This window comes from Rhipicephalus microplus, unplaced genomic scaffold (assembly GCF_043290135.1).
Source record: "Rhipicephalus microplus isolate Deutch F79 unplaced genomic scaffold, USDA_Rmic scaffold_16, whole genome shotgun sequence".
In the NCBI taxonomy this organism is placed as follows: Eukaryota; Metazoa; Arthropoda; class Arachnida; order Ixodida; family Ixodidae; genus Rhipicephalus; species Rhipicephalus microplus.
In genome coordinates, this window is record NW_027464589.1 from 17,544,545 (window position 1) to 17,616,633 (window position 72,089).

Genomic DNA, 72,089 nt, shown 5'->3' on the forward strand with positions numbered 1-72,089 from the left:
CGCGCTAGCCCATTGCGCCACGGATACAGTCGTGCTCCACTCTCACCACCATCAGAACATATCTTCAAAGCTATCAGCGCAAAGAAAAAAGCAACACACCACTCCCGGGAGGGCTCGAAACTCCAACCTTTCGGTCAACAGCCGATCGCGCTTGCCCATTGCGCCACGGAGACAGTCTTGCTCATCTCTCACCACCATCAGAACATATCTTCAAAGCTATCAGCCAAAAGAAAAAAAGCACCGCACCACCACCGGGTGGGCTCGAACCTCCGACTTTTCGGTTAACAGCCGATCGCGCTGGCCAATTGCGCCACGGAGACAGTCCTGCTCCACTCTCACCACAATTAGAACATATCTTCAAAGCTAAATGGTTCATGTTAATGGCCATCTTTCAACGCCCAAGTTAATTAACGTCGGTGTTCCACAGGGATCGATTTTAGGCCCACTTTTATTTTTGATGTTTATTAATGATCTACCTACAATTCTTACAAGGACCAAGTGCATACTTTACGCTGACGACACAACCATCTTTCAGTCATCTAAATCAGTTTCTTCACTCCAGTCTGACCTCAACACAGATTTACATAACATAACTTTATGGTGCCAGGCCAATTATCTTCAGATCAATACTACTAAAACCGTGTTTATGTTGTTCCATTCCCCGCGCATTTCACTTGACATACAACCTTCCCTTCACATTGGTAATACCGTCATAAACATTTCCAGTGAAGCGCGGTTTCTTGGCGTCATCTTAGATAGCGAACTAAAATTTCATAAACATGCAGCATCACTCGCTAAAAAGATTGCATTTGGTATTCACGTTATCATCAAGACACGAACTTATTTTCCGCCTCACATCATACGTACTTTGTATTTTGCTATATTCATAGCCATATTTCGTATTGCGTATCATCTTGGGCCAACACATATTTCACGCACATCGAACGTTTGCAGCGACTTCAGAATCAAGCAGTTAGATTAATGACTTTCAGCCCATTTTACTTCTCTTGCAGCTCGTTGTTTTCTCAGCTTAACATACTCCCATTGAGACAATTATTTTGTCATAGAATGTCCATTGTCGCCTTTAGACTCATCACGCATGACATTTTTATTGCATGCATTGATCATCGTCACTTAACTAATGGTAACATCACCAGGTTTTCTCAGTGCTATAATCTTCTTTTGCCGGCCGTAAGGACAAACTACGGCAAGTTCTCAACCTTATTTACTAGCATAGCCATTTGGAATTCATTGCCTTTTGAATTGAAATCATCACATAACATCCATATTTTCACTTCGCGTAGTAAGAAATATTACGTTCAGGAATTAATCAACTCATCCGATTTGTGAAATTAACTGTTAATAGCTCTCCACAGTTCTGTGCTTTTTTAGCACTTCAATTTGCCATTGTATAATTGATAACACTGATAATGAAACGTGTTACATTTGTCACGTAGAGTTCATTAATATTGTTTTTTGTCTTAACTTGCTTTTGATTGTTTCCTTGTTATTTTTCAATAGTGAGTATTACCATTATGTTGTGTATTGATCGTGTTTTTATTGTTAATCAAGATTATTCATTATTACTCACAAGACCGTATACTATTGCTGTATTTTTTGTAATTACCCCATCCATGTAGCCACAGGAGGTCCCCCTGTCAGTTTCTCAGAAACTTTGGGACCTCCTGCTGTAATAACGCTAACCATGTAACTCAACTGAACTATTTAATAAACTTGACTTGACTTGACTTGACTTGACTATCAGCCTAAAGAAAAAAAAAGCGCCGCACCACCGCCGGGTGGGCTCGGACCTCCAACCTTTCGGTTAACAGCAGATCGCGCTAGCCAATTGCGCCACGGAGACAATCGTGCTCCACTATCACCACCATCAGAACATATCTTCAAAGCTATCAGCGCAAAGAAAAAAACGCGCCGCACCACCACCGGGTGGGCTCGAACCTTCAACCTTTCGGTTAACAGCCGATCGCGCAAGCCAATTGCGCCACGGAGACAGTCCTGCTCCACTCTCACCACCATCAGAACATATCTTCAAAGGTATCAGCCCAAAGAAAAAAGCAACACACCACTCCCGGGAGGGATCGAAACTCCCACCTTTCGGTTAACAGCCGATCGCGCTAGCCAATTGCGCCACGGAGACAGTCCTGCTCTACTCTCACCACCATCAGAACATACCTTCAAAGCTATCAGCCCAAAGAAAAAAAAGCGCCGCACCACCGCCGGGTGGGCTCGAAACTCCAACCTTTCGGTTAACAGCCGATCGCGCAAGCCAATTGCGCCACGGAGACAGTCCTGCTCCACTCTCACCACCATCAGAACATATCTTCAAAGCTGTCAGCCCAAAGAAAAAAAGCGCCATACCACCACCGGGTGGGCTCGAACCTCCGACCTTTTGGTTAACAGTCGATCGCGCTAGCCAATTGCGCCATGGAGACAGTCCTGCTCCACTCTCACCACCATCAGAACATATCTTCAAAGCTATCAGCCCAAAGAAAAAAAAGCGCCGCACCACCACCGGGTGGGCTCGAACCTCCAACTTTTCGGTTAACAGCCGATCACGCTATCCAATTGCGCCACGGAGACAGTCCTGCTCCACTCTCACCACCATCAGAACATATCTACAAAGCTATCAGCCCACAGGAAAAAAAGCGCCGCACAACCACCGGGTAGGCTCGAACCTCCAACTTTTCGGTTAACAGCCGATCGCGCTAGCCAATTGCGCCACGGAGACAGTCCTGCTCCACTCTCACCACCATAAGAACATATCTTCAAAGCTATCAGCCCAAATAAAAAAAAGCTCCGCACCATGACTGGGTGGGCTCGAACCTCCGACCTTTTGGTTAACAGCCGATCGCGCTAGCCAATTGCGCCACGGAGACGGTCCTGCTCCACTCTCACCACCATCAGAACATATCTTCAAAGCTAACAGCCCAAAGAAAAAAAAAGCGCAGCACCACCACCGGGTGGGCTCGAACCTCCAACTTTTCGGTTAACAGCCGATCACGCTAGCCAATTGCGCCACGGAGACAGTCCTGCTCCGCTCTCACCACCATAAGAACATATCTTGAAAGCTATCACCCACAGAAACAAAAGCGCCGCACAACCACCGGGTAGGCTCGAACCTCCAACTTTTCGGTTAACAGCCGATCGCGCTAGCCAATTGCGCCACGGAGACAGTCCTGCTCCACTCTCACCACCATAAGAACATATCTTCGAAGCTATCAGCCCAAAGAAAAAAAGCGCTGCACCACCACTGGGTTGGCTCGAACCTCCAACCTTTCGGTTAACAGCCGATCGCGCTAGCCAATTGCGCCGCGGAGACAGTCGTGCTTCACTCTCACCACCGTCAGAACATTTCTTCAGAGCTATCACCCCAAAGAAAAAAAAGCACCGCACCACCACCGGTTGGGCTCGAACCTCCAACCTTTCGATTAACAGCCGATCGCGCTAGCCAACTGCGCCACGGAGACAGTCCTGCTCCACTCTCACCACCATCAGAACATATCTTCAAAGCTATCAGCCCAAAGAAAAAAAAGCGCCATACCACCACCGGGTGGGCTCGAACCTCCGACCTTTTGGTTAACAGCCAATCGCGCTATCCAATCGCGCCACGGAGACAGTCCTGCTCCACTTTCACCACCATCAGAACATATCTTCAAAGCTATCAGCCCACAGAAAAAAAAGCGCCGCACAACCACCGGGTAGGCTCGAACCTCCAACTTTTCGGTTAACAGCCGATCGCGCTAGCCAATTGCGCCACGGAGACAGTCCTGCTCCACTCTCACCACCATAAGAACATATCTTCAAAGCTATCAGCCCAAAGAAAAAAAAGCGCCGCACCACCACCGGGTGGGCTCGAACCTCCGACCTTTTGGATAACAGCCGATCGCTCTTGCTAATTGCGCCACGGAGACAGTCCTGCTCCACTCTCACCACCATCAGAACATATCTTCAAAGCTATCAGCCCAAATAAAAAAAGCGCCGCACCACCACCGGGTGGGCTCGAACCTCCAACTTTTCGGTTAACAGCCGATCACGCTAGCCAACTGCGCCACGGAGACAGTCCTGCTCCACTCTCACTACCGCCATAACATATCTTCAAAGCTATCAGCCCAAAGAAAAAAAAGCGCCGCACCACCACCGGGTGGGCTCGAACCTCACACTTTTCGGTTAACAGCCGATCACGCTAGCCAATTGCGCCACGGAGACAGTTCTGCTCCACTCTCACCACCATCAGAACATATCTTCAAAGCTATCAGCCCACAGAAAAAAAAGCGCCGCACAACCACCGGGTAGGCTCGAACCTCCAACGTTTCGGTTAAAAGCCGATCGCGCTAGCCAATTGCGCCACGAAGACAGTCCTGCTCCACTCTCACCACCATAAGAACATATCTTCAAAGCTATCAGCCCAAAGAAAAAAAGCGCCGCACCACCACCGGGTGGGCTCGAACCTCCAACCTTTCGGTTACCAGCCAATCGCGCTAGCCAATTGCCCCACGGAGACAGTCGTGCTCCACTCTCACCACCGTCAGAACATTTCTTCAGAGCTATCACCCCAAAGAAAAAAAAAGCACCGCACCACCACCGGTAGGGCTCGAACCTCCAACCTTTCGGTTAACAGCCGATCGCGCTAGCCCATTGCGCCACGGAGACACTCCTGCTCCACTCTCACCACCATCAGAACATATCTTCAAAGCTATCAGCCCAAAGAAAAAAAGCGCCATACCACCACCGGGCGGTCTCGAACCTCCGACCTTTTGGTTAACAGCCGATCGCGCTAGCCAATCGCGCCATGGAGGCAGTCCTGCTCCACTCTCACCACCATCACACATATCTTCAAAGCTATCAGCTCAAAGAAAAAAAAGCGCCGCACCACCTCCGGGTGGGCTCGAACCTCCAACTTTTCGGTTAACAGCCGATCACGCTAGCCAATTGCGCCACGGAGACAGTCCTGCTCCGCTCTCACCACCATCAGAACATATCTTCAAAGCTATCAGCTCACAGAAAAAAAAGTGCCGCACAACCACAGGGTAGGCTCGAACCTCCAACTTTTTGGTTAACAGCCGATCGCGCTAGCCAATTGCGCCATGGAGACAGTCCTGCTCCACTCTCACCACCATAAGAACATATCTTCAAAGCTATCAGCCCAAAGAAAACAAAAGCGCCGCACCACCACCGGGTCGGCTCGAACCTCCGACCTTTTGGATAACAGCCGATCGCTCTAGCTAATTGCGCCACGGAGACAGTCCTGCTCCACTCTCACCACCATCAGAACATATCTTCAAAGCTATCAGCCCAAAGAAAAAAAAGCGCCGCACCACCACCGGGTGGGCTCGAACCTCCAACTTTTCGGTTAACAGCCGATCACGCTAGCCAATTGCGCCACGGAGACAGTCCTGCTCCACTTTCATCACCGCCATAACATATCTTCAAAGCTATCAGCCCAAAGAAAAAAAAGCGCCGCACCACCACCGGGTGGGCTCGAACCTCCAACTTCTCGGTTAACAGCCGATCACGCTAGCCAATTGCGCCAGGGAGACAGTTCTGCTCCACTCTCACCACCATCAGAACATATTGCCGCAGAGACTGCCTTCTACCAGGAGAACCAGCGCGACGCTATGCAAGCGTCTACAACTACCAGGAGAACCAGCGAGACGCTATGCAAGCGTCTACAACGTAGCGCACCTGCGCGCGCTGTAGCAACGCGAGTCATTGCTCCTCGTGCTTGGGCTCGCGACGGTGGCCTGATCGACGGGTTGTGAAAAAAGGTGTTCGAGAGAGACGCTAGTGTGGAACGCTTTAGCGGACTCAGTTATTTACCTATTTTTCTGGGCACAAGTTCGCCCTTTAATAAAGCTATTGTTTGTGTCACCCTCTTGCAATACGTGACATTCTGGTGGAGGTGCGGGGGTATGATTGGAAGTCCCTCAGGCGCAAGAGAGCGGAGCCCCGACCCTCAACGACTGGAACCTGGCGAATTGACTCCTGTACACCAGCGTTCGAGCCGTCGTCTTCGAGGAGACCCGCCTGAATTCGGACCGCTCACCACTGCTCCAGCAACGCAAGCAGCTTTTACAAACGACCCCACAACGATGGCCACCGCAGGTTCTACATCCGAGCTCATCGTGTCACCACCGTGCCTGCCTGAGCCCTTCCACGGTGACTCGCACGAAGATGTAGAAGACTGGCTGGAACATTTCGAGCGAGTCGCAAGGACCAATGCCTGGGATGAGACAAGGAAACTTGGACGCGTGTACTTTGCGTTGCAGGATTCAGCGAAGGTGTGGTTCGAAAATCACGAAGCGGTGATAACAACATGGGAAGATTTTCGACAACACTTGCTCGCTGCGTATGCCAGCACCGACCGCCGAGAGAAGGCAGAGAACGCTCTCCAGTCCAGGAGTCAACGCACGAATGAGAGTGTCAGCATGTATGTCGAAGACATGTGCCGGCTCTTCAAACGCGCTGATCCGAACATGACGGAAGAGAAGAAACTGCGCCACCTAATGCGTGGAGTCAAGCAGGACTTGTTTGCTGGGTTAGTTCGCAATCCACCACGCACGGTTGCCGAGTTCCGCACCGAAGCAACAACCATAGAGAAGGCGCTACAGCAGCGTGCCCGTCATTACAACCGAGACGCCAGTAGCGCACCAGTGGACGTCCTATCGGCAGGCCAAAGTAACAACAGTGAAACGCTAAGAGAACTGGTGCGATCCATTGTAAGGGAAGAGATTCAGAAGTTGATGCAGCCACAAGTGATGCCAACAGTCTCGACCCTCGCCGCCGTCATTCGTGACGAAGTCCGGCACGCCATCCTTCAGCCGGAACCTGAGCCGCAACCTGTTCGACTGGAACAACCACTGCAGACACGTCGCATGCCAACGTACGCGGACGCTCTACGCCAGCCTGCCGTGCACAATGCTTCTTTCGTAGCCCCCAGTACACGCCCGTCGGCTTCGCATGGCTCGCCCTTTCTCGGAGAGCTGAGACCACGAAAAAGCGACGTGTGGCGCACACCCGACTGGACGCCGCTTTGCTTTCATTGCGGAGAGGCTGGACATCTTTACAGAACGTGCCCATACCGGAGGGCCGGCCTGCGGGGGTTTTCTGTGAACGCACCATGCCCGCGTAATGGTGAAAGACCCATGGAGATAGAAGATTACCTGTCAAGGCAGCAACTCCCATCTGCTAGTTTTCAGCACCAGCCAAGGTCACCGGCGCCGAAACGTTACCGATCACCGAGCCCCCGGCGTCCAAGTTCCCCATTCTCAGGTCCACCAAGACGTTCAACGAGCCCGCGGCAGGAAAACTAAGTCCAGCGACCTGTGGAGGCAAGGCCGCTGTTGTTCGACAAGGCGAAGATCCTCCGTCAAGACCCGAGGGTAGCAGCGACAGGCAGAAAAGAACGGCTAAGATAAGTAAGGAATCAATTTCTTCGGACTTGCGCGTTACGGTGGACGAGCGGGAATTGAGCGTTTTAGTCGATACCGGTGCGGATTATTCAGTCGTCAGCTACGCGTTCGCGAGGGATCTCAAGAAAGTTTTGACGCCGTGGAGTGGTCCACAAATAAGAACGGCTGGGGACCACAGGATAACACCAGTGGGAAGATGTACCGCGAGAATAGGAATTCAGGGTGCTACTTACGTGGCTGAGTTTATTGTGCTTCCGGAATGCTCAAGGGACGTAATTCTCGGGATGGATTTCTTGCTAGCGAACGGTGCCATAATCAACCTACAAAATTCTAGCGTTTCCTTCTCGACGAAGCTGGCCATAGACGAGAAGGAGGTAGAGAGCACTGCATTGCGGGTTATCGACGAAGACATAACCGTGCCACCACGATGCAGCGTGCTGGTTGGCGTCAGAAATGACACATTTGCCGATTCCGAAGGCATAGCGGATAGCAACGTCGAGCTGCTACTAAAGAAAGGTATTTGTGTAGCCCGGGGCATCATTCAATTACGTGATGGGTGCGCCAGTGTGTTGCTCACAAACTTCGGAAATGCAATACAGCATGTTGCAAAAGACACTGCCATTGCCTTTCTGCACAGCTTTACTGCAGCGACAGATTTGTGTGGCCTCACGTCAGCACCACCTGCTTCGGGAAGTACGGATGATGTCGGAGCTGCGGTTTCAATAAATAGAAGTCTATCATCAGGCGAAAGGCAAATCATACAGGACCTCATAAGAGACTTCTCAGAGTGTTTCTCCACCTCGTCAAAAGTACGTCGCACGCAGATCGTTAAACACCGAATAATAACTGACGAGCAAACAAGACCTGTTCATCAAAACCCGTACAGAGTTTCACCCAAAGAACGAGAGGTCATAAAGGGTCAAGTGCAAGAGATGCTGGAGGATGATGTCATCCAACCATCCAACAGTCCGTGGGCATCGCCAGTAGTGCTTGTGAGGAAAAAGGACAACACGTTGAGATTCTGCGTTGACTACCGGAAACTGAACAGCGTGACCAAGCGCGACGTATACCCCTTGCCACGTATCGATGATACATTAGATCGCCTACGGCATGCCAGATATTTCTCGTCATTAGATTTAAAAAGCGGGTATTGGCAAATTGAAGTGGATGAAAGAGACCGCGAAAAGACGGCTTTCGTAACTCCGGACGGCTTGTACGAATTTAAAGCACTCCCATTCGGCCTTTGTTGTGCGCCGGCGACATTCCAGCGCATGATGGACAGTGTTCTATCGGGTCTCAAATGGCAGTCATGTTTAGTATACTTGGACGATGTTGTGGTATTTTCTGCAACCTTTGAACAGCATATAGAACGACTACGTTCAGTGCTTCACGCCATCCAGTCGGCCGGCTTGACTATTAAACCGGAAAAGTGTCAGTTTGGATATGAAAAGCTTCGTTTTCTCGGTCATGTGATCAGCGCTGAAGGTGTTGGCCCGGATCCGGACAAAACTGCGGCCGTTGCGCGATTCCCCAAGCCGAGAGACAAGAAGGAGGTGCGTCGATTTCTGGGCTTGTGCGCTTACTACAGACGATTTATAGAAAATTTCTCGAAAATTGCTGAACCTCTGACCAGACTCACAAAAGAGGAAGAATCATTCGTTTGGCATAAGGAACAAGAGAGAGCTTTCGAGGAACTAAAGAACCGTTTACAAGCCCCACCGATCCTCGCACATTTTGATGAAACTGCGGACACGGAAGTCCATACAGACGCAAGTAATCTTGGTCTCGGCGCGGTATTAGCTCAATGGCAAAATGGAGAAGAGAAAGTCATAGCCTATGCCAGTCGCACCCTGTCAAAAGCTGAAAAGAACTATTCTGCAACGGAAAAAGAGTGCTTGGCAGTTATATGGGCGATTAGCAAGTTCAGGCCATATCTCTACGGCAGGCCGTTCCGCGCCGTCAGCGACCACCATTCACTTTGCTGGCTGGCGAGCTTAAAAGACCCGTCGGGACGACTTGCGAGATGGAGCCTCAGGCTCCAAGAATACGATATTACAGTTGTATATAGGTCGGGAAGAAAACACAGCGATGCTGATTGCTTATCACGCTCGCCACTGGACTCTACCTCTTCGGAAGAGGACGACTTTCCGTTCCTTTGTGTTGTGAAGGCTTCAGATATCGCCGAGCAGCAACGATCCGACACAGAACTGCTCCCATTGATAAAATTCCTCGAAGGGCACGACTCCCAAGTTCCACGTGTATTTAGGAGAACATTATCGTCGTTCTGCCTCCGTGATAATGTACTCTACAAAAGGAACTTCAGAAGCAACAAAGAAAAGTTCTTACTCGTTGTGCCGCAAGTCATGAGACGTGAAATATTACAAGCTTGCCATGATGAACCGTGCTCGGGTCACTTAGGTGTCAGCCGGACATTCGCCAGAATTCATCTGAAATATTACTGGCCCAAGCTGTTAGCATCGGTACAGCATTATGTGAAGACATGCCGCGAATGTCAAAGGCGCAAAACACCACCTCTGAAAACTGCCGGCCTGCTCCAGCCCATAGACCCACCTGAGACTCCTTTTCAGCAAATTGGAATGGATCTTCTCGGGCCGTTTCCAATGTCATCCTCAGGAAAGAGGTGGATTATTGTCGCAACCGACTATTTAACGCGGTACGCAGAAACTGGCTGCCTGGAACGAGGAACGGCTGCGGAAGTTGCCAAGTTCTTCGTTCACAACATAGTTCTGCGACATGGCGCCCCGATGGTAGTTATCACCGATCGCGGAACAGCATTCACATCGGAGTTGATGCAGTGCCTGATGAATATGACTAATACCACTCATAGAAAAAGTACTGCGTATCATCCCCAAACGAACGGGTTGACGGAACGCCTAAACCGCACCATAGCGGATATGTTGTCGATGTACGTGGACATAGAGCATAAGACGTGGGACGAAATCCTACCTTATGCAACGTTCGCCTACAATACGGCAGTACAGGAGACCACCCGCATTCCTCCATTTGAGCTGGTCTATGGCCGTATGGTGACTACAACACTCGACGCTATGCTCCCTGTCGATAACGACAATTATGAGCCATCTGACGTTGAAGAATTCCTACAAAGAGCTGAAGAAGCGCGCCAACTAGCGCGACATCGAATACGTCAACAACAATGTAGGGACGCGAGCTACTACAACCTGCGCCGCAGAGAAGTCAAATATCAGCCAGGCGATCAAGTGTGGGTGTGGACACCAATACGCCACCGTGGGCTGTCAGAGAAACTTCTTCGACGCTACTTTGGTCCATATAAGGTCATCCGCCAACTCAGTGACATAACTTATGAAGTTATTCCTGAAGGACAAGAGCGCTCAAGACGTCAAAACCATGCAGAGGTCGTACATGTAGCCCGCATGAAGCCCTACTTCGAGAGATGCTGAAGCATTCCCCCTTGCGTACTTCCCCCAACCGCGCATCGGGACGATGCGTATTTCGGAGGGGGAGTAATGCCGCAGAGACTGCCTTCTACCAGGAGAACCAGCGCGACGCTATGCAAGCGTCTACAACTACCAGGAGAACCAGCGAGACGCTATGCAAGCGTCTACAACGTAGCGCACCTGCGCGCGCTGTAGCAACGCGAGTCATTGCTCCTCGTGCTTGGGCTCGCGACGGTGGCCTGATCGACGGGTTGTGAAAAAAGGTGTTCGAGAGAGACGCTAGTGTGGAACGCTTTAGCGGACTCAGTTATTTACCTATTTTTCTGGGCACAAGTTCGCCCTTTAATAAAGCTATTGTTTGTGTCACCCTCTTGCAATACGTGACAATATCTTCAAAGCTATCAGCCCACAGAAAAAAAAGCGCCGCACAACCACCGGGTAGGCTCGAACCTCCAACTTTTCGGTTAACAGCCGATCGCGCTAGCCAATTGCGCCACGGAGACAGTCCTGCTCCAATCTCACCACCATAAGAACATATCTTCAAAGCTATCAGCCCAAAGAAAAAAAAGCGCCGCACCACCACCGGGTGGGCTCGAACCTCCAACCTTTCGGTTAACAGCCAATCGCGCTAGCCAATTGCCCCACGGAGACAGTCGTGCTCCTCTCTCACCACCATCAGAACATTTCTTCAGAGCTATCACCCCCCAAAAAAAAAGCACCGCACCACCACCGGTTGGGCTCGAACCTCCAAACTTTCGGTTAACAGCCGATCACACTAGCAAATTGCGCCACGGAAACAGTCCTGCTCCACTCTCACCACCATCAGAACATATCTTCAAAGCTATCAGCCCAAAGAAAAAAAAGCGCCATACCACCACCGGGTGGGCTCGAACCTCCGACCTTTTGGTTAACAGCCGATCGCGCTAGCCAATCGCGCCATGGAGACAGTCCTGCTCCACTCTCACCACCATCACACATATCTTCAAAGCTATCAGCCCACAGAAAAAAAAGCGCCGCACAACCACCGGGTAGGCTCGAACCTCCGACCTTTTGGTTAACAGCCGATCGCTCTAGCCAATTGCGCCACGGAGACAGTCCTGCTCCACTCTCACCACCATCAGAACATATCTTCAAAGCTATCAGCCCAAAGAAAAAAAAGCGCCGCACCACCACCGGGTGGGCTCGAACCTCCAACTTTTCGGTTAAGAGCCGATCACGCTAGCCAATTGCGCCACGGAGACAGTGCTGCTCCACTCTCACCACCATCATAACATATCTTTAAAGCTATCAGCCCAAAGAAAAAAAAGCGCCGCACCACCACCGGGTGGGCTCGAACCTCCAACTTTTCGGTTAACAGCCGATCACGCTAGCCAATTGCGCCACGGAGACAGTCCCGCTCCACTCTCACCACCATCAGAACATATCTTCAAAGCTATCAGCCCACAGAAAAAAAAGCGCCGCACAACCACCGGGTAGGCTCGAACCTCCGACCTTTTGGTTAACAGCCGATCGCTCTAGCCAATTGCGCCACGGAGACAGTCCTGCTCCACTCTCACCACCATCAGAACATATCTTCAAAGCTATCAGCCCAAAGAAAAAAAAAGCGCCGCACCACCACCGGGTGGGCTCGAACCTCCAACTTTTCGGTTAAGAGCCGATCACGCTAGCCAATTGCGCCACGGAGACAGTGCTGCTCCACTCTCACCACCGTCAGAACATTTCTTCAGAGCTATCACCCCAAAGAAAAAAAAGCGCCGCACCACCACTGGTTGGGCTCGAACCTCCAACCTTTCGGTTAACAGCCGATCGCGCTAGCCAATTGCGCCACGGAGACAGTCCTGCTCCACTCTCACCACCATGAGAACATATCTTCAAAGCTATTACCGCAAAGAAAAAAAGCAACACACCACTCCCGGGATGGCTCAAAACTCCAACCTTTCGGTTAACAGCCGATCGCGCTAGCCCATTGCGCCACGGATACAGTCGTGCTCCACTCTCACCACCATCAGAACATATCTTCAAAGCTATCAGCGCAAAGAAAAAAGCAACACACCACTCCCGGGAGGGCTCGAAACTCCAACCTTTCGGTCAACAGCCGATCGCGCTTGCCCATTGCGCCACGGAGACAGTCTTGCTCATCTCTCACCACCATCAGAACATATCTTCAAAGCTATCAGCCAAAAGAAAAAAAGCACCGCACCACCACCGGGTGGGCTCGAACCTCCGACTTTTCGGTTAACAGCCGATCGCGCTGGCCAATTGCGCCACGGAGACAGTCCTGCTCCACTCTCACCACAATTAGAACATATCTTCAAAGCTAAATGGTTCATGTTAATGGCCATCTTTCAACGCCCAAGTTAATTAACGTCGGTGTTCCACAGGGATCGATTTTAGGCCCACTTTTATTTTTGATGTTTATTAATGATCTACCTACAATTCTTACAAGGACCAAGTGCATACTTTACGCTGACGACACAACCATCTTTCAGTCATCTAAATCAGTTTCTTCACTCCAGTCTGACCTCAACACAGATTTACATAACATAACTTTATGGTGCCAGGCCAATTATCTTCAGATCAATACTACTAAAACCGTGTTTATGTTGTTCCATTCCCCGCGCATTTCACTTGACATACAACCTTCCCTTCACATTGGTAATACCGTCATAAACATTTCCAGTGAAGCGCGGTTTCTTGGCGTCATCTTAGATAGCGAACTAAAATTTCATAAACATGCAGCATCACTCGCTAAAAAGATTGCATTTGGTATTCACGTTATCATCAAGACACGAACTTATTTTCCGCCTCACATCATACGTACTTTGTATTTTGCTATATTCATAGCCATATTTCGTATTGCGTATCATCTTGGGCCAACACATATTTCACGCACATCGAACGTTTGCAGCGACTTCAGAATCAAGCAGTTAGATTAATGACTTTCAGCCCATTTTACTTCTCTTGCAGCTCGTTGTTTTCTCAGCTTAACATACTCCCATTGAGACAATTATTTTGTCATAGAATGTCCATTGTCGCCTTTAGACTCATCACGCATGACATTTTTATTGCATGCATTGATCATCGTCACTTAACTAATGGTAACATCACCAGGTTTTCTCAGTGCTATAATCTTCTTTTGCCGGCCGTAAGGACAAACTACGGCAAGTTCTCAACCTTATTTACTAGCATAGCCATTTGGAATTCATTGCCTTTTGAATTGAAATCATCACATAACATCCATATTTTCACTTCGCGTAGTAAGAAATATTACGTTCAGGAATTAATCAACTCATCCGATTTGTGAAATTAACTGTTAATAGCTCTCCACAGTTCTGTGCTTTTTTAGCACTTCAATTTGCCATTGTATAATTGATAACACTGATAATGAAACGTGTTACATTTGTCACGTAGAGTTCATTAATATTGTTTTTTGTCTTAACTTGCTTTTGATTGTTTCCTTGTTATTTTTCAATAGTGAGTATTACCATTATGTTGTGTATTGATCGTGTTTTTATTGTTAATCAAGATTATTCATTATTACTCACAAGACCGTATACTATTGCTGTATTTTTTGTAATTACCCCATCCATGTAGCCACAGGAGGTCCCCCTGTCAGTTTCTCAGAAACTTTGGGACCTCCTGCTGTAATAACGCTAACCATGTAACTCAACTGAACTATTTAATAAACTTGACTTGACTTGACTTGACTTGACTATCAGCCTAAAGAAAAAAAAAGCGCCGCACCACCGCCGGGTGGGCTCGGACCTCCAACCTTTCGGTTAACAGCAGATCGCGCTAGCCAATTGCGCCACGGAGACAATCGTGCTCCACTATCACCACCATCAGAACATATCTTCAAAGCTATCAGCGCAAAGAAAAAAACGCGCCGCACCACCACCGGGTGGGCTCGAACCTTCAACCTTTCGGTTAACAGCCGATCGCGCAAGCCAATTGCGCCACGGAGACAGTCCTGCTCCACTCTCACCACCATCAGAACATATCTTCAAAGGTATCAGCCCAAAGAAAAAAAAGCGCCGCACAACCACCGGGTGAGCTCGAACCTCCGACTTTTCGATTAACAGCCGATTGCGCTAGCCAATTGCGCCACGGAGACAGTCCTGCTCCACTCTCACCACCATCAGAACATATCTTCAAAGCTATCAGCGCAAAGATAAAAGCAACACACCACTCCCGGGAGGGATCGAAACTCCCACCTTTCGGTTAACAGCCGATCGCGCTAGCCAATTGCGCCACGGAGACAGTCCTGCTCTACTCTCACCACCATCAGAACATACCTTCAAAGCTATCAGCCCAAAGAAAAAAAAGCGCCGCACCACCGCCGGGTGGGCTCGAAACTCCAACCTTTCGGTTAACAGCCGATCGCGCAAGCCAATTGCGCCACGGAGACAGTCCTGCTCCACTCTCACCACCATCAGAACATATCTTCAAAGCTGTCAGCCCAAAGAAAAAAAGCGCCATACCACCACCGGGTGGGCTCGAACCTCCGACCTTTTGGTTAACAGTCGATCGCGCTAGCCAATTGCGCCATGGAGACAGTCCTGCTCCACTCTCACCACCATCAGAACATATCTTCAAAGCTATCAGCCCAAAGAAAAAAAAGCGCCGCACCACCACCGGGTGGGCTCGAACCTCCAACTTTTCGGTTAACAGCCGATCACGCTATCCAATTGCGCCACGGAGACAGTCCTGCTCCACTCTCACCACCATCAGAACATATCTACAAAGCTATCAGCCCACAGGAAAAAAAGCGCCGCACAACCACCGGGTAGGCTCGAACCTCCAACTTTTCGGTTAACAGCCGATCGCGCTAGCCAATTGCGCCACGGAGACAGTCCTGCTCCACTCTCACCACCATAAGAACATATCTTCAAAGCTATCAGCCCAAATAAAAAAAAGCTCCGCACCATGACTGGGTGGGCTCGAACCTCCGACCTTTTGGTTAACAGCCGATCGCGCTAGCCAATTGCGCCACGGAGACGGTCCTGCTCCACTCTCACCACCATCAGAACATATCTTCAAAGCTAACAGCCCAAAGAAAAAAAAGCGCAGCACCACCACCGGGTGGGCTCGAACCTCCAACTTTTCGGTTAACAGCCGATCACGCTAGCCAATTGCGCCACGGAGACAGTCCTGCTCCGCTCTCACCACCATAAGAACATATCTTGAAAGCTATCACCCACAGAAACAAAAGCGCCGCACAACCACCGGGTAGGCTCGAACCTCCAACTTTTCGGTTAACAGCCGATCGCGCTAGCCAATTGCGCCACGGAGACAGTCCTGCTCCACTCTCACCACCATAAGAACATATCTTCGAAGCTATCAGCCCAAAGAAAAAAAGCGCTGCACCACCACTGGGTTGGCTCGAACCTCCAACCTTTCGGTTAACAGCCGATCGCGCTAGCCAATTGCGCCGCGGAGACAGTCGTGCTTCACTCTCACCACCGTCAGAACATTTCTTCAGAGCTATCACCCCAAAGAAAAAAAAAGCACCGCACCACCACCGGTTGGGCTCGAACCTCCAACCTTTCGATTAACAGCCGATCGCGCTAGCCAACTGCGCCACGGAGACAGTCCTGCTCCACTCTCACCACCATCAGAACATATCTTCAAAGCTATCAGCCCAAAGAAAAAAAAGCGCCATACCACCACCGGGTGGGCTCGAACCTCCGACCTTTTGGTTAACAGCCAATCGCGCTATCCAATCGCGCCACGGAGACAGTCCTGCTCCACTTTCACCACCATCAGAACATATCTTCAAAGCTATCAGCCCACAGAAAAAAAAGCGCCGCACAACCACCGGGTAGGCTCGAACCTCCAACTTTTCGGTTAACAGCCGATCGCGCTAGCCAATTGCGCCACGGAGACAGTCCTGCTCCACTCTCACCACCATAAGAACATATCTTCAAAGCTATCAGCCCAAAGAAAAAAAAGCGCCGCACCACCACCGGGTGGGCTCGAACCTCCGACCTTTTGGATAACAGCCGATCGCTCTAGCTAATTGCGCCACGGAGACAGTCCTGCTCCACTCTCACCACCATCAGAACATATCTTCAAAGCTATCAGCCCAAATAAAAAAAGCGCCGCACCACCACCGGGTGGGCTCGAACCTCCAACTTTTCGGTTAACAGCCGATCACGCTAGCCAACTGCGCCACGGAGACAGTCCTGCTCCACTCTCACTACCGCCATAACATATCTTCAAAGCTATCAGCCCAAAGAAAAAAAAGCGCCGCACCACCACCGGGTGGGCTCGAACCTCAAACTTTTCGGTTAACAGCCGATCACGCTAGCCAATTGCGCCACGGAGACAGTTCTGCTCCACTCTCACCACCATCAGAACATATCTTCAAAGCTATCAGCCCACAGAAAAAAAAGCGCCGCACAACCACCGGGTAGGCTCGAACCTCCAACGTTTCGGTTAAAAGCCGATCGCGCTAGCCAATTGCGCCACGAAGACAGTCCTGCTCCACTCTCACCACCATAAGAACATATCTTCAAAGCTATCAGCCCAAAGAAAAAAAGCGCCGCACCACCACCGGGTGGGCTCGAACCTCCAACCTTTCGGTTACCAGCCAATCGCGCTAGCCAATTGCCCCACGGAGACAGTCGTGCTCCACTCTCACCACCGTCAGAACATTTCTTCAGAGCTATCACCCCAAAGAAAAAAAAAGCACCGCACCACCACCGGTAGGGCTCGAACCTCCAACCTTTCGGTTAACAGCCGATCGCGCTAGCCCATTGCGCCACGGAGACACTCCTGCTCCACTCTCACCACCATCAGAACATATCTTCAAAGCTATCAGCCCAAAGAAAAAAAGCGCCATACCACCACCGGGCGGTCTCGAACCTCCGACCTTTTGGTTAACAGCCGATCGCGCTAGCCAATCGCGCCATGGAGGCAGTCCTGCTCCACTCTCACCACCATCACACATATCTTCAAAGCTATCAGCTCAAAGAAAAAAAAGCGCCGCACCACCTCCGGGTGGGCTCGAACCTCCAACTTTTCGGTTAACAGCCGATCACGCTAGCCAATTGCGCCACGGAGACAGTCCTGCTCCGCTCTCACCACCATCAGAACATATCTTCAAAGCTATCAGCTCACAGAAAAAAAAGTGCCGCACAACCACAGGGTAGGCTCGAACCTCCAACTTTTTGGTTAACAGCCGATCGCGCTAGCCAATTGCGCCATGGAGACAGTCCTGCTCCACTCTCACCACCATAAGAACATATCTTCAAAGCTATCAGCCCAAAGAAAACAAAAGCGCCGCACCACCACCGGGTCGGCTCGAACCTCCGACCTTTTGGATAACAGCCGATCGCTCTAGCTAATTGCGCCACGGAGACAGTCCTGCTCCACTCTCACCACCATCAGAACATATCTTCAAAGCTATCAGCCCAAAGAAAAAAAAGCGCCGCACCACCACCGGGTGGGCTCGAACCTCCAACTTTTCGGTTAACAGCCGATCACGCTAGCCAATTGCGCCACGGAGACAGTCCTGCTCCACTTTCATCACCGCCATAACATATCTTCAAAGCTATCAGCCCAAAGAAAAAAAAGCGCCGCACCACCACCGGGTGGGCTCGAACCTCCAACTTCTCGGTTAACAGCCGATCACGCTAGCCAATTGCGCCAGGGAGACAGTTCTGCTCCACTCTCACCACCATCAGAACATATCTTCAAAGCTATCAGCCCACAGAAAAAAAAGCGCCGCACAACCACCGGGTAGGCTCGAACCTCCAACTTTTCGGTTAACAGCCGATCGCGCTAGCCAATTGCGCCACGGAGACAGTCCTGCTCCAATCTCACCACCATAAGAACATATCTTCAAAGCTATCAGCCCAAAGAAAAAAAAGCGCCGCACCACCACCGGGTGGGCTCGAACCTCCAACATTTCGGTTAACAGCCAATCGCGCTAGCCAATTGCCCCACGGAGACAGTCGTGCTCCTCTCTCACCACCATCAGAACATTTCTTCAGAGCTATCACCCCCCAAAAAAAAAGCACCGCACCACCACCGGTTGGGCTCGAACCTCCAAACTTTCGGTTAACAGCCGATCACACTAGCAAATTGCGCCACGGAAACAGTCCTGCTCCACTCTCACCACCATCAGAACATATCTTCAAAGCTATCAGCCCAAAGAAAAAAAAGCGCCATACCACCACCGGGTGGGCTCGAACCTCCGACCTTTTGGTTAACAGCCGATCGCGCTAGCCAATCGCGCCATGGAGACAGTCCTGCTCCACTCTCACCACCATCACACATATCTTCAAAGCTATCAGCCCACAGAAAAAAAAGCGCCGCACAACCACCGGGTAGGCTCGAACCTCCGACCTTTTGGTTAACAGCCGATCGCTCTAGCCAATTGCGCCACGGAGACAGTCCTGCTCCACTCTCACCACCATCAGAACATATCTTCAAAGCTATCAGCCCAAAGAAAAAAAAGCGCCGCACCACCACCGGGTGGGCTCGAACCTCCAACTTTTCGGTTAAGAGCCGATCACGCTAGCCAATTGCGCCACGGAGACAGTGCTGCTCCACTCTCACCACCATCATAACATATCTTTAAAGCTATCAGCCCAAAGAAAAAAAAGCGCCGCACCACCACCGGGTGGGCTCGAACCTCCAACTTTTCGGTTAACAGCCGATCACGCTAGCCAATTGCGCCACGGAGACAGTCCCGCTCCACTCTCACCACCATCAGAACATATCTTCAAAGCTATCAGCCCACAGAAAAAAAAGCGCCGCACAACCACCGGGTAGGCTCGAACCTCCGACCTTTTGGTTAACAGCCGATCGCTCTAGCCAATTGCGCCACGGAGACAGTCCTGCTCCACTCTCACCACCATCAGAACATATCTTCAAAGCTATCAGCCCAAAGAAAAAAAAAGCGCCGCACCACCACCGGGTGGGCTCGAACCTCCAACTTTTCGGTTAAGAGCCGATCACGCTAGCCAATTGCGCCACGGAGACAGTGCTGCTCCACTCTCACCACCATCATAACATATCTTTAAAGCTATCAGCCCAAAGAAAAAAAAGCGCCGCACCACGACCGGGTGGGCTCGAACCTCCAACTTTTCGGTTAACAGCCGATCACGCTAGCCAATTGCGCCACGGAGACAGTCCCGCTCCACTCTCACCACCATCAGAACATATCTTCAAAGCTATGAGCCCACAGAAAAAATAGCGCCGCACAACCACCGGGTAGGCTCGAACCTCCAACTTTTCGGTTAACAGCCGATCGCGCTAGCCAATTGCGCCACGGAGACAGTCCTGCTCCACTCTCACCACCATAAGAACATATCTTCAAAGCTATCAGCCCAAAGAAAAAAAAGCGCCGCACCACCACCGGGTGGGCTCGAACCTCCAACCTTTCGATTAACAGCCAATCGCGCTAGCCAATTGCCCCACGGAGACAGTCGTGCTCCACTCTCACCACCGTCAGAACATTTCTTCAGAGCTATCACCCCAAAGAAAAAAAAAGCACCGCACCACCACCGGTTGGGCTCGAACCTCCTACCTTTCGGTTAACAGCCGATCGCGCTAGCCAATTGCGCCACGGAGACAGTCCTGCTCCACTCTCACCACCATCAGAACATATCTTCAAAGCTATCAGCCTAAAGAAAAAAAAGCGCCATACCACCACCGGGTGGGCTCGAACCTCCGACCTTTCGGTTAACAGCCGATCGCGCTAGCCAATCGCGCCACGGAGACAGTCCTGCTCCACTCTCACCACCATCACACATAACTTCAAAGCTATCAGCCCAAAGAAAAAAAAGCGCCGCACCACCACCGGGTGGGCTCGAACCTCCGACCTTTTGGTTAACAGCCGATCGCTCTACCCAATATCGCCACGGAGACTGTCCTGCTCCACTCTCACCACCATCAGAACATATCTTCAAAGCTATCAGCCCAAAGAAAAAAAGCGCCGCACCAACACCGGGTGGGCTCGAACCTCCAACTTTTCGGTTAACAGCCTATCGCGCTAGCCAATTGCCCCACGGAGACAGTCGCGCTCCACTCTCACCACCGTCAGAACATTTCTTCAGAGCGATCACCCCAAAGAAAAAAATAGCGCCGCACCACCACCGGTTGGGCTCGAACCTCCAACTTTTCGGTTAACAGCCGATCGCGCTAGCCAATTGCACCACGAAGACAGTCCTGCTCCACTCTCACCACCATCAGAACATATCTTCAAAGCCATTACCGCAAAGAAAAAAGCAACACACCACTCCCGGGAGGGCTCGAAACTCCAACCTTTCGGTTAACAGCCGATCGCGCTAGCCCATTGCGCCACGGAGGCAGTCTTGCTCCACTCTCACCATCATCAGAACATATCTTCAAAGCTATCAGCGCAAAGAAAAAAAAGCGCCGCACCCCCACCGGTTGGGCTCGAACCTCCAACCTTTCGGTTAACAGCCGATCGCGCTAGCGAATTGCGCCACAAAGACAGTCCTGCTCCACTCTCACCACCATCAGAACATATCTTCAAAGCTATTACCGCAAAGAAAAAAGCAACACACCACTCCCGGGGGGGCTCAAAACTCCAACCTTTCGATCAACAGCTGATCGCGCTAGCCCATTGCGCCACGGAGACAGTCTTGCTCCACTCTCACCACCATGAGAACATATCTTCAAAGCTATCAGCGCAAAGAAAAAAGCAACACACCACTCCCGAGAGGGCTCGAAACTCCAACCTTTCGATCAACAGCCGATCGCGCTAGCCAATCGCGCCATGGAGACAGTCCTGCTCCACTCTCACCACCATCACACATATCTTCAAAGCTATCAGCCCAAAGAAAAAAAAAGCGCCGCACCACCACCGGGTGGGCTCGATCCTCCAACTTTTCATTTAACAGCCGATCACGCTAGCCAATTGCGCCACGGAGGCAGTCCTGCTCCACTCTCACCACCATCAGAACATATCTTCAAAGCTATCAGCCCACAGAAAAAAATGCGCCGCACAACCACCGGGTAGGCTCGAACCTCCGACCTTTTGGTTAACAGTCGATCGCTCTAGCCAATCGCGCCACGGAGACAGTCCTGCTCCACTCTCACCACCATCAGAACATATCTTCAAAGCTATCAGCCCAAAGAAAAAAAAGCGCCGCACCACCACCGGGTGGGCTCGAACCTCCAACTTTTCGGTTAAGAGCCGATTGCGCTAGCCCATTACGCCACGGAGACAGTCTTGCTCCACTCTCACCACCATCAGAACATATCTTCAAAGCTATCAGCGCAAAGAAAAAAGCAACACACCACTCCCGAGAGGGCTCGAAACTCCAACCTTTCGATCAACAGCTGATCGCGCTAGCCCGTTGCGCCACGGAGACAGTCTTGCTCATCTCTCACCACCATCAGAACATATCTTCAAAGCTATCAGCCCAAAGAAAAAAAGCACCCCACCACCACCGGGTGGGCTCGAACCTCCAACTTTTCGGTTAACAGCCGATCGCGCTGTCCAATTGCGCCACAAAGACAGTCCTGCTCCACTCTCACCACCATCAGAACATATCTTCAAAGCTATTACCGCAAAGAAAAAAGCAACACACCACTCCCGGGAGAGCTCAAAACTCCAACCTTTCGGTTAACAGCCGATTGCGCTAGCCCATTGCGCCACGGAGACAGTCTTGCTCCACTCTCACCACCATCAGAACATATCTTCAAAGCTATCAGCGCAAAGAAAAAAGCAACACACCACTCCCGGGAGGGCTCAAAACTCCAACCTTTCGGTCAACAGCCGATTGCGCTAGCCCATTGCGCCACGGAGACAGTCTTGCTCCACTCTCACCATCATCAGAACATATCTTCAAAGCTATCAGCCCAAAGAAAAAAAGCACCCCACCACCACCGGGTGGGCTCGAACCTCCAACTTTTCGGTTAACAGCCGATCACGCTAGCCAATTGCGCCACGGAGGCAGTCCTGCTCCACTCTCACCACCATGAGAACATATCTTCAAAGCTATCAGCCCACAGAAAAAAAAGCGCCGCACAACCACCGGGTAGGCTCGAACCTCCGACCTTTTGGTTAACAGCCGATCGCTCTAGCCAATTGCGCCACGGAGACAGTCCTGCTCCACTCTCACCACCATCAGAACATATCTTCAAAGCTATCAGCCCAAAGAAAAAAAAAGCGCCGCACCACCACCGGGTGGGCTCGAACCTCCAACTTTTCGGTTAAGAGCCGATTGCGCTAGCCCATTGCGCCACGAAGACAGTCTTGCTCCACTCTCACCACCATCAGAACATATCTTCAAAGCTATCAGCGCAAAGAAAAAAGCAACACACCACTCCCGAGAGGGCTCGAAACTTCAACCTTTCGATCAACAGCTGATCGCGCTAGCCCATTGCGCCACGGAGACAGTCTTGCTCATCTCTCACCACCATCAGAACATATCTTCAAAGCTATCAGCCCAAAGAAAAAAAGCACCCCACCACCACCGGTTGGGCTCGAACCTCCAACTTTTCGGTTAACAGCCGATCGCGCTGGCCAATTGCGCCACAAAGACAGTCCTGCTCCACTCTCACCACCATCAGAACATATCTTCAAAGGTATCAGCCCAAAGAAATAAAAGCGCCGCACCACCACTGGGTGGGCTCGAACCTCCGACTTTTCGGTTAACAGCCGATCGCGCTAGCCAATTGCGCCACTGAGACAGTCCGTTCCACTCTCACCACCATCAGAGCATATCTTCAAAGCTATCAGCCCAAAGAAAAAAAACAACCGCACCACCACCGGGTGGGCTCGAACCTCCAACCTTTCGGTTAACAGCCAATCGCGCTAGCCAATTGCGCCACGGAGACAGTCCTGCTCCACTCTCACCACCATCAGAACATATCTTCAAAGCTATCAGCCCAAAGAAAAAAAAGCGCCGCACCACCACCGGGTGGGCTCGAACCTCCAACTTTTCGGTTAACAGCCGATCACGCTAGCCAATTGCGCCACGGAGACAGTCCTGCTCCACTCTCACCACCATCAGAACATATCTTCAAAGCTATCAGCGCAAAGAAAAAAGCAACACACCACTCCCGGGAGGGATCGAAACTCCAACCTTTCATTTAACAGCCGATCGCGCTAGCCAATTGTGCCACGGAGACAGTCCTGCTCTACTCTCACCACCATCAGAACATATCTTCAAAGCTATCAGCCCCAAAAAAAGCGCCGCACCACCGCCGGGTGGGCTCGAAACTCCAACCTTTCGGTTAACAGCCGATTGCGCTAGCCAATTGCGCCACGGAGACAGTCCTGCTCCACTCTCACCACCATCAGAACATATCTTCAAAGCTATCAGCCCAAAGAAAAAAAGCGCCATACCACCACCGGGTGGGCTCGAACCTCCGACCTTTTGATTAACAGCCGATCGCGCTAGCCAATTTGGCCATGGAGACAGTCCTGCTCCACTCTCACCACCATCAGAACATATCTCAAAGCTATCAGCCCAAAGAAAAAAAAAAGCGCCGCACCACCACCGGGTGGGCTCGAACCTCCAACTTTTCGGTTAACAGCCGATCACGCTAGCCAATTGCGCCATGGATACAGTCCTGCTCCACTCTCACCACCATCAGAACATATCTTCAAAGCTATCAGCCCACAGAGAAAAAAGCGCCGCACAACCACCGGGTAGGCTCGAACCTCCCACTTTTCGGTTAACAGCCGATCGCACTAGCCAATTGCGCCACGGAGACAGGCCTGCTCCACTCTCACCACCATAAGAACATATCTTCAAAGCTATCAGCCCAAAGAAAAAAAAGCGCCGCACCACCACTGGGTGGGCTCGAACCTCCGACCTTTTGGTTAACAGCCGATCGCGCTAGCCAATTGCGCCACGGAGACGGTCCTGCTCCAGTCTCACCACCATCAGAACATATCTTCAAAGCTATCTGCGCAAAGAAAAAAAAGCGCCGCACCACCACCGGTTGGGCTCGAACCTCCAACCTTTCGGTTAACAGCCGATCGCGCTAGCCAATTGCGCCACGGAAACAGTCCTGCTCCACTCTCACCACCATAAGAACATATCTTCAAAGCTATCAGCCCAAAGAAAAAAAGCGCTGCACCACCACCGGGTGGGCTCGAACCTCCGACCTTTTGGATAACAGCCGATCGCTCTAGCTAATTGCGCCACGGAGACAGTCCTGCTCCACTCTCACCACCATCAGAACATATCTTCAAAGCTATCAGCCCAAAGAAAAAAAAGCGCCGCACCACCACCGGGTGGGCTCGAACCTCCAACTTTTCGGTTAACAGCCGATCACGCTAGCCAATTGCGCCACGGAGACAGTCGTGCTTCACTCTCACCACCGTCAGAACATTTCTTCAGAGCTATCACCCCAAAGAGAAAAAAGCACCGCACCACCACCGGTTGGGCTCGAACCTCCAACCTTTCGGTTAACAGCCGATCGCGCTAGCCAATCGCGCCATGGAGACAGTCCTGCTCCACTCTCACCACCATCACACATATCTTCAAAGCTATCAGCCCAAAGAAAAAAAAAGCGCCGCACCACCACCGGGTGGGCTCGAACCTCCAACTTTTCGGTTAACAGCCGATCACGCTAGCCAATTGCGCCACGGAGACAGTCCTGCTCCACTTTCACCACCATCAGAACATATCTTCAAAGCTATCAGCCCACAGAAAAAAAAGCGCCGCACAACCACCGGGTAGGCTCGAACCTCCAACTTTTCGGTTAACAGCCGATCGCGCTAGCCAATTGCGCCACGGAGACAGTCCTGCTCCACTCTCACCACCATAAGAACATATCTTCAAAGCTATCAGCCCAAAGAAAAAAAAGTGCCGCCCCACCACCGGGTGGGCTCGAACCTCCGACCTTTTGGATAACAGCCGATCGCTCTAGCTAATTGCGCCACGGAGACAGTCCTGCTCCACTCTCACCACCATCAGAACATATCTTCAAAGCTATCAGCCCAAAGAAAAAAAGCGCCGCACCACCACCGGGTGGGCTCGAACTTCCAACTTTTCGGTTAACAGCCGATCACGCTAGCCAATTGCGCCACGGAGACAGTTCTGCTCCACTCTCACCACCATCAGAACATATCTTCAAAGCTATCAGCCCACAGAAAAAAAGCGCCGCACAACCACCGGGTAGGCTCGAACCTCCAACTTTTCGGTTAACAGCCGATCGCGCTAGCCCATTGCGCCACGGAGACAGTCCTGCTCTACTCTCACCACCATCAGAACATATCTTCAAAGGTATCAGCCCAAAGAAAAAAAAGCGCTGCACCACCACTGGGTGAGCTCGAACCTCCGACTTTTCGGTTAACAGCTGATCGCGCTAGCCAATTGCGCCACGGAGACAGTCCTGCTTCACTCTCACCACCATCAGAACATAACTTCAAAGCTATCAGCCCAAAGAAAAATAACCACCGCACCACCACCGGGTGGGCTCGAACCTCCAACCTTTCGGTTAACAGCCAATCGCGCTAGCCAATTGCGCCACGGAGACAGTCCTGCTCCACTCTCACCACCATCAGAACATATCTTCAAAGCTATCAGCACAAAGAAAAAAAAGCGCCGCACCACCACCGGGTGGGCTCGAACCTCCAACCTTTCGGTTAACAGCCGATCGCGCTAGCCAACTGCGCCACAGAGACAGTCGTGCTCCACTCTCACCACCATCAGAACATATCTTCAAAGCTATCAGCGCAAAGAAAAAAGCAACACACCACTCCCGGGAGGGATCGAAACTCCAACCTTTCTGTTAACAGCCGATCGCGCTAACCAATTGCGCCACGGAGACAGTCCTGCTCCACACTCACCACCATCAGAACATATCTTCAAAGCTATCAGCCCAAAGAATAAAAGCGCCATACCATCACCGGGTGGGCTCGAACCTCCGACCTTTTGGTTAACAGCCGATCGTGCTAGCCAATTGCGCCATGGAGACAGCCCTGCTCCACTCTCACCACCATCAGAACATATCTTCAAAGCTATCAGCCCAAAGAAAAAAAAGCGCCGCACCACCACCGGGTGGGCTCGAACCTCCAACTTTTCGGTTAACAGCTGATCACGCTAGCCAATTGCGCCACGGAGACAGTCCTGCTCCACTCTCACCACCATCAGAACATATCTTCAAAGCTATCAGCCCCAAGAAAAAAAGCGCCGCACCACCACCGGGTGGGCTCGAACCTCCAACCTTTCGGTTAACAGCCGATCGCGCAAGCCAATTGCGCCACGGAGACAGTCCTGCTCCACTCTCACCACCATCAGAACATATCTTCAAAGCTATCCGCCCAAAGAAAAAAAAAGCACCGCACCACCACCGATTGGGCTCGAACCTCCAACCTTTCGGTTAACAGCCAATCGCGCCAGCCAATTTGGGCCACGGAGACAGTCCTGCTCCACTCTCACCATCATCAGAACATATCTTCAAAGCTATCAGCACAAAGAAAAAAAGCGCCCCAGCATCACCGGGTGGGCTCGAACTTCCAACCTTTCGGTTAACAGCCGATCGCGCTAGCCAACTGCGCCAAGGAGACAGTCGTGCTCCACTCTCACCACCATCAGAACATATCTTCAAAGCTATCAGCGCAAAGAAAAAAGCAACACACCACTCCAGGGAGGGCTTGAAACTCCAACCTTTCGGTTAACAGCCGATCGCGCTAGCCAATTGCGCCACGGAGACAGTCCTGCTCCACTCGCACCCCCATCAGAACATATCTTCAAAGCTATCAGCCCACAGAAAAAAAAGCGCCACGCAACCACCGGGTAGGCTCGAACCTCCAACTTTTCGATTAACAGCCGATCGCGCTAGCCAATTGCGCCACGGAGACAGTCCTGCTCCACTCTCACCACCATAAGAACATATCTTCAAAGCTATCAGCCCAAAGAAAAAAAAAGCGCCGCACCACCACCGGGTGGGCTCGAACATCCAACCTTTCGGTTAACAGCCGATCGCGCTAGCCAGTTGCCCCACGGAGACAGTCGTGCTCCACTCTCACCACCGTCAGAACATTTCTTCAGAGCTATCACCCCAAAGAAAAAAAAAGCGCCGCACCACCACCGGTTGCGCTCGAACCTCCAACCTTTCGGTTAACAGCCGATCGCGCTAGCCAATTGCGCTACGAAGACAGTCCTGCTCCGCTCTCACCACCAATAGAACATATCTTCAAAGCTATTACCGCAAAGAAAAAAGCAACACACCACTCCCGGGAGCGCTCGAAACTCCAACCTTTCGGTTAACAGCCGAGCGCGCTAGCCCATTGCGCTACGGAGGCAGTCTTGCTCCACTCTCACCATCATCAGAAAATATCTTCAAAGCTATCAGCGCAAAGAAAAAAAAGTGCGGCACCACCACCAGGTGGGCTCGAACCTCCAATCTTTCGGTTAACAGCCGATCGCGCTAGCCCATTGCGACACGGAGACAGTCTTGCTCCACTCTCACCACCATCAGAACATATCTTCAAAGCTATCAACCCAACGAAAAAAAAGCGCCATACCACCACCGGGTGGGCTCGAACCTCCGACCTTTTGGTTAACAGCCCATCGCGCTAGCCAATTGCGCCATGGAGACAGTCCTGCTCCACTCTCACCACCATCAGAACATATCTTCAAAGCTATCAGCCCAAAAAAAAAGCGCTGCACCACCACCGGGTGGGCTCGAACCTCCAAATTTTCGGTTAACAGCCGATCACGCTAGCCAATTGCGCACGGAGACAGTCCTGCTCCACTCTCACCACCATCAGAACATATCTTCAAAGCTATCAGAAAACAGAAAAAAAAGCGCCGCACCACCACCGGGTGGGCTCGAACCTCCAACCTTTCGGTTAATAGCCGATCGCGCAAGCCAATTGCGCCACGGAGACAGTCCTGCTCAACTCTCACCATCACCAGAACATATCTTCAAAGCTATCAGCCCAAAGAAAAAAAAGTACCGCACCACCACCGGGAGGGCTCGAACCTCCAACCTTTCGGTTAACAGCCAATCGCGCCAGCCAATTGCGCCACGGAGACAGTCCTGCTCCACTCTCACCACCATCAGAACATATCTTCAAAGCTATCAGCACAAAGAAAAAAAAGCTCTCCAGCATCACCGGGTGGGCTCGAACTTCCAAACTTTCGGTTAACAGCCGATCGCGCTAGCCAACTGCGCCATGGAGCCAGTCGTGCTCCACTCTCACTACCATCAGAACATATCTTCAAAGCTATCGGCGCCACGAAAAAAGCAACAACCCACTCCAGGGAGGGCTCGAAACTCCAACCTTTCGGTTAACAGCCGATCGCGCAAGCCAATTGCGCCACGGAGACAGTCCTGCTCCACTCTCACCACCATCAGAACATATCTTCAAAGCTATCAGCCCAAAGAAAAAAAAGCGCCGCACCACCACCGGGTGGGCTCGAACCTCCAACTTTTCGGTTAACAGCCGATCACGCTAGCCAATTGCGCCACGGAGACAGTCGTGCTTCACTCTCACCACCGTCAGAACATTTCTTCAGAGCTATCACCCCAAAGAGAAAAAAGCACCGCACCACCACCGGTTGGGCTCGAACCTCCAACCTTTCGGTTAACAGCCGATCGCGCTAGCCAATCGCGCCATGGAGACAGTCCTGCTCCACTCTCACCACCATCACACATATCTTCAAAGCTATCAGCCCAAAGAAAAAAAAGCGCCGCACCACCACCGGGTGGGCTCGAACCTCCAACTTTTCGGTTAACAGCCGATCACGCTAGCCAATTGCGCCACGGGGACAGTCCTGCTCCACTTTCACCACCATCAGAACATATCTTCAAAGCTTTCAGCCCACAGAAAAAAAAGCGCCGCACAACCACCGGGTAGGCTCGAACCTCCAACTTTTCGGTTAACAGCCGATCGCGCTAGCCAATTGCGCCACGGAGACAGTCCTGCTCCACTCTCACCACCATAAGAACATATCTTCAAAGCTATCAGCCCAAAGAAAAAAAAGTGCCGCACCACCACCGGGTGGGCTCGAACCTCCGACCTTTTGGATAACAGCCGATCGCTCTAGCTAATTGCGCCACGGAGACAGTCCTGCTCCACTCTCACAACCATCAGAACATATCTTCAAAGCTATCAGCCCAAAGAAAAAAAGCGCCGCACCACCACCGGGTGGGCTCGAACTTCCAACTTTTCGGTTAACAGCCGATCACGCTAGCCAATTGCGCCACGGAGACAGTTCTGCTCCACTCTCACCACCATCAGAACATATCTTCAAAGCTATCAGCCCACAGAAAAAAAGCGCCGCACAACCACCGGGTAGGCTCGAACCTCCAACTTTTCGGTTAACAGCCGATCGCGCTAGCCCATTGCGCCACGGAGACAGTCCTGCTCTACTCTCACCACCATCAGAACATATCTTCAAAGGTATCAGCCCAAAGAAAAAAAAGCGCTGCACCACCACTGGGTGAGCTCGAACCTCCGACTTTTCGGTTAACAGCTGATCGCGCTAGCCAATTGCGCCACGGAGACAGTCCTGCTTCACTCTCACCACCATCAGAACATAACTTCAAAGCTATCAGCCCAAAGAAAAATAACCACCGCACCACCACCGGGTGGGCTCGAACCTCCAACCTTTCGGTTAACAGCCAATCGCGCTAGCCAATTGCGCCACGGAGACAGTCCTGCTCCACTCTCACCACCATCAGAACATATCTTCAAAGCTATCAGCACAAAGAAAAAAAAGCGCCGCACCACCACCGGGTGGGCTCGAACCTCCAACCTTTCGGTTAACAGCCGATCGCGCTAGCCAACTGCGCCACAGAGACAGTCGTGCTCCACTCTCACCACCATCAGAACATATCTTCAAAGCTATCAGCGCAAAGAAAAAAGCAACACACCACTCCCGGGAGGGATCGAAACTCCAACCTTTCTGTTAACAGCCGATCGCGCTAACCAATTGCGCCACGGAGACAGTCCTGCTCCACCCTCACCACCATCAGAACATATCTTCAAAGCTATCCGCCCAAAGAAAAAAAAAGCACCGCACCACCACCGATTGGGCTCGAACCTCCAACCTTTCGGTTAACAGCCAATCGCGCCAGCAAATTGCGCCAGGGAGACAGTCCTGCTCCACTCTCACCACCATCAGAACATATCTTCAAAGCTATCAGCACAAAGAAAAAAAGCGCCCCAGCATCACCGGGTGGGCTCGAACTTCCAACCTTTCGGTTAACAGCCGATCGCGCTAGCCAACTGCGCCAAGGAGACAGTCGTGCTCCACTCTCACCACCATCAGAACATATCTTCAAAGCTATCAGCGCAAAGAAAAAAGCAACACACCACTCCAGGGAGGGCTTGAAACTCCAACCTTTCGGTTAACAGCCGATCGCGCTAGCCAATTGCGCCACGGAGACAGTCCTGCTCCACTCGCACCCCAATCAGAACATATCTTCAAAGCTATCAGCCCACAGAAAAAAAAGCGCCGCGCAACCACCGGGTAGGCTCGAACCTCCAACTTTTCGATTAACAGCCGATCGCGCTAGCCAATTGCGCCACGGAGACAGTCCTGCTCCACTCGCACCACCATAAGAACATATCTTCAAAGCTATCAGCCCAAAGAAAAAAAAAGCGCCGCACCACCACCGGGTGGGCTCGAACATCCAACCTTTCGGTTAACAGCCGTTCGCGCTAGCCAGTTGCCCCACGGAGACAGTCGTGCTCCACTCTCACCACCGTCAGAACATTTCTTCAGAGCTATCACCCCAAAGAAAAAAAAAGCGCCGCACCACCACCGGTTGCGCTCGAACCTCCAACCTTTCGGTTAACAGCCGATCGCGGTAGCCAATTGCGCTACGAAGACAGTCCTGCTCCGCTCTCACCACCAATAGAACATATCTTCAAAGCTATTACCGCAAAGAAAAAAGCAACACACCACTCCCGGGAGCGCTCGAAACTCCAACCTTTCGGTTAACAGCCGAGCGCGCTAGCCCATTGCGCTACGGAGGCAGTCTTGCTCCACTCTCACCATCATCAGAACATATCTTCAAAGCTATCAGCCCAAAGAAAAAAAAGCGCCCCAGCATCACCGGGTGGGCTCGAACTTCCAACCTTTCGGTTAACAGCCGATCGCGCTAGCCAACTGCGCCAAGGAGACAGTCGTGCTCCACTCTCACCACCATCAGAACATATCTTCAAAGCTATCAGCGCAAAGAAAAAAGCAACACACCACTCCAGGGAGGGCTCGAAACTCCAACCTTTCGGTTAACAGCCGATCGCGCTAGCCAATAGCGCCACGGAGACAGTCCTGCTCCACTCTCACCACCATCAGAACATACCTTCAAAGCTATCAGCCCAAAAAAAAAAAGCGCTGCACCACCACCGGGTGGGCTCGAACCTCCAAATTTTCGGTTAACAGCCGATCACGCTAGCCAATTGCGCACGGAGACAGTCCTGCTCCACTCTCACCACCATCAGAACATATCTTCAAAGCTATCAGAAAACAGAAAAAAAGCGCCGCACCACCACCGGGTGGGCTCGAACCTCCAACCTTTCGGTTAATAGCCGATCGCGCAAGCCAATTGCGCCACGGAGACAGTCCTGCTCAACTCTCACCATCACCAGAACATATCTTCAAAGCTATCAGCCCAAAGAAAAAAAAGCACCGCACCACCACCGGGAGGGCTCGAACCTCCAACCTTTCGGTTAACAGCCAATCGCGCCAGCCAATTGCGCCACGGAGACAGTCCTGCTCCACTCTCACCACCATCAGAACATATCTTCAAAGCTATCAGCCCAAAGAAAAAAAGCGCCGCACCACCACCGGGTGGGCTCGAACTTCCAACTTTTCGGTTAACAGCCGATCACGCTAGCCAATTGCGCCACGGAGACAGTTCTGCTCCACTCTCACCACCATCAGAACATATCTTCAAAGCTATCAGCCCACAGAAAAAAAGCGCCGCACAACCACCGGGTAGGCTCGAACCTCCAACTTTTCGGTTAACAGCCGATCGCGCTAGCCCATTGCGCCACGGAGACAGTCCTGCTCTACTCTCACCACCATCAGAACATATCTTCAAAGGTATCAGCCCAAAGAAAAAAAAGCGCTGCACCACCACTGGGTGGGCTCGAACCTCCGACCTTTTGGATAACAGCCGATCGCTCTAGCTAATTGCGCCACGGAGACAGTCCTGCTCCACTCTCACCACCATCAGAACATATCTTCAAAGCTATCAGCCCAAAGAAAAAAAAGCGCCGCACCACCACCGGGTGGGCTCGAACCTCCAACTTTTCGGTTAACAGCCGATCACGCTAGCCAATTGCGCCACGGAGACAGTCGTGCTTCACTCTCACCACCGTCAGAACATTTCTTCAGAGCTATCACCCCAAAGAGAAAAAAGCACCGCACCACCACCGGTTGGGCTCGAACCTCCAACCTTTCGGTTAACAGCCGATCGCGCTAGCCAATCGCGCCATGGAGACAGTCCTGCTCCACTCTCACCACCATCACACATATCTTCAAAGCTATCAGCCCAAAGAAAAAAAAAGCGCCGCACCACCACCGGGTGGGCTCGAACCTCCAACTTTTCGGTTAACAGCCGATCACGCTAGCCAATTGCGCCACGGAGACAGTCCTGCTCCACTTTCACCACCATCAGAACATATCTTCAAAGCTATCAGCCCACAGAAAAAAAAGCGCCGCACAACCACCGGGTAGGCTCGAACCTCCAACTTTTCGGTTAACAGCCGATCGCGCTAGCCAATTGCGCCACGGAGACAGTCCTGCTCCACTCTCACCACCATAAGAACATATCTTCAAAGCTATCAGCCCAAAGAAAAAAAAGTGCCGCCCCACCACCGGGTGGGCTCGAACCTCCGACCTTTTGGATAACAGCCGATCGCTCTAGCTAATTGCGCCACGGAGACAGTCCTGCTCCACTCTCACCACCATCAGAACATATCTTCAAAGCTATCAGCCCAAAGAAAAAAAGCGCCGCACCACCACCGGGTGGGCTCGAACTTCCAACTTTTCGGTTAACAGCCGATCACGCTAGCCAATTGCGCCACGGAGACAGTTCTGCTCCACTCTCACCACCATCAGAACATATCTTCAAAGCTATCAGCCCACAGAAAAAAAGCGCCGCACAACCACCGGGTAGGCTCGAACCTCCAACTTTTCGGTTAACAGCCGATCGCGCTAGCCCATTGCGCCACGGAGACAGTCCTGCTCTACTCTCACCACCATCAGAACATATCTTCAAAGGTATCAGCCCAAAGAAAAAAAAGCGCTGCACCACCACTGGGTGAGCTCGAACCTCCGACTTTTCGGTTAACAGCTGATCGCGCTAGCCAATTGCGCCACGGAGACAGTCCTGCTTCACTCTCACCACCATCAGAACATAACTTCAAAGCTATCAGCCCAAAGAAAAATAACCACCGCACCACCACCGGGTGGGCTCGAACCTCCAACCTTTCGGTTAACAGCCAATCGCGCTAGCCAATTGCGCCACGGAGACAGTCCTGCTCCACTCTCACCACCATCAGAACATATCTTCAAAGCTATCAGCACAAAGAAAAAAAAGCGCCGCACCACCACCGGGTGGGCTCGAACCTCCAACCTTTCGGTTAACAGCCGATCGCGCTAGCCAACTGCGCCACAGAGACAGTCGTGCTCCACTCTCACCACCATCAGAACATATCTTCAAAGCTATCAGCGCAAAGAAAAAAGCAACACACCACTCCCGGGAGGGATCGAAACTCCAACCTTTCTGTTAACAGCCGATCGCGCTAACCAATTGCGCCACGGAGACAGTCCTGCTCCACACTCACCACCATCAGAACATATCTTCAAAGCTATCAGCCCAAAGAATAAAAGCGCCATACCATCACCGGGTGGGCTCGAACCTCCGACCTTTTGGTTAACAGCCGATCGTGCTAGCCAATTGCGCCATGGAGACAGCCCTGCTCCACTCTCACCACCATCAGAACATATCTTCAAAGCTATCAGCCCAAAGAAAAAAAAGCGCCGCACCACCACCGGGTGGGCTCGAACCTCCAACTTTTCGGTTAACAGCTGATCACGCTAGCCAATTGCGCCACGGAGACAGTCCTGCTCCACTCTCACCACCATCAGAACATATCTTCAAAGCTATCAGCCCCAAGAAAAAAAGCGCCGCACCACCACCGGGTGGGCTCGAACCTCCAACCTTTCGGTTAACAGCCGATCGCGCAAGCCAATTGCGCCACGGAGACAGTCCTGCTCCACTCTCACCACCATCAGAACATATCTTCAAAGCTATCCGCCCAAAGAAAAAAAAAGCACCGCACCACCACCGATTGGGCTCGAACCTCCAACCTTTCGGTTAACAGCCAATCGCGCCAGCCAATTTGGGCCACGGAGACAGTCCTGCTCCACTCTCACCATCATCAGAACATATCTTCAAAGCTATCAGCACAAAGAAAAAAAGCGCCCCAGCATCACCGGGTGGGCTCGAACTTCCAACCTTTCGGTTAACAGCCGATCGCGCTAGCCAACTGCGCCAAGGAGACAGTCGTGCTCCACTCTCACCACCATCAGAACATATCTTCAAAGCTATCAGCGCAAAGAAAAAAGCAACACACCACTCCAGGGAGGGCTTGAAACTCCAACCTTTCGGTTAACAGCCGATCGCGCTAGCCAATTGCGCCACGAAGACAGTCCTGCTCCACTCGCACCCCCATCAGAACATATCTTCAAAGCTATCAGCCCACAGAAAAAAAAGCGCCACGCAACCACCGGGTAGGCTCGAACCTCCAACTTTTCGATTAACAGCCGATCGCGCTAGCCAATTGCGCCACGGAGACAGTCCTGCTCCACTCTCACCACCATAAGAACATATCTTCAAAGCTATCAGCCCAAAGAAAAAAAAAGCGCCGCACCACCACCGGGTGGGCTCGAACATCCAACCTTTCGGTTAACAGCCGATCGCGCTAGCCAGTTGCCCCACGGAGACAGTTGTGCTCCACTCTCACCACCGTCAGAACATTTCTTCAGAGCTATCACCCCAAAGAAAAAAAAAGCGCCGCACCACCACCGGTTGCGCTCGAACCTCCAACCTTTCGGTTAACAGCCGATCGCGCTAGCCAATTGCGCTACGAAGACAGTCCTGCTCCGCTCTCACCACCAATAGAACATATTGTTACACGCAAGAAGTACACGAAAAGGTTGAAAAACAGGCGAGCCTGGATGGTTCGCGTTTACTTCCACAAGGGGTCTCGAGACAGCACACCCAACGTCGTCTTCCTTCTTCACCTTTTGTCTGAATGTTCATTCGCGCTGTATGCGCCGTGCATTGCAACCGCTCGTGACATTTCCCCGTTGGCAGACGAAGCCCGCCGGGCGAGTCACTCAGTGGTTCGTGCATTGCATAGCTTCATGCGAGCGACGTGCGCCACTTCTGTTTTAGCCGAGCGCCGTCCAGTGCTTGTGAGCCGTGCTATGCGGTAGTTGACCTCACTGAGGCGTTCGAGGATAACGTAGGGCCCGACATAGTGAGCGAGAAATTTCTGGTACAGGCCACGTTTCCGTAAAGGCGTCCAGAGCCACACCTGATCTCCAGGATTGAAGTGAACATGTCGGTGACGGTCGTCATAGCGGATCTTTGACCGGTCTTGCGAGGTGACGGTGCGTAGCCGAGCGAGGCGTCGCGCTTCTTCTGCTCTACAGAGAATCTCGTTGATCGGCTCACTGTGATGAGCAGAGTAGGGAAGCATAGTGTCAAGATTATAGCGTGGTGGACGAGCATAAAGGAGAAAGATGTGATGTGATTGCGCGCGTTTAAAAAGTGCGCCACTCCATCAGCCAGAAGAAGATGAAGATAACGCTTGGCTGCGGCACGTGTGGGCGTGAACATTTTTCTTCAATGAGGTCCTTCCACGGAGATTTCAATGCCCAATGGCTGGGTACCACGAAAGTACGGAATCTCCAATCGGGACGAGACAAGTGGGCCAGAGCGGCAGCAGAAGCCTGAGCAGAGGAGATGAAAGGGAGTTTGAAGAAGACGGGGCAAGCAGAAGGTCGTCACCGGACCGGGCGCTGAAGATGGGCCGTCGGGCGTCAGACCCGAGCCTGCAGGACTTCAACCGGCCGGGCTGCCGTCGTGTTCCCGCTCGAGAGGACCGTGGCCATCCGGTCCTGAACTCCTTCCTAGGACCTGCGGACTTTGGTTTCAACAGGCGAGCAACAGCCGTCGGGCTACGGGCCTGAGCTGTGCGCCCAGCTGCTTGGCCAGGTGGACCCTGGTTCGCTGACGCGTCGCCACCAGCCTGCGTTCTCTCGTCACCGACGGTTCCACAGTCCTAAAGTCAGGCAGACGTGGCCGAGTCAGGACGAAGTGAAGAAGGTGGCCAGGGCGTGGGAGTGGCGGCCAGCAGAGCTCCTGCATCAAGGTCTCAGCAGGCTCCCACCTGGACACAGAGCTTCTTCTCGTCACCTGACGTGGGCCAGGCTTGTTCTGGTCTTCTGGCGTTGGCCAAAAGAAAACGCCTCCGACTTCGTGTGCGAGCTGCGGCTGCCGAACGCCGGAAGGTCACTGACTTCAACCAGCCCGACGCTTCCTTCCGTGCAAGTCAACCTCGTGAGCGTCTCAAGCTAATCGCCAGTCTTTCCCCTGTTGCACGAGTGCGTGTTCACCATTACTCAGTCGCATCGGTTGCAAGCCCCGCATCACCACTGTCATCGTTTACGTGAGTGCGTCCATGCCTTCCTTGGTAGCACAGCCTTCGCTGCAAGCACCGCGTCCCGCTATGTTGTGACAAGGCTTATTTTACACCGAACATTTATGTCCATGCACTGCTCACGTCTTTAGCCGTTTGTTCTTCTCACTAACCTCTTTCTAGTTATGTATGCTGTGTTCTTTGTCTGCTATTTGTTGTTAGGGGTTTCTAAATATATTGAGTGTTGGGAATTAGGGTGGAAGCAAATGGTCTCGTCAGCTCTTTTCCCGATGATGGTTATGTCATCGGTGGTTTTTGCTTTACACGAACCTACACGAGAGCTTGCCCATTAAACAGCCTCGTGACAAATTGGCGTCCGCGACAGGACGAGACCATTTTTACCACTTACCTCTCCAGACTAGAACACGACCATGAGTAGGGCAAACCTAGAGGAGTTAGCAAGACGCATGGGTCTAAAAGGCGATGAAATGGAGGCTTGGTGTGAAGAACGCGAGAGGCGCATTCGCAAAGAGAGGGAGGCGGAGATTGAGTTTGAAAGGAACAGTTGGAACGGGAGACGCAGGCCAAGAAGGAGCAGCTTGGGTTCGAGACGCGCGAGAAAGAAAAACAGCTCGAATTGGAGACACGCACGAAGTAAGACAAGTGACATAGCAAGAAGCGTATGCCTTGTAGACAACTCTGAGGCGGTAGCCGTATAGTCATCCTGCGTAACACTTCCAGATGTAAGCAGTGGCACAGGCAAGATTGAGGAACATAGTTATCTCGCCTCAGCATGGCGCAATGATTACGTCATGTCAAAGTAAATATTGTAGCGTTCCGTTCAAAGAGCAGGAAACGACGACGAAATCATTGAGTTTGCAAAACTAAAAGAAGTTATATGAAGGAGCATGTGACTTGTTTGCAAGCCAAATAAAAAAAAACTCGGAGGGGTCTGTAGCAGCGTCTGTCTGCATGGCGCCAGCTGTAGTGACAGATGCCGCTGGCAGGGCTGATGTCCATGTGGATAAAATTCTGAGGCCGAAGTACAGGCAGATCTCTGATCGGAAATGTGCAAGGTTTTCGTTTTGCATTCCTATGAAAGAAACAATCATTCTATTCGTCTGGTGTGGGATGCTATAATCTGAGAGTCGAGTTTAATAACCGGTCGCTACCTCTAGATTTAGACCATATGGTCAAGGACACGCATAGTTTGTATATATTCTGGATTTAAAATACTAACTTCACAAGAGTTGTGATCTTCTTAGTTTTGGGCAGGATGTTGTAGCTTGGCTGTGAATTATCTAGTGGGCTTTAGTAGATTTTGTGTGACTGCGCAAAATGAGTGGATTGATTGTAAGATTGTAGTGAACATTGGGCACGATGTGTGTTGTGTGTGGTGAAACGCGCACTTATCTGCAGTTTTTTCATTACGGAAAAAACTTTTCGAAAGGGGGGCTTTGTGATGTGATTGCGCGCGTTTAAAAAGTGCGCCACTCCATCAGCCAGAAGAAGATGAAGATAACGCTTGGCTGCGGCACGTGTGGGCGTGAACATTTTTCTTCAATGAGGTCCTTCCACGGAGATTTCAATGCCCAATGGCTGGGTACCACGAAAGTACGGAATCTCCAATCGGGACGAGACAAGTGGGCCAGAGCGGCAGCAGAAGCCTGAGCAGAGGAGATGAAAGGGAGTTTGAAGAAGACGGGGCAAGCAGAAGGTCGTCACCGGACCGGGCGCTGAAGATGGGCCGTCGGGCGTCAGACCCGAGCCTGCAGGACTTCAACCGGCCGGGCTGCCGTCGTGTTCCCGCTCGAGAGGACCGTGGCCATCCGGTCCTGAACTCCTTCCTAGGACCTGCGGACTTTGGTTTCAACAGGCGAGCAACAGCCGTCGGGCTACGGGCCTGAGCTGTGCGCCCAGCTGCTTGGCCAGGTGGACCCTGGTTCGCTGACGCGTCGCCACCAGCCTGCGTTCTCTCGTCACCGACGGTTCCGCAGTCCTAAAGTCAGGCAGACGTGGCCGAGTCAGGACGAAGTGAAGAAGGTGGCCAGGGCGTGGGAGTGGCGGCCAGCAGAGCTCCTGCATCAAGGTCTCAGCAGGCTCCCACCTGGACACAGAGCTTCTTCTCGTCACCTGACGTGGGCCAGGCTTGTTCTGGTCTTCTGGCGTTGGCCAAAAGAAAACGCCTCCGACTTCGTGTGCGAGCTGCGGCTGCCGAACGCCGGAAGGTCACTGACTTCAACCAGCCCGACGCTTCCTTCCGTGCAAGTCAACCTCGTGAGCGTCTCAAGCTAATCGCCAGTCTTTCCCCTGTTGCACGAGTGCGTGTTCACCATTACTCAGTCGCATCGGTTGCAAGCCCCGCATCACCACTGTCATCGTTTACGTGAGTGCGTCCATGCCTTCCTTGGTAGCACAGCCTTCGCTGCAAGCACCGCGTCCCGCTATGTTGTGACAAGGCTTATTTTACACCGAACATTTATGTCCATGCACTGCTCACGTCTTTAGCCGTTTGTTCTTCTCACTAACCTCTTTCTAGTTATGTATGCTGTGTTCTTTGTCTGCTATTTGTTGTTAGGGGTTTCTAAATATATTGAGTGTTGGGAATTAGGGTGGAAGCAAATGGTCTCGTCAGCTCTTTTCCCGATGATGGTTATGTCATCGGTGGTTTTTGCTTTACACGAACCTACACGAGAGCTTGCCCATTAAACAGCCTCGTGACAAAAGAAAGGTGAGTAACCAGTGGTCTCACGTCTTGCGGTGTTGAAAGCATAGGTGATGAAAGGCAAAATTGTGTCCCAGTTTTTGTGCGCGGAGTCGATGTACATGGACAGCATGTTGGCAAGCGTTCGGTTCGTGCGTTCCACTAGACCATTAGTCTGTGGATGGTATGGAGTGGAATGGCGGAAGCTTGATGAGCACAGACGAAGGGTCTCTTCGACAACATCCGCGGTAAATTGCCGCCCACGGTCGCTGATTACGATGCGAGGAGGTCCGTGTCTGAGGATAACTTGAAACAGCAAGAAGATGGAAACGTCTTTTGCTGTGGCCGACGGCAGTGCTGCCGTCTCACAATAACGGGTTAAGTGGTCTACGCAAACGATGACCCAACGATTGCCGTCTGTGGATCGCGGAAAAGGGCCCAGAAGATCTATACCAACTTGCTCAAAGGGGGTGCTAGGAGGCGAAACAGGCTGAAGGCGACCAGACGGCGCGTCAGTTGGTCGCTTGTAACGCTGACATTGGGTGCAGCTGGCGACGTACCGTTCGGTATCATTGCGCATCCGGGGCCAATAAAAGCGTTCCTGAGCACGGTAGAGTGTTCTTGTGCATCCAAGATGTCCGGAAGTTGGTTCGTCGTGCATGGCAGATAATACGTGACTGCGAAGGCTCTTAGGGACAACCAAAAGGTAGCGCGCACCGGTAGCCGAGAAGTTCGTCTTATATAGGGCGCCGTCACGTAAGCGAAAACGATTGCCTGCAGCGGACTCCCGCGCGGCCGCGAATAGCGGCTGTAAGCTGTCGTCTTTCCTCTGCTCTGATATGAAGGTATCCATATCCGGAAATCCCGTGGACACAAAAGCGATGTATTCATCAAAGTTGTCCGCGTCACATTCAGTCGTTGGGAGTGGCAGGCGAGAGAGACAATCAGCATCAGCGTGTCGCCGGCCGCTCTTGTAGGAAACAACGAAATCATACTCCTGCAGACGGAGCGCCCAGCGTGCTAGTCGACCAGAGGGATCCCGAAGATTCACAAGCCAGCATAGAGAGTGATGATCCGTGACGACAGTAAAGGGGCGCCCGTAGAGATACGATCGAAACCGTTGCACAGCGAAGACGACCGCCAGACACTCTTGTTCGGTGACAGTGTAGTTGCGCTCGGGGCGACTCAATGAGCGGCTAGCGTACGATATCACATGCTCGCTGTCGCCGACACGCTGAACTAGTACGGCGCCAATGCCAACACCACTAGCATCGGTATGAACTTCTGTCGGTGATGACGGATTGAAGTGGCGAAGAATAGGCTGGGACGTCAACAGTAGCTTTAGCTGCCGAAACGATGAGTCGCATTCCGAGCTCCACTCGAAAGGAACACCTTTTTGGAGAAGGCATGTGAGCGGATGAGCTATGTCAGCAAATTTGGGAATGAAACGGCGAAAGTAGGAGCATAACCCTAAAAAACTTCGTAGCTGCTTCACAGAGCGAGGTGCCTCGAATGCCTCCACAGCTGTTGTCTTTTGTGGATCTGGTCGTATACCTTCTTTGTCGATCAGGTGTCCCAGCACAAGTGTCTGTCGTTCACCAAAATGGCACTTTTTAGAATTAAGCACAAGGCCGGCCTTCCTCAAGCAGTTCAGTACCAAGTCCAGGCGCTCGTTATGCTCACGAAATGTTCGGCCGAAGATCACAACGTCGTCTAGGTAGCACATACAAACTTCCCACTTCAAACCGCGAAGTATAGTGTCCATGAACCTTTCAAACGTTGCGGGGGCGTTACAAAGCCCGAAAGGCATCACGTTGAATTCAAATAGTCCATCGGGCGTTACAAAAGCGGTCTTCTCTCTGTCATCCGGGTGCATAGGGATTTGCCAGTAACCTGATCGTAAATCCACAGAAGAGAAGTAAGAAGCCGCAAAGAGGCAATCGATGGCGTCGTCAATTCGTGGGAGTGGGTATACGTCTTTCCTAGTAACGGCATTTAGGCGACGGTAATCGACACAGAATCGCCACGTGCCGTCTTTCTTCTTCACCAGTATCACTGGAGCTGCCCAAGGGCTAGACGATTCCCGAATTACTCCTTTACCCATCATTTCTTCGACTTGAGCGCTGATGATCTTTCGCTCCGCAGAGGACACACGATATGGTTTTTGACGAATCGGTTCAGCGGATCCTGTGTTGATGCGATGGCGAGTACGGGATGCAGGAATCGATGTGGGGCCGTCGTGCTGTGCAAAGTCGAATATTGAAGAGTGTTTCGAGAGCAGGGCCATCAAAACACGACGTTCATGGTCACTGAGCGATGTAGCTACCATTCCGAGCATGTGTTCGTTTGCGGTGTGCGAGACACTGGTTTGTGCTGTATCCGGTAGTTCTGTAAGTACTGCCATAGGTATAAATGACTCTCCCTGAAACGTAGCAAGTTTTAGGCCTTGAGACAGCACTACGGCTTCAGTGGAGCAATTTAGCGTCCATAGCCCTGCGCATCCATCGGTAACTGAAACCATACAATACGGAACCAACACATTTTTCTTAAGACAGTTTCTATGGACCGGTTCCACCGCAACATCGAACGAAGTACTAACAGAAGACGAACAAACAACAGGAACGCGCATCGCGGATAAAGCGGGCACAACAGTGTCTTCAGAAACACAAAACACACTCTCTTGCTGGGATGATTCTTCTAAGAGCGCAGAGGACACACTTCCGCAAATACTGAGTTCTCCTGTTCGGCAGTCAACATTGGCGCCACACAATTTCAAAAAGTCAATGCCGAGAATTACATCGTGTGTGGAACGCGGAAGCACGGTAAACTCAGTGTTAAAGGTTTGACCACCCAAGGAGACATCCACGTTACACACACCAACCGGGTATAATGAGTCCCCACTCACTCCACGAAAGCTTGTGCTGTGGTCCCAATGAAACATAACCTTGCGTCCCAGCAGATTTTTGAACACCACACTCATGACAGAAACAGTTGCTCCCGTGTCGACTAAAGCCATGGTAGAAACGCCATCAATAAGTACATTAACCTTATTCTTCAGCATGAAGATAGGTGGAGGTATCCGAGTCGGCAGCAAAGATTTTCCAGCGACCTCACCTCCATCGGCCGCGCTGGCTAGTTTCCCGGCGGTGGTGACGCGAAGCGGCGTCGAGGAGATGATGACGTCACACGCCGTCTGGGAGATGGAGATCGAGACGCTCGGAAAGCTGGTGGTGGTGTCAGAGTACGTTCGGAGGCAGGAGAGCGGTAACGGTTTCGATACCTTTCTTGTTCTCCAGAATAGCTGTCCAGAGGGAAGTGACGGCTTCTTTCTTCTCGGAAGTAGCCTTCAAAAGTGGTGTTTCCTGGCCTATTAGTGTCCATTGCACGACCACCGTGTTGCATAAACGATCCCGACTGTCCATTGCTGAATGCCCGACGTCGGTTACAATACCTAGCTATGTGGCCAGGCGTGCCACAGTTGTAACACACGGGCAGAGGGCGAACTTCCGGACGCTGATTGAAATATTCCACAGCGGCCACAGGCTGAGAGTAACTCATCCTCTCCCCTTGGATGTCGTAGGCAGTGCTGGGTCTTCGTGGGCGAACGTCGCGTGGATGCTGATCAAAACGCCGATCAATCGAGTCGTAATGGCGTTGTTCGGTCTGGCCATAATGCGGGTCGTGTCGGTAGCTGTTACAATCCGCAGCATTCACCGAATGCTGCCAAGTAGCCGGAGGAGATGCGCAGACGGCGTCTCGGAAAGCGACGGAGGCGCAACGCGGCACCGCATAACGCGTTTGTTCTTCGTGCCGCAGGAGCTCCTCACGGACAATCTGCCGAATGGTAGCTGAGAGGTCTGTCTGCGGACTCGCGTCAACGCTGGCCACAGTCGTGACATTGGCTAGCCGTCCAAACTTCGGCGTGATTCGGCGAGTTTTCAGCGCCTCGAATGTGCGGCAGTGCCGAATCACGTCTGATACGGTGTTCAGGTTGTCTTTTCCAATGAGGAAGTTATAGACGTCTTCCGCAATACCTTTTAAAAGGTGTCCCACTTTATCTTCCTCGGGCATTCGAGAGTCGATGGTCTTACACAGCTTGAGAACTTCTTCAATATATGTCGTGCAAGTCTCGCCGATCACCTGAGCTCTCTGAGCTAAAGCTGTTTCCGCTCGTTTCTTCTTAGTGTCCGAGTCGCTAAAGCACTTCTTCATTTCTTCAATAAGACTGCTCCATGTAGTAAGCGTGTCGGCGTGGTTTTCATACCAAACCAGGGCCGTGTCCGTCAAATAAAAAACGACATGCCTGAGCTGGCTGGCCGGGTTCCAGTTGTTGCATTGGCTTACCCTTTCGTAATGGGTCAGCCATTCATCGAAGTCTTCCCCTGGCTTTGCTGAGAACGGCCGTGGCTCTCGGTAATGCTGATACAGCGGTGGTCTTGCCGAGGCATTGCTGAGGGGGTCATTTTGCTCCAGAGACATGTCGGGGCGCGATGGCGAAAGTCCGGCAAGGCGACGGCTTCTACGAAGTTCTGGTGCTGACGGCTCCGTCGTAGGTCGTGGGAGGTACCCAGCACAGCTCCACCAAATGTTACACGCAAGAAGTACACGAAAAGGTTGAAAAACAGGCGAGCCTGGATGGTTCGCGTTTACTTCCACAAGGGGTCTCGAGACAGCACACCCAACGTCGTCTTCCTTCTTCACCTTTTGTCTGAATGTTCATTCGCGCTGTATGCGCCGTGCATTGCAACCGCTCGTGACAATATCTTCAAAGCTATTACCGCAAAGAAAAAAGCAACACACCACTCCCGGGAGCGCTCGAAACTCCAACCTTTCGGTTAACAGCCGAGCGCGCTAGCCCATTGCGCTACGGAGGCAGTCTTGCTCCACTCTCACTATCATCAGAAATAATCTTCAAAGCTATCAGCGCAAAGAAAAAAAAGTGCGGCACCACCACCAGGTGGGCTCGAACCTCCAATCTTTCGGTTAACAGCCGATCGCGCTAGCCCATTGCGACACGGAGACAGTCTTGCTCCACTCTCACCACCATCAGAACATATCTTCAAAGCTATCAACCCAACGAAAAAAAAGCGCCATACCACCACCGGGTGGGCTCGAACCTCCGACCTTTTGGTTAACAGCCCATCGCGCTAGCCAATTGCGCCATGGAGACAGTCCTGCTCCACTCTCACCACCATCAGAACATATCTTCAAAGCTATCAGCCCAAAAAAAAAGCGCTGCACCACCACCGGGTGGGCTCGAACCTCCAAATTTTCGGTTAACAGCCGATCACGCTAGCCAATTGCGCACGGAGACAGTCCTGCTCCACTCTCACCACCATCAGAACATATCTTCAAAGCTATCAGAAAACAGAAAAAAAAGCGCCGCACCACCACCGGGTGGGCTCGAACCTCCAACCTTTCGGTTAATAGCCGATCGCGCAAGCCAATTGCGCCACGGAGACAGTCCTGCTCAACTCTCACCATCACCAGAACATATCTTCAAAGCTATCAGCCCAAAGAAAAAAAAGTACCGCACCACCACCGGGAGGGCTCGAACCTCCAACCTTTCGGTTAACAGCCAATCGCGCCAGCCAATTGCGCCACGGAGACAGTCCTGCTCCACTCTCACCACCATCAGAACATATCTTCAAAGCTATCAGCACAAAGAAAAAAAAGCTCCCCAGCATCACCGGGTGGGCTCGAACTTCCAAACTTTCGGTTAACAGCCGATCGCGCTAGCCAACTGCGCCATGGAGCCAGTCGTGCTCCACTCTCACTACCATCAGAACATATCTTCAAAGCTATCGGCGCCACGAAAAAAGCAACAACCCACTCCAGGGAGGGCTCGAAACTCCAACCTTTCGGTTAACAGCCGATCGCGCAAGCCAATTGCGCCACGGAGACAGTCCTGCTCCACTCTCACCACCATCAGAACATATCTTCAAAGCTATCAGCCCAAAGAAAAAAAAGCGCCGCACCACCACCGGGTGGGCTCGAACCTCCAACTTTTCGGTTAACAGCCGATCACGCTAGCCAATTGCGCCACGGAGACAGTCGTGCTTCACTCTCACCACCGTCAGAACATTTCTTCAGAGCTATCACCCCAAAGAGAAAAAAGCACCGCACCACCACCGGTTGGGCTCGAACCTCCAACCTTTCGGTTAACAGCCGATCGCGCTAGCCAATCGCGCCATGGAGACAGTCCTGCTCCACTCTCACCACCATCACACATATCTTCAAAGCTATCAGCCCAAAGAAAAAAAAGCGCCGCACCACCACCGGGTGGGCTCGAACCTCCAACTTTTCGGTTAACAGCCGATCACGCTAGCCAATTGCGCCACGGGGACAGTCCTGCTCCACTTTCACCACCATCAGAACATATCTTCAAAGCTTTCAGCCCACAGAAAAAAAAGCGCCGCACAACCACCGGGTAGGCTCGAACCTCCAACTTTTCGGTTAACAGCCGATCGCGCTAGCCAATTGCGCCACGGAGACAGTCCTGCTCCACTCTCACCACCATAAGAACATATCTTCAAAGCTATCAGCCCAAAGAAAAAAAAGTGCCGCACCACCACCGGGTGGGCTCGAACCTCCGACCTTTTGGATAACAGCCGATCGCTCTAGCTAATTGCGCCACGGAGACAGTCCTGCTCCACTCTCACAACCATCAGAACATATCTTCAAAGCTATCAGCCCAAAGAAAAAAAGCGCCGCACCACCACCGGGTGGGCTCGAACTTCCAACTTTTCGGTTAACAGCCGATCACGCTAGCCAATTGCGCCACGGAGACAGTTCTGCTCCACTCTCACCACCATCAGAACATATCTTCAAAGCTATCAGCCCACAGAAAAAAAGCGCCGCACAACCACCGGGTAGGCTCGAACCTCCAACTTTTCGGTTAACAGCCGATCGCGCTAGCCCATTGCGCCACGGAGACAGTCCTGCTCTACTCTCACCACCATCAGAACATATCTTCAAAGGTATCAGCCCAAAGAAAAAAAAGCGCTGCACCACCACTGGGTGAGCTCGAACCTCCGACTTTTCGGTTAACAGCTGATCGCGCTAGCCAATTGCGCCACGGAGACAGTCCTGCTTCACTCTCACCACCATCAGAACATAACTTCAAAGCTATCAGCCCAAAGAAAAATAACCACCGCACCACCACCGGGTGGGCTCGAACCTCCAACCTTTCGGTTAACAGCCAATCGCGCTAGCCAATTGCGCCACGGAGACAGTCCTGCTCCACTCTCACCACCATCAGAACATATCTTCAAAGCTATCAGCACAAAGAAAAAAAAGCGCCGCACCACCACCGGGTGGGCTCGAACCTCCAACCTTTCGGTTAACAGCCGATCGCGCTAGCCAACTGCGCCACAGAGACAGTCGTGCTCCACTCTCACCACCATCAGAACATATCTTCAAAGCTATCAGCGCAAAGAAAAAAGCAACACACCACTCCCGGGAGGGATCGAAACTCCAACCTTTCTGTTAACAGCCGATCGCGCTAACCAATTGCGCCACGGAGACAGTCCTGCTCCACACTCACCACCATCAGAACATATCTTCAAAGCTATCCGCCCAAAGAAAAAAAAAGCACCGCACCACCACCGATTGGGCTCGAACCTCCAACCTTTCGGTTAACAGCCAATCGCGCCAGCAAATTGCGCCAGGGAGACAGTCCTGCTCCACTCTCACCACCATCAGAACATATCTTCAAAGCTATCAGCACAAAGAAAAAAAGCGCCCCAGCATCACCGGGTGGGCTCGAACTTCCAACCTTTCGGTTAACAGCCGATCGCGCTAGCCAACTGCGCCAAGGAGACAGTCGTGCTCCACTCTCACCACCATCAGAACATATCTTCAAAGCTATCAGCGCAAAGAAAAAAGCAACACACCACTCCAGGGAGGGCTTGAAACTCCAACCTTTCGGTTAACAGCCGATCGCGCTAGCCAATTGCGCCACGGAGACAGTCCTGCTCCACTCGCACCCCCATCAGAACATATCTTCAAAGCTATCAGCCCACAGAAAAAAAAGCGCCGCGCAACCACCGGGTAGGCTCGAACCTCCAACTTTTCGATTAACAGCCGATCGCGCTAGCCAATTGCGCCACGGAGACAGTCCTGCTCCACTCGCACCACCATAAGAACATATCTTCAAAGCTATCAGCCCAAAGAAAAAAAAAGCGCCGCACCACCACCGGGTGGGCTCGAACATCCAACCTTTCGGTTAACAGCCGTTCGCGCTAGCCAGTTGCCCCACGGAGACAGTCGTGCTCCACTCTCACCACCGTCAGAACATTTCTTCAGAGCTATCACCCCAAAGAAAAAAAAAGCGCCGCACCACCACCGGTTGCGCTCGAACCTCCAACCTTTCGGTTAACAGCCGATCGCGGTAGCCAATTGCGCTACGAAGACAGTCCTGCTCCGCTCTCACCACCAATAGAACATATCTTCAAAGCTATTACCGCAAAGAAAAAAGCAACACACCACTCCCGGGAGCGCTCGAAACTCCAACCTTTCGGTTAACAGCCGAGCGCGCTAGCCCATTGCGCTACGGAGGCAGTCTTGCTCCACTCTCACCATCATCAGAACATATCTTCAAAGCTATCAGCCCAAAGAAAAAAAAGCGCCCCAGCATCACCGGGTGGGCTCGAACTTCCAACCTTTCGGTTAACAGCCGATCGCGCTAGCCAACTGCGCCAAGGAGACAGTCGTGCTCCACTCTCACCACCATCAGAACATATCTTCAAAGCTATCAGCGCAAAGAAAAAAGCAACACACCACTCCAGGGAGGGCTCGAAACTCCAACCTTTCGGTTAACAGCCGATCGCGCTAGCCAATAGCGCCACGGAGACAGTCCTGCTCCACTCTCACCACCATCAGAACATACCTTCAAAGCTATCAGCCCAAAAAAAAAGCGCTGCACCACCACCGGGTGGGCTCGAACCTCCAAATTTTCGGTTAACAGCCGATCACGCTAGCCAATTGCGCACGGAGACAGTCCTGCTCCACTCTCACCACCATCAGAACATATCTTCAAAGCTATCAGAAAACAGAAAAAAAGCGCCGCACCACCACCGGGTGGGCTCGAACCTCCAACCTTTCGGTTAATAGCCGATCGCGCAAGCCAATTGCGCCACGGAGACAGTCCTGCTCAACTCTCACCATCACCAGAACATATCTTCAAAGCTATCAGCCCAAAGAAAAAAAAGCACCGCACCACCACCGGGAGGGCTCGAACCTCCAACTTTTCGGTTAACAGCCGATCACGCTAGCCAATTGCGCCACGGAGACAGTTCTGCTCCACTCTCACCACCATCAGAACATATCTTCAAAGCTATCAGCCCACAGAAAAAAAGCGCCGCACAACCACCGGGTAGGCTCGAACCTCCAACTTTTCGGTTAACAGCCGATCGCGCTAGCCCATTGCGCCACGGAGACAGTCCTGCTCTACTCTCACCACCATCAGAACATATCTTCAAAGGTATCAGCCCAAAGAAAAAAAAGCGCTGCACCACCACTGGGTGAGCTCGAACCTCCGACTTTTCGGTTAACAGCTGATCGCGCTAGCCAATTGCGCCACGGAGACAGTCCTGCTTCACTCTCACCACCATCAGAACATAACTTCAAAGCTATCAGCCCAAAGAAAAATAACCACCGCACCACCACCGGGTGGGCTCGAACCTCCAACCTTTCGGTTAGCAGCCAATCGCGCTAGCCAATTGCGCCACGGAGACAGTCCTGCTCCACTCTCACCACCATCAGAACATATCTTCAAAGCTATCAGCACAAAGAAAAAAAAGCGCCGCACCACCACCGGGTGGGCTCGAACCTCCAACCTTTCGGTTAACAGCCGATCGCGCTAGCCAACTGCGCCACAGAGACAGTCGTGCTCCACTCTCACCACCATCAGAACATATCTTCAAAGCTATCAGCGCAAAGAAAAAAGCAACACACCACTCCCGGGAGGGATCGAAACTCCAACCTTTCTGTTAACAGCCGATCGCGCTAACCAATTGCGCCACGGAGACAGTCCTGCTCCACACTCACCACCATCAGAACATATCTTCAAAGCTATCCGCCCAAAGAAAAAAAAAGCACCGCACCACCACCGATTGGGCTCGAACCTCCAACCTTTCGGTTAACAGCCAATCGCGCCAGCCAATTGCGCCAGGGAGACAGTCCTGCTCCACTCTCACCACCATCAGAACATATCTTCAAAGCTATCAGCACAAAGAAAAAAAGCGCCCCAGCATCACCGGGTGGGCTCGAACTTCCAACCTTTCGGTTAACAGCCGATCGCGCTAGCCAACTGCGCCAAGGAGACAGTCGTGCTCCACTCTCACCGCCATCAGAACATATCTTCAAAGCTATCAGCGCAAAGAAAAAAGCAACACACCACTCCAGGGAGGGCTTGAAACTCCAACCTTTCGGTTAACAGCCGATCGCGCTAGCCAATTGCGCCACGGAGACAGTCCTGCTCCACTCGCACCCCCATCAGAACATATCTTCAAAGCTATCAGCCCACAGAAAAAAAAGCGCCGCGCAACCACCGGGTAGGCTCGAACCTCCAACTTTTCGATTAACAGCCGATCGCGCTAGCCAATTGCGCCACGGAGACAGTCCTGCTCCACTCGCACCACCATAAGAACATATCTTCAAAGCTATCAGCCCAAAGAAAAAAAAAGCGCCGCACCACCACCGGGTGGGCTCGAACATCCAACCTTTCGGTTAACAGCCGTTCGCGCTAGCCAGTTGCCCCACGGAGACAGTCGTGCTCCACTCTCACCACCGTCAGAACATTTCTTCAGAGCTATCACCCCAAAGAAAAAAAAAGCGCCGCACCACCACCGGTTGCGCTCGAACCTCCAACCTTTCGGTTAACAGCCGATCGCGGTAGCCAATTGCGCTACGAAGACAGTCCTGCTCCGCTCTCACCACCAATAGAACATATCTTCAAAGCTATTACCGCAAAGAAAAAAGCAACACACCACTCCCGGGAGCGCTCGAAACTCCAACCTTTCGGTTAACAGCCGAGCGCGCTAGCCCATTGCGCTACGGAGGCAGTCTTGCTCCACTCTCACCATCATCAGAACATATCTTCAAAGCTATCAGCCCAAAGAAAAAAAAGCGCCCCAGCATCACCGGGTGGGCTCGAACTTCCAACCTTTCGGTTAACAGCCGATCGCGCTAGCCAACTGCGCCAAGGAGACAGTCGTGCTCCACTCTCACCACCATCAGAACATATCTTCAAAGCTATCAGCGCAAAGAAAAAAGCAACACACCACTCCAGGGAGGGCTCGAAACTCCAACCTTTCGGTTAACAGCCGATCGCGCTAGCCAATAGCGCCACGGAGACAGTCCTGCTCCACTCTCACCACCATCAGAACATACCTTCAAAGCTATCAGCCCAAAAAAAAAAGCGCTGCACCACCACCGGGTGGGCTCGAACCTCCAAATTTTCGGTTAACAGCCGATCACGCTAGCCAATTGCGCACGGAGACAGTCCTGCTCCACTCTCACCACCATCAGAACATATCTTCAAAGCTATCAGAAAACAGAAAAAAAAGCGCCGCACCACCACCGGGTGGGCTCGAACCTCCAACCTTTCGGTTAATAGCCGATCGCGCAAGCCAATTGCGCCACGGAGACAGTCCTGCTCAACTCTCACCATCACCAGAACATATCTTCAAAGCTATCAGCCCAAAGAAAAAAAAGCACCGCACCACCACCGGGAGGGCTCGAACCTCCAACCTTTCGGTTAACAGCCAATCGCGCCAGCCAATTGCGCCACGGAGACAGTCCTGCTCCACTCTCACCACCATCAGAACATATCTTCAAAGCTATCAGCACAAAGAAAAAAAAGCTCCCCAGCATCACCGGGTGGGCTCGAACTTCCAACCTTTCGGTTAACAGCCGATCGCGCTAGCCAACTGCGCCAAGGAGCCAGTCGTGCTCCACTCTCACCACCATCAGAACATATCTTCAAAGCTATCGGCGCCACGAAAAAAGCAACAACCCACTCCAGGGAGGGCTCGAAACTCCAACCTTTCGGTTAACAGCCGATCGCGCAAGCCAATTGCGCCACGGAGACAGTCCTGCTCAACTCTCACCATCACCAGAACATATCTTCAAAGCTATCAGCCCAAAGAAAAAAAAGCACCGCACCACCACCGGGAGGGCTCGAACCTCCAACCTTTCGGTTAACAGCCAATCGCGCTAGCCAATGGCGCCACGCAGACAGTCCTGCTCCACTCTTACCACCATTAGAACATATCTTCAAAGCTATCCGCCCAAAAAAAAGCGCCGCACCACCACCGGGTGGGCTCGAGCCTCCAACTTTTCGGTTAACAGCCGATCACGCTAGCCAATTGCGCCACGGAGACAGTCCTGCTCCACTCTCACCACCATCAGAACATATCTTCAAAGCTATCAGCCCACAGAAAAAAAGCGCCGCACCACCACCGGGTGGGCTCGAACCTCCAACTTTTCGGTTAACAGCCGATCACGCTAGCCAATTGCGCCACGGAGACAGTCCTGCTTCACTCTCACCACCATCATAACATATCTTCAAAGCTATCAGCCCAAAGAAAAAAAAGCGCCGCACCACCACCGGGTGGGCTCAAACTACCAACTTTTCGGTTAACAGCCGATCACGCCAGCGAATCGCGCCACGGAGACAGTCCTGCTCCACTCTCACCACCATCAGAACACATCTTCAAAGCTATCAGCCCAAAGAAAAAAAAGCGCCGCAGCACCACCGGGTGGGCTCGAACCTCCAACTTTTCGGTTAACAGCCGATCACGCTAGCCAATTGCGCCACGGAGACAGTCCTGCTTCACTCTCACCACCATCATAACATATCTTCAAATCTATCAGCCCAAAGAAAAAAAAGCGCCGCACCACCACCGGGTGGGCTCGAAACTCCAACCTTTCGGTTAACTGCCGATCGCACTAGCCAATGGCGCCACGGAGACAGTCCTGCTCCACTCTTACCACCATTAGAACATATCTTCAAAGGTATCAGCCCAAAGAAAAAAAAGCGCCGCACCACCAACGGGTGGACTCGAACCTCAAACTTTCCGGTTAACAGCCGATCACGCTAGCCAATTGCGCCACGGAGACAGTCCTGCCCCACTCTCACCACCATCAGAACATATTGTCACGTATTGCAAGAGGGTGACACAAACAATAGCTTTATTAAAGGGCGAACTTGTGCCCAGAAAAATAGGTAAATAACTGAGTCCGCTAAAGCGTTCCACACTAGCGTCTCTCTCGAACACCTTTTTTCACAACCCGTCGATCAGGCCACCGTCGCGAGCCCAAGCACGAGGAGCAATGACTCGCGTTGCTACAGCGCGCGCAGGTGCGCTACGTTGTAGACGCTTGCATAGCGTCTCGCTGGTTCTCCTGGTAGTTGTAGACGCTTGCATAGCGTCGCGCTGGTTCTCCTGGTAGAAGGCAGTCTCTGCGGCATTACTCCCCCTCCGAAATACGCATCGTCCCGATGCGCGGTTGGGGGAAGTACGCAAGGGGGAATGCTTCAGCATCTCTCGAAGTAGGGCTTCATGCGGGCTACATGTACGACCTCTGCATGGTTTTGACGTCTTGAGCGCTCTTGTCCTTCAGGAATAACTTCATAAGTTATGTCACTGAGTTGGCGGATGACCTTATATGGACCAAAGTAGCGTCGAAGAAGTTTCTCTGACAGCCCACGGTGGCGTATTGGTGTCCACACCCACACTTGATCGCCTGGCTGATACTTGACTTCTCTGCGGCGCAGGTTGTAGTAGCTCGCGTCCCTACATTGTTGTTGACGTATTCGATGTCGCGCTAGTTGGCGCGCTTCTTCAGCTCTTTGTAGGAATTCTTCAACGTCAGATGGCTCATAATTGTCGTTATCGACAGGGAGCATAGCGTCGAGTGTTGTAGTCACCATACGGCCATAGACCAGCTCAAATGGAGGAATGCGGGTGGTCTCCTGTACTGCCGTATTGTAGGCGAACGTTGCATAAGGTAGGATTTCGTCCCACGTCTTATGCTCTATGTCCACGTACATCGACAACATATCCGCTATGGTGCGGTTTAGGCGTTCCGTCAACCCGTTCGTTTGGGGATGATACGCAGTACTTTTTCTATGAGTGGTATTAGTCATATTCATCAGGCACTGCATCAACTCCGATGTGAATGCTGTTCCGCGATCGGTGATAACTACCATCGGGGCGCCATGTCGCAGAACTATGTTGTGAACGAAGAACTTGGCAACTTCCGCAGCCGTTCCTCGTTCCAGGCAGCCAGTTTCTGCGTACCGCGTTAAATAGTCGGTTGCGACAATAATCCACCTCTTTCCTGAGGATGACATTGGAAACGGCCCGAGAAGATCCATTCCAATTTGCTGAAAAGGAGTCTCAGGTGGGTCTATGGGCTGGAGCAGGCCGGCAGTTTTCAGAGGTGGTGTTTTGCGCCTTTGACATTCGCGGCATGTCTTCACATAATGCTGTACCGATGCTAACAGCTTGGGCCAGTAATATTTCAGATGAATTCTGGCGAATGTCCGGCTGACACCTAAGTGACCCGAGCACGGTTCATCATGGCAAGCTTGTAATATTTCACGTCTCATGACTTGCGGCACAACGAGTAAGAACTTTTCTTTGTTGCTTCTGAAGTTCCTTTTGTAGAGTACATTATCACGGAGGCAGAACGACGATAATGTTCTCCTAAATACACGTGGAACTTGGGAGTCGTGCCCTTCGAGGAATTTTATCAATGGGAGCAGTTCTGTGTCGGATCGTTGCTGCTCGGCGATATCTGAAGCCTTCACAACACAAAGGAACGGAAAGTCGTCCTCTTCCGAAGAGGTAGAGTCCAGTGGCGAGCGTGATAAGCAATCAGCATCGCTGTGTTTTCTTCCCGACCTATATACAACTGTAATATCGTATTCTTGGAGCCTGAGGCTCCATCTCGCAAGTCGTCCCGACGGGTCTTTTAAGCTCGCCAGCCAGCAAAGTGAATGGTGGTCGCTGACGGCGCGGAACGGCCTGCCGTAGAGATATGGCCTGAACTTGCTAATCGCCCATATAACTGCCAAGCACTCTTTTTCCGTTGCAGAATAGTTCTTTTCAGCTTTTGACAGGGTGCGACTGGCATAGGCTATGACTTTCTCTTCTCCATTTTGCCATTGAGCTAATACCGCGCCGAGACCAAGATTACTTGCGTCTGTATGGACTTCCGTGTCCGCAATTTCATCAAAATGTGCGAGGATCGGTGGGGCTTGTAAACGGTTCTTTAGTTCCTCGAAAGCTCTCTCTTGTTCCTTATGCCAAACGAATGATTCTTCCTCTTTTGTGAGTCTGGTCAGAGGTTCAGCAATTTTCGAGAAATTTTCTATAAATCGTCTGTAGTAAGCGCACAAGCCCAGAAATCGACGCACCTCCTTCTTGTCTCTCGGCTTGGGGAATCGCGCAACGGCCGCAGTTTTGTCCGGATCCGGGCCAACACCTTCAGCGCTGATCACATGACCGAGAAAACGAAGCTTTTCATATCCAAACTGACACTTTTCCGGTTTAATAGTCAAGCCGGCCGACTGGATGGCGTGAAGCACTGAACGTAGTCGTTCTATATGCTGTTCAAAGGTTGCAGAAAATACCACAACATCGTCCAAGTATACTAAACATGACTGCCATTTGAGACCCGATAGAACACTGTCCATCATGCGCTGGAATGTCGCCGGCGCACAACAAAGGCCGAATGGGAGTGCTTTAAATTCGTACAAGCCGTCCGGAGTTACGAAAGCCGTCTTTTCGCGGTCTCTTTCATCCACTTCAATTTGCCAATACCCGCTTTTTAAATCTAATGACGAGAAATATCTGGCATGCCGTAGGCGATCTAATGTATCATCGATACGTGGCAAGGGGTATACGTCGCGCTTGGTCACGCTGTTCAGTTTCCGGTAGTCAACGCAGAATCTCAACGTGTTGTCCTTTTTCCTCACAAGCACTACTGGCGATGCCCACGGACTGTTGGATGGTTGGATGACATCATCCTCCAGCATCTCTTGCACTTGACCCTTTATGACCTCTCGTTCTTTGGGTGAAACTCTGTACGGGTTTTGATGAACAGGTCTTGTTTGCTCGTCAGTTATTATTCGGTGTTTAACGATCTGCGTGCGACGTACTTTTGACGAGGTGGAGAAACACTCTGAGAAGTCTCTTATGAGGTCCTGTATGATTTGCCTTTCGCCTGATGATAGACTTCTATTTATTGAAACCGCAGCTCCGACATCATCCGTACTTCCCGAAGCAGGTGGGGCTGACGTGAGGCCACACAAATCTGTCGCTGCAGTAAAGCTGTGCAGAAAGGCAATGGCAGTGTCTTTTGCAACATGCTGTATTGCATTTCCGAAGTTTGTGAGCAACACACTGGCGCACCCATCACGTAATTGAATGATGCCCCGGGCTACACAAATACCTTTCTTTAGTAGCAGCTCGACGTTGCTATCCGCTATGCCTTCGGAATCGGCAAATGTGTCATTTCTGACGCCAACCAGCACGCTGCATCGTGGTGGCACGGTTATGTCTTCGTCGATAACCCGCAATGCAGTGCTCTCTACCTCCTTCTCGTCTATGGCCAGCTTCGTCGAGAAGGAAACGCTAGAATTTTGTAGGTTGATTATGGCACCGTTCGCTAGCAAGAAATCCATCCCGAGAATTACGTCCCTTGAGCATTCCGGAAGCACAATAAACTCAGCCACGTAAGTAGCACCCTGAATTCCTATTCTCGCGGTACATCTTCCCACTGGTGTTATCCTGTGGTCCCCAGCCGTTCTTATTTGTGGACCACTCCACGGCGTCAAAACTTTCTTGAGATCCCTCGCGAACGCGTAGCTGACGACTGAATAATCCGCACCGGTATCGACTAAAACGCTCAATTCCCGCTCGTCCACCGTAACGCGCAAGTCCGAAGAAATTGATTCCTTACTTATCTTAGCCGTTCTTTTCTGCCTGTCGCTGCTACCCTCGGGTCTTGACGGAGGATCTTCGCCTTGTCGAACAACAGCGGCCTTGCCTCCACAGGTCGCTGGACTTAGTTTTCCTGCCGCGGGCTCGTTGAACGTCTTGGTGGGCCTGAGAATGGGGAACTTGGACGCCGGGGGCTCGGTGATCGGTAACGTTTCGGCGCCGGTGACCTTGGCTGGTGCTGAAAACTAGCAGATGGGAGTTGCTGCCTTGACAGGTAATCTTCTATCTCCATGGGTCTTTCACCATTACGCGGGCATGGTGCGTTCACAGAAAACCCCCGCAGGCCGGCCCTCCGGTATGGGCACGTTCTGTAAAGATGTCCAGCCTCTCCGCAATGAAAGCAAAGCGGCGTCCAGTCGGGTGTGCGCCACACGTCGCTTTTTCGTGGTCTCAGCTCTCCGAGAAAGGGCGAGCCATGCGAAGCCGACGGGCGTGTACTGGGGGCTACGAAAGAAGCATTGTGCACGGCAGGCTGGCGTAGAGCGTCCGCGTACGTTGGCATGCGACGTGTCTGCAGTGGTTGTTCCAGTCGAACAGGTTGCGGCTCAGGTTCCGGCTGAAGGATGGCGTGCCGGACTTCGTCACGAATGACGGCGGCGAGGGTCGAGACTGTTGGCATCACTTGTGGCTGCATCAACTTCTGAATCTCTTCCCTTACAATGGATCGCACCAGTTCTCTTAGCGTTTCACTGTTGTTACTTTGGCCTGCCGATAGGACGTCCACTGGTGCGCTACTGGCGTCTCGGTTGTAATGACGGGCACGCTGCTGTAGCGCCTTCTCTATGGTTGTTGCTTCGGTGCGGAACTCGGCAACCGTGCGTGGTGGATTGCGAACTAACCCAGCAAACAAGTCCTGCTTGACTCCACGCATTAGGTGGCGCAGTTTCTTCTCTTCCGTCATGTTCGGATCAGCGCGTTTGAAGAGCCGGCACATGTCTTCGACATACATGCTGACACTCTCATTCGTGCGTTGACTCCTGGACTGGAGAGCGTTCTCTGCCTTCTCTCGGCGGTCGGTGCTGGCATACGCGGCGAGCAAGTGTTGTCGAAAATCTTCCCATGTTGTTATCACCGCTTCGTGATTTTCGAACCACACCTTCGCTGAATCCTGCAACGCAAAGTACACGCGTCCAAGTTTCCTTGTCTCATCCCAGGCATTGGTCCTTGCGACTCGCTCGAAATGTTCCAGCCAGTCTTCTACATCTTCGTGCGAGTCACCGTGGAAGGGCTCAGGCAGGCACGGTGGTGACACGATGAGCTCGGATGTAGAACCTGCGGTGGCCATCGTTGTGGGGTCGTTTGTAAAAGCTGCTTGCGTTGCTGGAGCAGTGGTGAGCGGTCCGAATTCAGGCGGGTCTCCTCGAAGACGACGGCTCGAACGCTGGTGTACAGGAGTCAATTCGCCAGGTTCCAGTCGTTGAGGGTCGGGGCTCCGCTCTCTTGCGCCTGAGGGACTTCCAATCATACCCCGCACCTCCACCAGAATGTCTCGTATTGCAAGAGGGTGACACAAACAATAGCTTTATTAAAGGGCGAACTTGTGCCCAGAAAAATAGGTAAATAACTGAGTCCGCTAAAGCGTTCCACACTAGCGTCTCTCTCGAACACCTTTTTTCACAACCCGTCGATCAGGCCACCGTCGCGAGCCCAAGCACGAGGAGCAATGACTCGCGTTGCTACAGCGCGCGCAGGTGCGCTACGTTGTAGACGCTTGCATAGCGTCTCGCTGGTTCTCCTGGTAGTTGTAGACGCTTGCATAGCGTCGCGCTGGTTCTCCTGGTAGAAGGCAGTCTCTGCGGCAATATCTTCAAAGCTATCAGCACAAAGAAAAAAAAGGGCCCCAGCATCACCGGGTGGGCTCGAACTTCCAACCTTTCGGTTAACAGCCGATCGCGCTAGCCAACTGCGCCAAGGAGACAGTCGTGCTCCACTCTCACCACCATCAGAACATATCTTCAAAGCTATCAGCGCAAAGATAAAAGCAACACACCACTCCAGGGAGGGCTCGAAACTCCAACCTGTCGGTTAACAGCCGATCGCGCTAGCCAAGGCGCCACGGAGACAGTCCTGCTCCACTCTTACCACCATTAGAACATATCTTCAAAGCTATCAGCCCAAAGAAAAAAAAGCGCCGCACCACCAACGGGTGGGCTCGAACCTCCAACTTTCCGGTTAACAGCTGATCACGCTAGCCAATTTGGCCACGGAGTCAGTCCTGCTCCACTCTCACCACCATCAGAAAATATCTTCAAAGCGATCAGCCCAAAGAAAAAAAAGCGCCGCACCACCACCGGGTGGGCTCAAACCTCCAACTTTTCGGTTAACAGCCGATCACGCTAGCCAATTGCGCAACGGAGACAGTCCTGCTCACTCTCACCACCATCAGAACATATCTTCAAAGCTATCAGCCCACAGAAAAAAAGCGCCGCGCAACCACCGGGTAGGCTCGAACCTCCAACTTTTAGGTTAACAGCCGATCGCGCTAGCCAATTGCGCTACGGAGACAGTCCTGCTCAACTCTCACCACCATAAGAACATATCTTCAAAGCTATCAGCCCAAAGAAAAAAAAGCGCCGCACCACCACCGGGTGGGCTCGAACATCCAACCTTTCGGTTAACAGCCGATCGCGCTAGCCAATTGCCCCACGGAGACAGTCGTGCTCCACTCTCACCACCGTCAAAACATTTCTTCAGAGCTATCACCCCAAAGAAAAAAAAAGCGCCGCACCACCACCGGTTGCGCTCGAACCTCCAACCTTTCGGTTAACAGCCGATCGCGCTAGCCAATTGCGCCAAGAAGACAGTCCTGCTCCACTCTCACCACCATCAGAACATATCTTCAAAGCTATTACCGCAAAGAAAAAAGCAACACACCACTCCCGGGAGGGCTCGAAACTCCAACCTTTCGGTTAACACCCGATCGCGCTAGCCCATTGCGCTACGGAGGCAGTCTTGCTCCACTCTCACCATCATCAGAACATATCTTCAAAGCTATCAGCCCAAAGAAAAAAAAGCGCCACACCACCACCAGGTGGGCTCGAACCTCCGACCTTTTGATTAACAGCCCATCGCGCTAGCCAATTGCGCCATGGAGACAGTCCCGCACCACTCTCACCACCATCAGAACATATCTTCAAAGCTATCAGCCCAAAGAAAAAAAACGCCGCACCACCACCGGGTGGGCTCGAACCTCCAACTTTTCGGTTAACAGCCGATCACGCTAGCCAATTGCGCTACGGAGACAGTCCTGCTTCACTCTCACCACCATCAGAACATATCTTCAAAGCTATCAGCACAAAGAAAAAAAAAGCGCCCCAGCACCACCGGGTGGGCTCGAACCTCCAACTTTTCGGTTAACAGCCGATCACGCTAGCCAATTGCGCCACGGAGACAGTCCTGCTTCACTCTCACCACCATCATAACATATCTTCAAAGCTATCAGCCAAAAAAAAAGCGCCGCACCACCACCGGGTGGGCTCGAAACTCCAACCTTTTGGTTAACTGCCGATCGCGCTAGCCAATGGCGCCACGGAGACAGTCCTGCTCCACTCTTACCACCATTGGAACATATCTTTAAAGCTATCAGCCCAAAGAAAAAAAAAAGCGCCGCACCACCAACGGGTGGACTCGAACCTCAAACTTTCCGGTTAACAGCCGATCACGCTAGCCAATTGCGCCACGGAGACAGTCCTGCTCCACTCTCACCATCATCAGAACATATCTTCAAAGCTATCAGCACAAAGAAAAAAAAGCGCCCCAGCATCACCGGGTGGGCTCGAACTTCCAACCTTTCGGTTAACAGCCGATCGCGCTAGCCAACTGCGCCAAGGAGACAGTCGTGCTCCACTCTCACCACCATCAGAACATATCTTCAAAGCTATCAGCGCAAAGAAAAAAGCAACACACCACTCCAGGGAGGGCTCGAAACTCCAACCTTTCGGTTAACAGCCGATCGCGCTAGCCAATAGCGCCACAGAGACAGTCCTGCTCCACTCTTACCACCATTAGAACATATCTTCAAAGCTATCAGCCCAAAGAAAAAAAAGCGCCGCACCACCAACGGGTGGGCTCGAACCTCCAACTTTCCGGTTAACAGCCGATCACGCTAGCCAATTGGGCCACGGAGACAGTCCTGCTCCACTCTCACCACCATCAGAAAATATCTTCAAAGCTATTACCGCAAAGAAAAAAGCAACACACCCCTCCCGGGAGGGCTCGAAACTCCAACCTTTCGGTTAACAGCCGATCGCGCTAGCCCATTGCGCTACGGAGGCAGTCTTGCTCCACTCTCACCATCATCAGAACATATCTTCAAAGCTATCAGCGCAAGGAAAAAAAGCGCTGCACCACCACCAGGTGGGCTCGAACCTCCAACCTTTCGGTTAACAGCCGATCGCGCTAGCCCATTGCGCCACGTAGACAGTCTTGCTCCACTCTCACCACCATCAGAACATATCTTCAAAGCCATCAGCGCAAAGAAAAAAGCAACACACGACTCCCGGGAGGGCTCGAAACTCCAACCTTTCGGTCAACAGCCGATCACGCTAGCCAATTGCGCCATGGAGACAGTCCTGCTCCACTCTCACCACCATCAGAACATATCTTCAAAGCTATCAGCCCACAGAAAAAAGCGCCGCGCAACCACCGGGTAGGCTCGAACCTCCAACTTTTCGGTTAACAGCCGATCGCGCTAGCCAATTGCGCCACGGAGACAGTCCTGCTCCACTCTCATCATCATCAGAACATAACTTCAAAGCTATCAGCGCAAGGAAAAAAAAGCGCTGCACCACCACCAGGTGGGCTAGAACCTCCAACTTTTCGGTTAACAGCCGATCACGCTAGCCAATTGCTCCACGGAGACAGTCTTGCTCCACTCTCACCACCATCAGAACATATCTTCAAAGCTATCAGCACAAAGAAAAAAGCAACACACCACTCCCGGGAGGGCTCGAAACTCCAACCTTTCGGTTAACAGCCGATCGCGCTAGCCCATTGCGCTACGGAGGCAGTCTTGCTCCACTCTCACCATCATCAGAACATATCTTCAAAGCTATCAGCGCAAGGAAAAAAAGCGCTGCACCACCACCAGGTGGACTCGAACCTCCAACCTTTCGGTTAACAGCCGATCGCGCTAGCCCATTGCGCCACGGAGACAGTCTTGCTCAACTCTCACCACCATCAGAACATATCTTCAAAGCGGTCAGCGCAAAGAAAAAAGCAACACACCACTCCCGGGAGGGCTCGAAACTCCAGCCTTTCGGTCAGCAGCCGATCGCGCTAGCCAATCGCGCCACGGAGACAGTACTGCTCCACTCTCACCACCATCAGAACATATCTTCAAAGCTATCAGCCCAAAGAAAAAAAAGCGCCATACCACCACCGGGTGGGCTCGAACCTCCGACCTTTTGATTAACAGCCCATCGCGCTAGCCAATTGCGCCATGGAGAAAGTCCTGCACCACTCTCACCACCATCAGAACATATCTTCAAAGCTATCAGCCCAAAGAAAAAAAAGCGCCGCACCACCACCAGGTGGGCTCGAACCTCCAACTTTTCGGTTAACAGCCGATCACGCTAGCCAATTGCGCCAAGGAGACAGTCGTGCTCCACTCTCACCATCATCAGAACATATCTTCAAAGCTATCAGGGCAGAGAAAAAAGCAACACACCACTCCAGGAGGGCTCGAACCTCCAACCTTTCGGTTAACAGCCGATCGCGCTAGCCCATTGCGCCACGGAGACAGTCTTGCTCCACTCTCACAACCATCAGAACATATCTTCAAAGCTATCAGCGCAAAGAAAAAAGCAACACACCACTCCCGGGAGGGCTCGAAACTCCAACCTTTCGGTTAACAGCCGATCACGCTAGCCCATTGCGCTACGGAGGCAGTCTTGCTCCACTCTCACCATCATCAGAACATATCTTCAAAGCTATCAGCGCAAGGAAAAAAAAAGCGCTGCACCACCACCAGGTGGGCTCGAACCTCCAACCTTTCGGTTAACAGCCGATCGCGGTAGCCCTTTGCGCCACGGAGACAGTCTTGCTCCACTCTCACCACCATCAGAACATAACTTCAAAGCTATCAGCGCAAAGAAAAAAGCAACAAACCACTCCCGGGAGGGCTCGAAACTCCAACCTTTCGGTCAACAGCCGATCGCGCTAGCCAATTGCGCCACGGAGACAGTACTGCTCCACTCTCACCACCATCAGAACATATCTTCAGAGCTATCAGCCCAAAGAAAAAAAAGCGCCATACCACCACCGGGTGGGCTCGAACCTCCGACCTTTTGATTAACGGCCCATCGCGCTAGCCAATTGCGCCATGGAGAAAGTCCTGCACCACTCAACCACCATCAGAACATATCTTCAAAGCTATCAGCCCAAAGAAAAAAAAGCGCCGCACCACCACCGGGTGGGCTCGAACCTCCAACTTTTCGGTTAACAGCCGATCACGCTAGCCAATTGCGCCAAGGAGACAGTCGTGCTCCACTCTCACCACCATCAGAACATATCTTCAAAGCTATCAGCGCAAAGAAAAAAGCAACACACCACTCCAGGAGGGCTCGAAACTCCAACCTTTCGGTTAACAGCCGATCGCGCTAGCCAATTGCGCCACGGAGACAGTCCTGCTTCACTCTCACCACCATCATAACATATCTTCAAAGCTATCAGCCCAAAGAAAAAAAAGCGCCGCACCACCACCGGGTGGGCTCGAAACTCCAACCTTTAGGTTAACTGCCGATCGCGCTAGCCAATGGCGCACGGGAGACAGTCCTGCTCTACTCTTACCACCATTAGAACATATCGTCAAAGCTATCAGCCCAAAGAAAAAAAAAGCGCCGCACCACCAACGGGTGGACTCGAACCTCCAACTTTCCGGTTAACAGCCGATCACGCTAGCCAATTGCGCCACGGAGACAGTCCTGCTTCACTCTCACCACCATCAGAACTTATCTTCAAAGCTATCAGCACAAAGAAAAAAAAGCGCCCCAGCATCACCGGGTGGGCTCGAACCTCCAACCTTTCGTTTAACAGCCGATCGCGCTTGCCAACTGCGCCACGAAGACAGTCCTGCTCCACTCTCACCACCATCAGAACATATTTTCAAAGCTATTACCGCAAAGAAAAAAGCAACACACCACTCCCGGAAGGGCTCGAAACTCCAACCTTTCGGTTAAAAGCCGATCACGCTAGCCAATTGCGCCACGGAGACAGTCCTGCTAAACTCTCATCACCATCAGAACATATCTTCAAAGCTATCAGCACAAAGAAAAAAAAGCGCCCCAGCATCACCGGGTGGGCTCGAAACTCCAACCTTTCGGTTAACAGCCGATCGCGCTAGCCCATTGCGCTACGGAGGCAGTCTTGCTCCACTCTCACCATCATCAGAACATATCTTCAAAGCTATCAGCGCAAGGAAAAAAAGCGCTGCACCACCACCAGGTGGGCTCGAACCTCCAACCTTTCGGTTAACAGCCGATCGCGCTAGCCCATTGCGCCACGGAGACAGTCTTGCTCCACTCTCACCACCATCAGAACATATCTTCAAAGCCATCAGCGCAAAGAAAAAAGCAACACACGACTCCCGGGAGGGCTCGAAACTCCAACCTTTCGGTCAACAGCCGATCACGCTAGCCAATTGCGCCATGGAGACAGTCCTGCTCCACTCTCACCACCATCAGAACATATCTTCAAAGCTATCAGCCCACAGAAAAAAGCGCCGCGCAACCACCGGGTAGGCTCGAACCTCCAACTTTTCGGTTAACAGCCGATCGCGCTAGCCAATTGCGCCACGGAGACAGTCCTGCTCCACTCTCATCATCATCAGAACATAACTTCAAAGCTATCAGCGCAAGGAAAAAAAAGCGCTGCACCACCACCAGGTGGGCTAGAACCTCCAACTTTTCGGTTAACAGCCGATCACGCTAGCCAATTGCTCCACAGAGACAGTCTTGCTCCACTCTCACCACCATCAGAACATATCTTCAAAGCTATCAGCACAAAGAAAAAAGCAACACACCACTCCCGGGAGGGCTCGAAACTCCAACCTTTCGGTTAACAGCCGATCGCGCTAGCCCATTGCGCTACGGAGGCAGTCTTGCTCCACTCTCACCATCATCAGAACATATCTTCAAAGCTATCAGCGCAAGGAAAAAAAGCGCTGCACCACCACCAGGTGGGCTCGAACCTCCAACCTTTCGGTTAACAGCCGATCGCGCTAGCCCATTGCGCCACGGAGACAGTCTTGCTCAACTCTCACCACCATCAGAACATATCTTCAAAGCTGTCAGCGCAAAGAAAAAAGCAACACACCACTCCCGGGAGGGCTCGAAACTCCAGCCTTTCGGTCAGCAGCCGATCGCGCTAGCCAATCGCGCCACGGAGACAGTACTGCTCCACTCTCACCACCATCAGAACATATCTTCAAAGCTATCAGCCCAAAGAAAAAAAAGCGCCATACCACCACCGGGTGGGCTCGAACCTCTGACCTTTTGATTAACAGCCCATCGCGCTAGCCAATTGCGCCATGGAGAAAGTCCTGCACCACTCTCACCACCATCAGAACATATCTTCAAAGCTATCAGCCCAAAGAAAAAAAAGCGCCGCACCACCACCAGGTGGGCTCGAACCTCCAACTTTTCGGTTAACAGCCGATCACGCTAGCCAATTGCGCCAAGGAGACAGTCGTGCTCCACTCTCACCATCATCAGAACATATCTTCAAAGCTATCAGCGCAAAGAAAAAAGCAACACACCACTCCAGGAGGGCTCGAACCTCCAACCTTTCGGTTAACAGCCGATCGCGCTAGCCCATTGCGCCACGGAGACAGTCTTGCTCCACTCTCACAACCATCAGAACATATCTTCAAAGCTATCAGCGCAAAGAAAAAAGCAACACACCACTCCCGGGAGGGCTCGAAACTCCAACCTTTCGGTTAACAGCCGATCACGCTAGCCCATTGCGCTACGGAGGCAGTCTTGCTCCACTCTCACCATCATCAGAACATATCTTCAAAGCTATCAGCGCAAGGAAAAAAAAAGCGCTGCACCACCACCAGGTGGGCTCGAACCTCCAACCTTTCGGTTAACAGCCGATCGCGGTAGCCCTTTGCGCCACGGAGACAGTCTTGCTCCACTCTCACCACCATCAGAACATAACTTCAAAGCTATCAGCGCAAAGAAAAAAGCAACAAACCACTCCCGGGAGGGCTCGAAACTCCAACCTTTCGGTCAACAGCCGATCGCGCTAGCCAATTGCGCCACGGAGACAGTACTGCTCCACTCTCACCACCATCAGAACATATCTTCAGAGCTATCAGCCCAAAGAAAAAAAAGCGCCATACCACCACCGGGTGGGCTCGAACCTCCGACCTTTTGATTAACGGCCCATCGCGCTAGCCAATTGCGCCATGGAGAAAGTCCTGCACCACTCAACCACCATCAGAACATATCTTCAAAGCTATCAGCCCAAAGAAAAAAAAGCGCCGCACCACCACCGGGTGGGCTCGAACCTCCAACTTTTCGGTTAACAGCCGATCACGCTAGCCAATTGCGCCAAGGAGACAGTCGTGCTCCACTCTCACCACCATCAGAACATATCTTCAAAGCTATCAGCGCAAAGAAAAAAGCAACACACCACTCCAGGAGGGCTCGAAACTCCAACCTTTCGGTTAACAGCCGATCGCGCTAGCCAATTGCGCCACGGAGACAGTCCTGCTTCACTCTCACCACCATCATAACATATCTTCAAAGCTATCAGCCCAAAGAAAAAAAAGCGCCGCACCACCACCGGGTGGGCTCGAAACTCCAACCTTTAGGTTAACTGCCGATCGCGCTAGCCAATGGCGCACGGGAGACAGTCCTGCTCTACTCTTACCACCATTAGAACATATCGTCAAAGCTATCAGCCCAAAGAAAAAAAAGCGCCGCACCACCAACGGGTGGACTCGAACCTCCAACTTTCCGGTTAACAGCCGATCACGCTAGCCAATTGCGCCACGGAGACAGTCCTGCTTCACTCTCACCACCATCAGAACTTATCTTCAAAGCTATCAGCACAAAGAAAAAAAAGCGCCCCAGCATCACCGGGTGGGCTCGAACCTCCAACCTTTCGTTTAACAGCCGATCGCGCTAGCCAACTGCGCCACGAAGACAGTCCTGCTCCACTCTCACCACCATCAGAACATATTTTCAAAGCTATTACCGCAAAGAAAAAAGCAACACACCACTCCCGGAAGGGCTCGAAACTCCAACCTTTCGGTTAAAAGCCGATCACGCTAGCCAATTGCGCCACGGAGACAGTCCTGCTAAACTCTCATCACCATCAGAACATATCTTCAAAGCTATCAGCACAAAGAAAAAAAAGCGCCCCAGCATCACCGGGTGGGCTCGAACTTCCAACCTTTCGGTTAACAGCCGATCGCGCTAGCCAACTGCGCCAAGGAGACAGTCGTGCTCCACTCTCACCACCATCAGAACATATCTTCAAAGCTATCAGCGCAAAGAAAAAAGCAACACACCACTCCAGGGAGGGCTCGAAACTCCAACCTTTCGGTTAACAGCCGATCGCGCTAGCCAATGGCGCCACGGAGACAGTCCTGCTCCACTCTTACCACCATTAGAACATATCTTCAAAGCTATCAGCCCAAAGAAAAAAAAGCGCCGCACCACCAACGGGTGGGCTCGAACCTCCAACTTTCCGGTTAACAGCCGATCACGCTAGCCAATTGCGCCACGGAGACAGTCCTCCTTCACGCTCACCCCCATCAGAACATATCTTCAAAGCTATCAGCCCAAAGAAAAAAAAGCGCTGCACCACCACCGGGTGGGCTCGAAACTCCAACCTTTCGGTTAACTGCCGATTGCGCTAACCAATGGCGCCACGGAGACAGTCCTTCTCCACTCTTACCACCATTAGAACATATCTTCAAAGCTATCAGCCCAAGGAAAAAAAAAGCGCCGCACCACCAACGGGTGGACTCGAACCTCCAACTTTCCGGTTAACAGCCGATCACGCTAGCCAATTGCGCCACGGAGACAGTCCTGCTCCACTCTCACCACCATCAGAACTTATGTTCAAAGCTATCAGCACAAAGAAAAAAAAAGCGCCCCAGCATCACCGGGTGGGCTCGAACTTCCAACCTTTCGGTTAACAGCCGATCGCGCTAGCCAGCTGCGCCAAGGAGACAGTCGTGCTCCACTCTCACCACCATCAGAACATATCTTCAAAGCTATCAGCGCAAAGAAAAAAGCAACACACCACCACCGGGTGGGCTCAAACCTCCAACTTTTCGGTTAACAGCCGATCACGCTAGCGAATTGCGCCACGGAGACAGTCCTGCTCCACTCTCACCACCATCAGAACATATCTTCAAAGCTATCAGCCCACAGAAAAAAAGCGCCGCGCAACCACCGGCTAGGCTCGAACCTCCAACTTTTCGGTTAACAGCCGATCGCGCTAGCCAATTGCGCCACGGAGACAGTCCTGCTCCACTCTCACCATCATCAGAACATATCTTCAAAGCTATCAGCGCAAGGAAAAAAAAGCGCTGCACCACCAACGGGTGGGCTCGAAACTCCAACCTTTCGGTTAACTGCCGATTGCGCTAACCAATGGCGCCACGGAGACAGTCCTTCTCCACTCTTACCACCATTAGAACATATCTTCAAAGCTATCAGCCCAAGGAAAAAAAAAGCGCCGCACCACCAACGGGTGGACTCGAACCTCCAACTTTCCGGTTAACAGCCGATCACGCTAGCCAATTGCGCCACGGAGACAGTCCTGCTCCACTCTCACCACCATCAGAACTTATGTTCAAAGCTATCAGCACAAAGAAAAAAAAAGCACCCCAGCATCACCGGGTGGGCTCGAACTTCCAACCTTTCGGTTAACAGCCGATCGCGCTAGCCAGCTGCCCCAAGGAGACAGTCGTGCTCCACTCTCACCACCATCAGAACATATCTTCAAAGCTATCAGCGCAAAGAAAAAAGCAACACACCACCACCGGGTGGAATCAAACCTCCAACTTTTCGGTTAACAGCCGATCACGCTAGCGAATTGCGCCACGGAGGCAGTCTTGCTCCACTCTCACCATCATCAGAACATATCTTCAAAGCTATCAGCGCAAGGAAAAAAAAAGCGCTGCACCACCACCAGGTGGGCTCGAACCTCCAACCTTTCGGTTAACAGCCGATCGCGGTAGCCCTTTGCGCCACGGAGACAGTCTTGCTCCACTCTCACCACCATCAGAACATAACTTCAAAGCTATCAGCGCAAAGAAAAAAGCAACAAACCACTCCCGGGAGGGCTCGAAACTCCAACCTTTCGGTCAACAGCCGATCGCGCTAGCCAATTGCGCCACGGAGACAGTACTGCTCCACTCTCACCACCATCAGAACATATCTTCAGAGCTATCAGCCCAAAGAAAAAAAAGCGCCATACCACCACCGGGTGGGCTCGAACCTCCGACCTTTTGATTAACGGCCCATCGCGCTAGCCAATTGCGCCATGGAGAAAGTCCTGCACCACTCAACCACCATCAGAACATATCTTCAAAGCTATCAGCCCAAAGAAAAAAAAGCGCCGCACCACCACCGGGTGGGCTCGAACCTCCAACTTTTCGGTTAACAGCCGATCACGCTAGCCAATTGCGCCAAGGAGACAGTCGTGCTCCACTCTCACCACCATCAGAACATATCTTCAAAGCTATCAGCGCAAAGAAAAAAGCAACACACCACTCCAGGAGGGCTCGAAACTCCAACCTTTCGGTTAACAGCCGATCGCGCTAGCCAATTGCGCCACGGAGACAGTCCTGCTTCACTCTCACCACCATCATAACATATCTTCAAAGCTATCAGCCCAAAGAAAAAAAAGCGCCGCACCACCACCGGGTGGGCTCGAAACTCCAACCTTTAGGTTAACTGCCGATCGCGCTAGCCAATGGCGCACGGGAGACAGTCCTGCTCTACTCTTACCACCATTAGAACATATCGTCAAAGCTATCAGCCCAAAGAAAAAAAAGCGCCGCACCACCAACGGGTGGACTCGAACCTCCAACTTTCCGGTTAACAGCCGATCACGCTAGCCAATTGCGCCACGGAGACAGTCCTGCTTCACTCTCACCACCATCAGAACTTATCTTCAAAGCTATCAGCACAAAGAAAAAAAAGCGCCCCAGCATCACCGGGTGGGCTCGAACCTCCAACCTTTCGTTTAACAGCCGATCGCGCTAGCCAACTGCGCCACGAAGACAGTCCTGCTCCACTCTCACCACCATCAGAACATATTTTCAAAGCTATTACCGCAAAGAAAAAAGCAACACACCACTCCCGGAAGGGCTCGAAACTCCAACCTTTCGGTTAAAAGCCGATCACGCTAGCCAATTGCGCCACGGAGACAGTCCTGCTAAACTCTCATCACCATCAGAACATATCTTCAAAGCTATCAGCACAAAGAAAAAAAAGCGCCCCAGCATCACCGGGTGGGCTCGAACTTCCAACCTTTCGGTTAACAGCCGATCGCGCTAGCCAACTGCGCCAAGGAGACAGTCGTGCTCCACTCTCACCACCATCAGAACATATCTTCAAAGCTATCAGCGCAAAGAAAAAAGCAACACACCACTCCAGGGAGGGCTCGAAACTCCAACCTTTCGGTTAACAGCCGATCGCGCTAGCCAATGGCGCCACGGAGACAGTCCTGCTCCACTCTTACCACCATTAGAACATATCTTCAAAGCTATCAGCCCAAAGAAAAAAAAGCGCCGCACCACCAACGGGTGGGCTCGAACCTCCAACTTTCCGGTTAACAGCCGATCACGCTAGCCAATTGCGCCACGGAGACAGTCCTGCTTCACGCTCACCCCCATCAGAACATATCTTCAAAGCTATCAGCCCAAAGAAAAAAAAGCGCTGCACCACCACCGGGTGGGCTCGAAACTCCAACCTTTCGGTTAACTGCCGATTGCGCTAACCAATGGCGCCACGGAGACAGTCCTTCTCCACTCTTACCACCATTAGAACATATCTTCAAAGCTATCAGCCCAAGGAAAAAAAAAGCGCCGCACCACCAACGGGTGGACTCGAACCTCCAACTTTCCGGTTAACAGCCGATCACGCTAGCCAATTGCGCCACGGAGACAGTCCTGCTCCACTCTCACCACCATCAGAACTTATGTTCAAAGCTATCAGCACAAAGAAAAAAAAAGCGCCCCAGCATCACCGGGTGGGCTCGAACTTCCAACCTTTCGGTTAACAGCCGATCGCGCTAGCCAGCTGCGCCAAGGAGACAGTCGTGCTCCACTCTCACCACCATCAGAACATATCTTCAAAGCTATCAGCGCAAAGAAAAAAGCAACACACCACCACCGGGTGGGCTCAAACCTCCAACTTTTCGGTTAACAGCCGATCACGCTAGCGAATTGCGCCACGGAGACAGTCCTGCTCCACTCTCACCACCATCAGAACATATCTTCAAAGCTATCAGCCCACAGAAAAAAAGCGCCGCGCAACCACCGGCTAGGCTCGAACCTCCAACTTTTCGGTTAACAGCCGATCGCGCTAGCCAATTGCGCCACGGAGACAGTCCTGCTCCACTCTCACCATCATCAGAACATATCTTCAAAGCTATCAGCGCAAGGAAAAAAAAGCGCTGCACCACCAACGGGTGGGCTCGAAACTCCAACCTTTCGGTTAACTGCCGATTGCGCTAACCAATGGCGCCACGGAGACAGTCCTTCTCCACTCTTACCACCATTAGAACATATCTTCAAAGCTATCAGCCCAAGGAAAAAAAAAGCGCCGCACCACCAACGGGTGGACTCGAACCTCCAACTTTCCGGTTAACAGCCGATCACGCTAGCCAATTGCGCCACGGAGACAGTCC

At 51.9% G+C, this 72,089-nt stretch overlaps 1 protein-coding gene across 1 annotated transcript; it reads left to right on the top strand.

The window, feature by feature from the left end:
- Positions 1 to 5,604: 5,604 nt before the first annotated feature.
- Positions 5,605 to 57,146, top strand: LOC142784980 (uncharacterized). The gene is made up of 2 exons (XM_075883403.1): positions 5,605 to 7,228; positions 53,499 to 57,146. Exons 1-2 carry the CDS (start codon positions 5,931 to 5,933, stop codon positions 53,647 to 53,649), a joined length of 1,449 nt encoding a protein of 482 aa, XP_075739518.1. The 5' UTR covers positions 5,605 to 5,930; the 3' UTR covers positions 53,650 to 57,146.
- The last annotated feature ends 14,943 nt before the right edge of the window (positions 57,147 to 72,089 follow it).

Bases quoted from the DNA above. Each gene is read 5' to 3' on its own strand.
- LOC142784980 (XM_075883403.1), top strand. From the start codon at position 5,931: ATGATTGGAAGTCCCTCAGGCGCAAGAGAGCGGAGCCCCGACCCTCAA. The intron at 7,229-53,498 runs GTCACCGGCGCC...CCCGTCGATCAG, and splicing joins AGTTTTCAGCACCAGCCAAG to GCCACCGTCGCGAGCCCAAG.